The sequence below is a fragment of the Helicoverpa armigera genome, chromosome 23 (genome assembly GCF_030705265.1).
Source record: "Helicoverpa armigera isolate CAAS_96S chromosome 23, ASM3070526v1, whole genome shotgun sequence".
Taxonomy (NCBI): domain Eukaryota; kingdom Metazoa; phylum Arthropoda; class Insecta; order Lepidoptera; family Noctuidae; genus Helicoverpa; species Helicoverpa armigera.
This window is the reverse complement of record NC_087142.1, coordinates 1751464-1804367: the sequence shown is the minus strand read 5'-3', so window position 1 is coordinate 1804367 and position 52904 is coordinate 1751464. Positions and strand designations below refer to the sequence as shown.

The window sequence follows — 52904 nt, the reverse complement described above, 5'->3', positions numbered from 1 at the left end:
CAAAATCGTAACATAAAGATAGTTTTGATGTTAAAAGAATTATTCGATATCTTATCCACTCAAGCGTCCAAGCCGCGCGGTGATTCTCGGCCCACCTATCCGCGCATGAAATGTCAATTCCTTTTTTACGACCAAGCGAGACTCTCTCAACAAAATCGATTACTACTGAAAAACTACAATAGCTAGATTCGAATAAAAAATACTCACGCAAAGCTAAAAGAACGTCAAATTTAATTTGATTAAAAGTAAATTACTTTAATTAATATTATAGGATGATAATAAAGTATAAAGTTGAGGATATTAAAAAAAATTTCGTAATTTTTTTTTATTCCGAGTTTTATAAGAAAAATATAGTGATTACTGGTAACAATGTTTTTTTATTATATTAGTACAGGATATACTCTTTAAAATGATACCAATATCTTAATATAAATAATTAGTTTTCTGTCATGAAAAAATAAACAAAGTTAAGTGTTTCTCAAGCGGTCACTGGGCCTCGGGCAACGTAAAAATGTGACAAGATGGCCGCCCGGCTAATAGCTTGTTCACACGACGAGGTTGTTTTAATGCAACACGCATATTACTGTTCGGTATGTTTATTGAGCAAACATGTTTACTTTTATATAATTTTATTACATATAATTTTTTATTATGTTAAATAGAAAAAAAGAAAGCGGTTATTGGTATTACAGTAAAATAAATACACTGTAAAACTGTAATTTTAGGTATTTTTCATTCTTTGATAATGAAAAACGAAAACGAAATAAACATGCCTTCACCTATAAGTAGATACATAAACAAAGCCGAAAACCACAAAACATTCCCAAATTGATCATAAAACGCTCCGTGTGAACAAACCATTATTTACGTTGTAAGTAGATCAGTCCAAGGGGAGTCGGCTCACCAACACTAAAATCATGAATAACGTCTTAACATTTTAATCATTTTAGACCCCATCTCAATGTATTTCGTTTGTAAATGGCCATTAACGTGCTAATAGTGAACGATTCTCGTATATTTTGCATTTATTTAACAAAAATAACCATTTAGAATACACTGTAAACAATAGAAAAGTATCAAACGATGATCGTGTAGTGATCGTATAACTTTTCCAACTAAATTATACTATGTAAACGTTTTGAAATTGTCGTAAAAATACATATTTCGTAAAGGAAATTTCTTCACGTTTATTTTGATATAAAATAACAATCTAAATAAGGTATAAAACAAGAAACTTACCATGTTTTTGTCAAGAGCTCCACACACAAAAAAGTCACTTGTCAAAAACGACGAACTGTCAGTTCAATATATTTTTTTATAAATTTATTGTTGCCATTGCACAGAAAAAATCACAATTCACGGATGACAAATTTAATAACGCGCCATCTAGTATCAATCAACTATATGAATACCACCTGGGCCTGCAGTCTCGACAAAGATAGCGATCGCTTAACGACAAAATTCGGTCGATAAGTCCTAACGATCCGATCGTAACGATTTTTGGTAGTCTCTACTGCCAAAACTATCGAGTGTCATCGCAAAGTTACCGAATATTTTCGGTAAGATAACGATTTATCGTTATGTCATAGAATTTCCTTGCGACAGTTTTTGACAGCCCGCTAAGTGATAGCTACTATCGATATCGTTCCTATATTTGTTTATTTTACGTCAGAAAATATTAAATAAATAGTAATTTAATAAATAATGGCTTCTGAATATTTAGCATGGGACTTAGTTGTGCTCGAGCACAGACGCGATGTGCTTATGGGTCGACAAATAGCACGAAACAAGCGAAACGATGAAAATCCCTTGGATTTGGAGGATGGCCAATTTCTTCAAATGTATAGAATTTCAAAGGAAATGTTTCACAGGCTACTAAGTGAACTGCGTCCATCTCTCCAAAGACGACGGCCTTACGGACTTTCTGTGGAGTCCCAAGTAAGTGTCTTTGCGACCTACCGTGCATAAATAATATTTCTATAATATATTTTTCTTATAACTAAGGTTGAACTTTTTAAATTTTCTTCTTATTAGATACTGACGGCACTCCGATTTTACGCATGTGGGTGCTACCAACAACCTGTTGGCTTGCAGTGGGGTTGTAGCATGAGCCAAAATCTGTTAGCCGAGTCATCCGGGCTGTAACTTCGGCAATAAATGAAAACTTTTAAGAAAATATATTAAATTTCCAATGACTCAAGGAGAACGCCATGCGGCAAAACAGAAATTTAGAAATGCCCCACAGCCATTCCCAGGGGTAATTGGAGCCATTGATTGCACCCATATAAAAATTTTAGCTCCTAAGACCAATGAGGAGTCTTATGTGAGTGGTCACCATGAGGGCCATTCATTAAATGTGCAAGCTGTAAGTTGACCTTCAGTTCTATAATATCTAAAAATATTGTTTGAAAATATGTACTTACATATTTAATATATTACAGGTGTGTGACCCTGATCTTATTATTTTAAATATTAATGCTCGATGGCCAGGAGCGAGACATGATGCTCACATATGGGCAAATTCACCGGTGCGCTCAACAATGAAGCGACATTTTGAAAATGGGGACCGCCGTGCTTGGCTGCTTGGTAAATAAATGAACATTATAAATCTGCCTCGAAGAGGTTGCCCATTCGACTTCTGAAATTACTTTGTATTTTTAATCTTTTAGGTGATGATGGATATCCTCTGGAACCGTGGTTAATGACTCCCATAAAACATCAACAGCCTGGCACACCGGAATATAAATATACCGAAGCACACTGCTCAGCTAGGAACATCATAGAAAGATGCTTCGGTGTGCTAAAATCTGTGTTTAGATGTCTATCACACCAACGCCAGTTAATGTACGAACCCTATATGGCTGGCCTAATAATTAACGCATGTGCAGTGCTCCACAATATGCGGATAACATATAAATTACCGGAACCAGAGTCCACCACATCCATGCAGCTGGTGGATAATAGTAGATTCCATGATGATATGTTAGAAGTTACAGGTAACTTATGAACTGATTTTTTATTTTACTATGTATGTATACCTAACACCAATACATTTTATTTTTGTTATGCAGGTTCTGGGCGAGCTGTTGCAGAGCGCATAAGAAGAAGGCTAATTAACACTAGTTTCACATAATTATTATACTTTTTTCATTTATGTACTGTTTCAAATAAAAACATTTTATATCATTTATTATTTTTATTTATGTAATTATTTATTGCGTCAGCTATTTTGTTTCCGACTTTTACCAATTGCAGCGTCGCCTCGGCTTGTACCTTGGCTGCCTCAGCCTGCATCTTGGCAGCATCTGCTTGCGCTTGAGCAGCAGTTGCCAGCATCTAAAAAACGTTGGATTTACTGAATGTGTCTTAATGTTCTCTAGCATGCTAGTGTGTATAATAATTAAGAGGAAATTTACACTATAACACACCTTCATTGTAGCAGCATTTGCTTCTGCAACTGCTAGAAATTCTCGTCGAGCTGCACTATATTGCTCAGAAACACTTTGGCGAGGATTCAGATCTGAAAATACCCAAAATTATTGGTATTGTAGGAATTATTGGCTGACCCACCTGCAGAACTAATGTTTTATTATAAATAAAATTTAAGCTTACTCCTCTTTCTTCTGGGTCTCTGTCGCAGTGGTGGTGTTGATGATGCAACAGTTTCTGTCCTTCTGCCACGTACTGCTGGAATTATCAATTATAACACATTAAATAAAAATCAATGAAAATAAACATAGGTGAGCAAAATAACTGCAACTTACTCATTTGTAGTACTGGCGACTGAGGGGCATCTTGCACTTGTTCTTGGATGGGTGGTGGTGAAGAACCAGCCGTTGCTCTGCTGTCATTGATTGCTAAAATATTTTGTTAATTAATATTTTGGTAACATTAGTGTACAGATGTATACACATAATAAAATATATTATAGCAGTAACCAACTAGTTACTAAAACTCCAACTTACTTGTTTCAGTCGGTAACAATTCCACAAAATCTCTAGCTGTAATAAAATAAATAGTAACATTAAAATTAAAATAATTATATTTTGAATTGAGTACCTATTAATTTAAAACTTACCCTGAGAATGAGGTAAGGTGAGAACCTCAGAGATTACCACCCCAGCCTCCATCTCATGTTGTAATAACTGTAAATAACAATAAAAGTATTTTTAGTGTTATCAACATTCAAAGATTGAGAATATTAAATTGTATTGAATACAATAATCACAACTTACATCTTCCTCTGGCATAGCGTCCGGGCAGTCTGTCCCAAAGGAATAATCTGCCCCAACTATTGAAATTATCCGGCTCTCGGCCTCGGTCAGGGAGCAGTGCTGACGCCTCGGTTGCCGGTACGTTTTGTTCTTTTTAATTTTGCCGCCTTACTGCAAGCGCGGCTTTTTAAGTCTCTCCAAACCTACAATTAGAATAATTAACTCAAGTAAATAATAAAAAAAAACTGACGTGGCATGTACATGCTTATAATTAAAACCAATTCAATCTTTGAAAAAGACTTACCGTCATCCACTGCTCTGGTGTCTTTCTAGACCCGTTAGGGAGATTATTGAGCTCCTCGGCAACCTCCCTCCAGCCCGTTTCGAAATTTTCCCGGCCCTGCAAGCCGGTAAATTTCCGCGTGTGCAAATATGGACGCGCTTCTAATATTGATAGTAGTGCATCAATTTGAGCGGGTGTAACACGAGGGCTACGCAGACGCTTACGCCTGAAACATTAAAGTAGTCATTATGTAAACACAGAATACTTCGGATGTATACAAAGTATTCAATTTAGTAAGTACCAAGAATAGGAATAAAAAATTCTCGTTGTAGATGTACTTACCTGACGCTCAAGCTGCTGGCACCCGGCAGGCCTGCGCCTGTTTCAATGACTTCACCGTCCATGAATAGTAATGAATACACCGTTCTCCTTTATTATTATTATAAATCAAACCAATGTTCATGCACAAACAAACTTGACATTGACAGTTTGTTTATGTTCTATGTCTGTATTGCAAGTACGCAAACTATTAAGATCTTTAATATGTGTTTTCTTAAAAAACGGTATGTTTTACTTACACGGTTCGATGCAAAAAGTTTTAATATGATAAGGTTCATCTATTTTCTTTATAATTGTCAAAGGAAACAAAATTGGTTGTGCAAATCTTGTCTACCATTTCTCCCTATAATACAAGGATTTTTTTTACATGCAACATTTTAATACAAATTCACCGCACTATGAATACGGTTTTCGCTATCGTACCGACACGAATATGTCATGATAATTAGCGATGTTGCCCGCTATCTCGGCTGTCGAGACTTGCGTTTATCGTTACTGTCGTTATGGCAAGCGAATATTTTCGTTAATATTTAGCGACTGTCAGTTTGCGATCGAATCGCTATCTTATGTCGAGACTGCAGGCCCTGGCTATAGCGCTGTACACGTTTAAACTGAACGATGTCGTTCGGATACTGTAGTCACCATGAACGCTTAAGGCAAGAATTTTTTTGGTGACTGTTTTCACCTCGGACGCTTGAGTGGTTATTAAAACAAAAGATATGTTTATAAAATACCAAGGTCATGAAGATTTAATTGGATATTCAGACTCAGACTTGGCTGGGGATTTGGATACAAGAAAATCAACTACTGATTATATTTTTATGTTAAATGGTGGCCCTATTTCTTGGGCAATAATCTTGTATTGCCCTATCAACTACTGAGGCTGAATTCATGGCAGGATGTGAAGCTGCCAAGAATTTAAAGAAACTTCCAGATTATAAAGAAAATAGGGAACCACAAACGACCTTCAATGAAACACTCTCAGATTTTTAAAAGGAGTGTAGGTCACCAGTAACAACAAATCAGCGTAATAAAAAAATGTGTACAAAACCAGGAGAAACTGTTTCTACAAATGATTTCAGATTGATTTCCAAAATTTACGAGTATCTAATAATAAGCCATCGAAAACCCACCAAAACGTCAATGTTAACTCCGCTATTCGCCCTGGTACTAGCACACTCTGTAATCGACAATTTACACATGTCCCAAGACCGCTTTTTGTTCTTTAAAACGCCTATTGATAAAAAGGGTCGTCCGTCGTTTCACCCCACAAGCGACGAAGTAAAATTTTTGAATGGGTCGATTCGCCCCGCGGCACTATGGGAAAGCCCCATACAAGGCCGTCTCAAAACCGTTTCCCCTGAAAGTCATTGTTATGGAGTAAAACGAATCAATTAATTTAGTCTTATAAATAACCTTTCTTTTCTATATTTTTTAAATTACTTTTTGCTCACCATAATGTATAAAAAAAGGCATCAAAGCTAACCCATGTTCAATGATGTGATTTTGGCACAATACATTACTACAATTCAACGCCACATTACTCGAAAGTTTTTGATTTAAATGTATAAGTATTATACATTTTTGAAATGCTTATAATCTCCTCATAACGTTTCTTAAATAATATTATATATAAATAAATAAATAAAAATTAACTAATGTAGTTTAAGATGGTATAATTTTCGGGTTACTTTTTTTTTGATGAGACTTACCCGTTTGCCGCTGTTTGCCGATGTCGAGATATTTATTGTATTACGATCTTTATACATTAGTTTACACAAGGAGAAAAAAAAAGTTGCGCATACTTGCGCCTTTTCTGACACGGTGCCAAAACATATCGCGAAAAACTCCAGAAAAAACCGCGTCTGTTGTGTGGCTGATATCAAAAATCAAATTAAAAACCGGTCCCCTTCCATGATAAATAAGAATGGTGAAGTAATTGAAATTACTCATGACCTATTTTTAACCATGATTGATGGTAAAGTAGTAGCACAAGTTTTAACTGAAACTCCTTCGAGCGCTTCTTCAGCAAATGAATAACTTAGAGGCAGTTAGGACACGAGATGTGAATGAAAGTTCATTTCAATATGGACTGTCAACACTACACGCTTGGATTAGAAATATGGAGTTGATTTTACACATTTCCTATAACTTGTCTTTCCAAAAGTGGTCAGCAACTACACCAGAAAATAAAAAAAACAAAGACGAAAAGAAAAAAACTGTTACAAAAGCGGTTTAGGGAGGAAATGGGACTGCATATCGATAAACCTCGACAAGGCACTGGAAATAGTAATGATGGAAACACAGCTCGGAGATTTTTTCAGAATTACTTACTCTGCAGACATTGCAGGTGTAGACGTAGAACTTATAAAACAAATGTACATTATACTACAAACTATGTCATCTGGAATGGCTATTGATTCAAAAAAGTGTGAATACGCATATAGTACCGCCCAACTGTACGTAAATATTTATAATTGGTATTCTATGAATTCCTCCGTACATTAAATACTTATTCACGGAGAAAAAATCATTGAGTACTATGCTATTTTACCTATCGGACAATTGTCCGAAGACGCTCAAGAATCCCGCAACAAGGATTACAAAAACTTTAGACTTCATCATTCTAGAAAGTGTTCAAGAGCGGCTACCAATACAGACGTTTTCCATATCTTATTGTAAACTTCTGATCCATGTATATCAAGTTTGAGAAATACCTCAGAAACAATATCGAAAGAACTTTTCGATGAAGCCAAGTCCCTTCTTGCTGTCAACAAAAATCTGTAGGAGCTTGTTGAATTTTGTAAATTATTGTTTTCTCGTTAGACACTGTTAGAAAATATTTTTTCTTATAAATGCATGTATTTTTTTAAGTTTTATTTTGTAAATAAATTAATAAACATAATTTTAGAATTTTTTTTTTTTTTTTATTAAACCTTGTACTTTCAAGTATATGTGTGCAAAATTACAGATCATTTAGTTTTGAAATAACTGAGATACGGAGTTTTGAGACGAAACATACGCGATTTTCCCATAGTGCGCGGTGCCAATCGACGAACTACCCATTTGGAATGGGTCGATTCGCCCCACAATATGGAACAGTTCTTTTTTTGAAAGGGTGATTGCAGCAAAGGAAATAGGCAGTTTTTATTATAAATTTTTCAGTGTAGTATCATCACCTACTGAAGCATTATTTTATCTGAATTTTTGAACTTTTCTAGTACCCAGTGTTATCTTACAATGTACTAGGGTAGCATAAAATACCTGAAGTAAATCCCTCGGGGCGTCTCACAGTGTCCGGCGTAGAACAAGCCAGGTGGACACAATGATATTATATATATAATCTGAGGTAGATACGTTTTACTGACATCTGCGCGGCGATACAAACACAAGCTGATCAGCTTGAGTGAACTCAGTCCGTCCTGCGTCTGCCCGTGATGCGAACGTATGTTTAAGCGAGAGTTTGGTGTATAAAAATAAAGAAAAATGCCTAGTTGTGTGTTCAGAAAGTGCAACACTTATACTGGGCCTGCTGTAAAATACAAGAAGGATGTGTCTTTTCATTTGTAAGTACCGTATAATCTATTTAAACAGTAAATCATAAATTTTATTTTATTCAAAAATCACTGTCGCGCTGTTGCCGCTTTGACATCTACACGAACGAGACAAATAGTGCGTTGCATGTATGAGTGACAGAGAGAACGAGAAAATGGCGCGCGGTGTTGTCAATTCGAACGATGCTAGAGGATGTTGGGGTCATATGGCTACAATATTGTTTTTCACCACCAGTATTTAATAATATTATCCATAGTTGGTAAACACAACAACAACAGCATTTGACTTTCAACATTAATTTCTATTTTATTTTAGATTTCCTAAAGACGGATTAATGAAAGAAAAATGGGTACAAGTGGTAAGAACACAACGACGAGAAGATGATTGGATGCCAACGACATACTCAACTATTTGTTCTCAACACTTTCTGGAAAGTGACAAGTACGTTACGAAAAAAAATGTTCGCAAACTGATAAAGACAGCAGTGCCGGTAATTAAGGTAAAAAAGAAAACCCTACTTCACTATTTAGAATTATGCTTTGGGAAGTAAGAGCGCTGATAATACACGAAGCTCAACTTAATTGATAGTTTTCATATATTTCTATTCAGCTTTTTCAAAATTTATTGTACTATTGTGATACCTACTGCAGTTCGTCATTGCTTGTAGTTACAGTCTATATTTAAGATTTCTTAACCTTTCAACGACCAACCGACAGCCAGCTGTCGGGCTGCTGTTGTGTCTCAAATCACGTGTGTTCCAAAGATTAATTAAAATTTTTCTCTATTAATCTGTGTAATACATTTTTTTAGCATAAAGAAAACTTGGGAGAAGGAATTATTTCTGACAACGACTCACTAAAAGATGTATATACAAGCTGTTGATTTGCATCCGTGCCATAGTCAAGGAGGTTAAAATTAAATACGTAAATAATCGATTTGAATTACGGTAGGTGGGAAAAAGCTAATATGCGCTGCTTTTTTTGATGTTGTAATTTCATGGTATTTCAGAATTTAGCCCACGGTTAAACACTAATCATAACAGAATTCCCCCGCGGCCACAGTGTGTGCGTGATGGCAGCTATGTGTGCGTAGACAGAGAAAACTAATGTCTACGTGTGTGCGTGAGTGTCGATGTGTGAGTGTCTTATCTACGACATGACAGCGCGAGCGCGCGAGCGAGCGAGACCGAGTGATACGCGATAGCAATCATTTTACCTAAAGTTTCGAAAATCACCTTCATTATTGTCATTAACTTCGTTTTACTTTACTTACTAATTTTTTAGCATGAATTTAACACAGATATCTTATTAACTACAGTAATAAGCAATACTAGTGCGCGAAAGAAAGTTCACTAACATGTTAACAGCTGATTGATAAAATGTTCGTTTTGCTTTATCTTTCAGCATAAACTTTTCGCAGTGATTTAGTTTTTATTTTTGAATTAAATTGGTTAATAATTAGAAATTTTGCTTACTTCTTAACGGTCTTAGGACCTTGGAACACGGAAATCTTATTAATGACGTAATACTAGTGCGCTAAAGGAAAGTTCACTGACCTGTTAACAGCTGATTGATAACATTTTCGGTTTGCTTTAACATTCAGCGTAAAGATTTCGTAGTACCTAATTTTGTTTTTACTTTTCGATTAAATTGGTGAAAGATGTGTTAGTTAAGTGTAGGCACGAGGTGATTCTTTCGGCTCGTAGGTATTATTGGCGTGGTTAAGAAATCAACTTATTTACACTAATAAAATTGATTAAGCTGACTACGTAGGTATTTACAAAATGTACAAATAAATAAATTACCTAGTTTAGTTACCCGGAGGTACTGTTCAAAGCTGTCACCTTCACACTCTTGGCACAATCGAGCACGACGAAGTAGCTGGTTGTCCTTCAGCTAACATAACACTATCACATTCGTTTTTAATGTGTTGAAAGCACTAAGTTAACGGTCCTAGCACATAAGTCTGTCACATGACCAGCATGACCCTCCGTGATGAGGGTTCCCGGTCGGTAAACATTTCCCGGAACATAGGTAGGTATGTACGGCTGTCATTGCACATCCTTGGCAGTCGTAACGGGTAGTCAGAAGCCAGTAAGTCTGACACCAGTCTAACCAAGGGGTATCGGGTTGTCCGGGTAACTGGGTTGAGGAGGTCAGATAGGCAGTCGCTTCTTGTAAAGCACTGGTACTCAGCTGAATCCGGTCAGACTGGAAGCCGACCCCAACATGATTGGGAAAAGGCTCGGAGGATGGATGGCTGTTAGTACACTGTTGTCACTGATGGCATACAGGCGGACCATCGCCACCAACTCGTGTTCGTGTAGTTTTCCGTCATCTCGCACTTTGTACCTACACGTCGCGGAATTCAAAGCGCACGTACGCAGCAGCGGCGGCGACATCAAACACACTGCTTGCCGTCGGCGCTTGTTTGTTCCGGCTTCAAGGGCACGCGGGGAGCGGCGAGGCGAGTGTGTGGGAGTACTCGCACTGTGATTGGGTGAATTTGGGTAGGCTGGATGATCTACGATTTTTATTGAACGATCGTTGCGTATGCTTTGTGCATGTATCGTTTGCGTTTGTGTGAGTGCGCAGCGCCGTAGTAAGGCTAGTAACACACGCGCCGAATTAAAGTACGGCTGGGTTACACTGACGGATATACGTAAATAAGAAAAAAACATGAAAAAATTACCTACCCATTTTTTCGTTGATTTGGGTCGAGAATCATTAGCATATTTACGTCCTTGACTATGGCACGGATGCAAATCAACAGCTTGTATTTCGGACCATGACTCAGTATTTGATACTCCAAGAGAAACATACCTCAAGAAAAAAATTACGAAAATAAATCAAGCAAAAAAAAGTTATAGATGAAAAATTATAATTTGACTAAGCAAAATAAAAGACTCAAAAAAAAGTGTGATAATTTACAAAATATCGTCTCAAAGCTCAAGAAGAAAAATTATTTTACAGTAGATCAGTTTTCTGAGTTGAATTTGAAAGCTGAAGCAGTAGAACTGACAAACCGGCTAGTTGCTAAGAGCAAATCTAAAGGTTATCGCCAAAAATATACTCCGGCATTGAGAAAGTTTGCAGTTACCCTGCATTATTATGCAGCCTACAAGTATGTCAGGAAAGTATTTAATGGTTCACTACCTCATCCTCGTGTCATAGGGAAGTGGTACGAAAACAGCTCGGGTGATCCTGGGTTTAATAAACAAGCGTTAGATGTTTTAGAAAAGAAGTATAAACATAGTGGCCAGCGAATATTGTGCACGTTAATTGCAGACGAGATGGCTCTTCGTCACCAAACTACTTGGACAGGAAAAAATACTGCAGGTGTCGTGGACTTTGGTGCTGGATCAGCAAAATCGTGTGAAATAGCGACTCAGGCATATGTTTTTCTATTAGTATGTATGAACGAAAGTTGTAAAATCCCAGTAGCATATTTTCTTGCTAACGGACTGTCGGCTGAAACTCGGGCAAATTTACTAAAAACATGTCTAAGTGAATGCTACCGTGTGGGAGTTGACATTGTAGCCATAACATTTGATGGTTGTGCATCTAATATAAATGCAGCTAATTTATTAGGTTGTGAGCTTAAACAACCATCACACCTAAAAACAACATTCAGACACCCGGAATGTGATTTAGATGTTGCAATTATGTTTGACCCTTGTCACATGATTAAATTAGTAAGAAATTCATTTGAATCTAAAAGACAATTTTTTGACGGGAGTGGAAGGAAGATTCGCTGGCAGTTATTAGAAAATTTAGTCAAGCTTCAAAAAAATGTTGGACTTAATTTTGCTAACAAAATTACCCCTCGTCACATTTATTTTAGAAATGAAGTGATGAAAGTCAAATTGGCAACACAAATCATGAGCATGAGTGTTGCAAATGCTCTCAAATTATGTAATGAGATTTTAACATCTTCCCTTTTCGTGGACACTGAAGGGACAGTAGATTTTATAGAAATTTTTAATAATTTATTTGATGTTTTTAACTCAAATCATCCGATTTGTACGGCATGAAAAAACCACTTTCTCTAAAAAACGCCAATGACATCATAGCTTTTCTGGAAAAAGCGAAACTTTATATATTGAACCTTTACATTTTTATTAAATATAGACGCGAGGTTCGTAAACGTATTACCGTGAAAATAATTAAGAAAAAAATTATAGAATCTAAAAATAAAACAGGCTTTTTGGGCTTCCTCAATTGTATAGAAAGTTTAAAACATCTATACACAACGTTGGTCGAAGGACAACGTTTGCGATATATCGCAACTTACAGGTTGTCTCAAAATCACATTGAAATGTTGTTCGGTACTATCAGGCGACATGGAGGTTATAACAATAATCCAAACGTTATCCAGTTTAAGGGAATTTTCAAAAAAATCCTTCAACACCTGGAAATGAAATCTTCGTTTTTAGGAAACTGCTTACCATTAGAAGACATAACTGTATTAACGTGTTCGTCTGCAGTTCACAACATTAATTCTACAGTAAGCAGAAGAACTATGGATGACGAGATTGACTCTCTCGAAAATGACTCTGATTTAATAAATGCAACTGCTGTAGAAAATGATATTAACACAAATGTCGAAGTGTTTTCGACAATGTTAAATAACGAAAGCGTTAAAAAAACCACTGAACAGATTATCGGTTATATTTCAGGATGAGTAGCCAGAAAATTGGCTTCAGTATTAAAATGTTCAACATGCACCGATAGTCTGTATTGTAATAACAAATTGTGGTTTCATAAATTGATTATTTTAAAAATATGGGTGGACTATGTTTCCCGAGTGAGGATGTGTTCCAAATCTGTCTGAAGTCAGAATCTATAATTAAAAACCACATTAAAGAAATGGGTCACATTATCCTTCCCGATCACAAAGATATCCAAATTTTAAAAAACCGTATCTTAAAGTCATTTATCAGCTGCAATGACGTATTTGGTTCTTTACATCAACATTCTTTAGAGCAACATCCCACATTTGATCATAGAGTGCACCTTATACGCGCGGTCATTGAGAAATTTATCAATGTTCGTCTACATTTCGCACACAAAAGTTCTGCGTCAAATTATAAGAGGCAAAAAAGAATAAATTAAGTTTGTTTGAAGGAATTTAAAAATATGTATCTGTTCTGCAACATAAGTCGATAATATATGACTTCGATTATCATACTGTTCGATTGCCTATCAGTAAGTTAATGTTTTTTATATGATTAAATAAAGGTTTTTTTATGTTTATACAGATTTTTGTTTTATTTTTTAATTTAATATGTAACAATAATTACTGTTGCGGAATACAGCATTGATATTTTAAAGATTAATATTATTATTACTTTATTCGTAAAGTAGGTAATACGGTATATCAACTATTTCATTAAGTCAAAAAAATCGCATGCCCTTTTTTCCCCATATGCCTCTGATAGCTACGTCACTCATGCGCTCGACCAATGAGCATGTAATTTGACTATTACTTTCTCCCTCTAGCAACATGCATCCCGCCGCGCCGTACGGTGTCATATTTTCTTTCCCTTTCTTCACGCGTATAAGTAGTTATCTAGTATTTTCATGACGTGTCTATATATAATACGTCATTGGGTGGACAAAAATATTTTTTTATGGTTTTGCAACTAGACCTATTGATTAGTTAATTATGTATTACTATAACATATTTTTTAAAAACAAAATGCGTTGGATTTGTAGTTAAATATTTTATTTCATATATACACAATGATAATACACGAAAACAGAAAAAAAGAAAAAAATATCTAAATTGCTATAAATATTAACACTAATTATATATACACAACCTTAGACTCAGTGGTACCAACTCTACGTCTTTTTACGTAGATCTACGTACTTTAAACCTTTCTTGCGAACCTACGAACTTTAGTCCCAGAATCTACGTATTTTCTATCAAAATTGTTCAAATTTGCAAAATAGACTGAATGGGCATAATTACCTTTACTTTCGCAAAAAAAAAAATAATAAACGTTCCGTTTCATACTAACGCACACCCCTCGCCTCGCCACTCAACACGTCGCGCCATTCATTTGAAACGGAGGAGCCATAAATTAAAAAAGAAATGAAATGTGACGTGACCGTCAAAGTGTCAAAGTGAATCTTCATAACCTAAAAAAATATTATTTTTCAACTTCCCGCTCAATTTAATTGGATTCAATTATGGAAATAAGCAGTGACAGTGAGGAAGAGCAGAATGTTACTCCTACTAAAAAAAGAAAGCTGCATTATGAACAAAAGACTTACAATTATGGGAAAAAGACAAAAATTATTCCAGTTGGATTAAAAAAAGCAACAAAGGAGATTACTATTGTTATTGTAATGTCTGTAAGTGTGACTTGAAATGTGGCGGAGGTAAAAGAGTTTTGAAAAAGCATGCGGAATCTATTAAACATGAATAATATTAAAGGTTGGTGTGGGTGGTCTAAATCTACTTACTTTACTGGTGTGGTATTTTGTTTTGGTTTTAAATTATTTACTTGCTTTTCTAATAAAGTGTAAGAAAGAATTAGGTAATGTAAATATTCTGAATGTAAGTTTATTTAATCATCAGATGTGAAGGGTTATGGTTTCAGTTTCAGATTATTATTTTACAGCCACCATTTGTGTACGTCAGAATGGCGGGTGTATGAGTATAAAAATAGATTCAGTAATTATATTATAAATATACCTTTAATGTACTAGTTAGTACCTGTAAATAAATTCAATCTACCTCTTTAAAATCGGAGTTATTTACAATGATAAGTGAGTCGCCAACCTGATGTCACAATCGTTTGGTAAGAAATTTTATACTCATACACCCGCCATTCTGACATACAGCAGCATTTACACATGATAAATTCATAATAATTTCAGGTGCAGTACTTCAACCTACTATTACTTCAATGGTGCCTGGGTCTGCATCAAAGTCATTCACAGATAAAATTAAGTCTGGAGAAATAAAGATGGCATTTTTCGTAGCAGAGCACAATCTACCATTTCCCTTGAGTTTGTTTCGTTTCTTCTCAGGGATCAGTCAGTTAGGAAATGCCGGCCTCAGCGTTTTTAAAATGACGTGTAAAAGTGATGTAATGTCCAACTTGCAAAATAAACAATTTCATTTCATTTCATTTCATTTAGCTTAGCAGATGATCTAAAGGATCTTATACAATCAGTTGCCCAAGATTCAAAGCTCGCATCAGAATTAACTTTTGGAAGAACAAAGGCACATGCTATTGTTACAAATGTTACTGGTAAAGTAGCAGAAAACCAATTAATTGAAATATTACAAAAAAATAAGTTTTCACTAATAGTTGATGAGAGCACAGACAGATCATCAATTAAACATTTGGCACTTATTGTAGGAACTGCAGTTGATTTTCATGTTGAAGATAGTTTTCTATGTATAATACCAGTTGTTGATGGTACGGCTACAGCTTTATATAATGCTTGTACAAAACATTTTGAAGAGAAGAATATTATACAAGGAAAATATGGTTGGATTTGCAGCTGACGGAACCAATTCCATGTTTGGACAACATCATTCCTTGTCAAAATTGTTTGCAAAAGATATTCCGAATCTGTTTCTAATAAAATGTATATTCATTTTAATCGTAGTTTATGGCGAAAGGCAAAACACCTCGGGATGAATAAATCAAAACTGTCTATGATACATATCAAACTGTGCACGCAATTGGCACACTTGCCGCCAAACTTCTTAGAAGGGTGGCTATATATAATGGAGGAAAGTCCAAAAAGTGCTCAAGTCATAGTATTTACGGACTATTTTGTTAAAACGTGGCTTGAGCATTATGTTCTTTCCTCAACGTGGAATTTATACCAACAATTTGATAGAACGAACAATATGGTGGAGTCGTGGAATGCACGAATCAAAAAAATATTCCCGAACATCCTAACATTGCACAATTTCTGAGGGGAATACAAAAAGATGCCAACTACTACTACGGCCAAGTTAATGTCATGGGTGAGTTACGCATCACCAAAAGAAAACCAGAAACGGTAGAGTTCAACCGAAGAATAAAAAACATTGTTCAGGACCTACAAAGTAAAAAAAAATAAGTCGGCCATTGCCTAGAAAAATTAAGATTTTAATTTTGAGTTTCATCAAAATCTATTTAGTATTTATTGCGTTAAAGAGTTACAAACTTCCATAAAGACAATTATTTTTTACTCTGAACTCAGTACTGGCAAACGCCAATCTGGAGGGCAATATTTGCGATACAGGGACGTACTAAAGCGCCACCTAAGATCAGTTGGCTTATCGCCAACTTCATGGGAACAACTAGCGACCCAAAGACCTGAGTGGCGCAGAACTGTTCATAAGAGCGTACAGGATTTTGAACACCGGCGTCTTGAAGCCCTAGACGCTAAACACCAGCTCCAAAAATCCCGCCCTAAGCCCTCCTATAACTACACCTACAATGCGCACGGGCAACTCTACTGCGCTATTTGTGACCGCGTGTTCAAGGCAAAGTTTGGTTTCGCTAGTCATGTACGAGCCCATGAACAAAACCAAACTGCCGATATATGCCAGGGTGTCGCTGTCGACGGAAACGTCTAGGAGGACATCATCATTTTTGAAGTTGTGGTAAACATACAATCGTAAGTAAAGCCGGATTTACATTTGTCTGACGTGTTGTGTTCTGACGCATCAGAATGGTATCGGTTTCATACATTTAGTATGGTGAGATTTATATTTGTGTGTCGCTATCTGTTGTGATGGCTTCTGATGCGACGCGTCAGACGAGATTCCAATCGCATCAGAGGGGTGGGGGTAGGTGGGCGGGGGAGCGGCCGCCGTACGACGCATCAAACAATTGTGAACGCGACAGTATTGCGTTATGACGTGTCAGAGCTAGCCACGTGCGTTATTTAAGTATGGACGACTTGATAGAAATAGTACGACAATACAAAGTGATTCATGACACCAAATGTAAAGAATACAGGGACCAATCCATTAGAGCATCTGTTTGGGAGGAGATAGGAGAAAAAATTAAACAACCCCGTAAGTACTAGACTGCTTTATTTAATTAAACTGTGTTCTACCTTGTGTAATAGCTTGCATTTGCCATGGAACTTGCCCCTGGGGACTTACAAAATATGTTTTATACGCTTCACGAACTTGAATAGCTTCTTGAGATGGATTTCTATTTAAGGGTTCGATGTCTATTAAGCTAATACCGTCGCTCACCTCGCTTTCATCCATCAGTTTCTTGTGTTTCCTGTTTGTCTTGGGTGTTAAAAAGTTATGAAGGCAGCAGGCAGCAAGTACGATCTTGTCCGCCATGTTTGGTTGTACTTGTAAAGGTCCCTGAAACACTCTAAATCTAGCTCGTAATATTCCAAATGCATTCTCTACAGTACGGCGAGCACGTGATAACCGATAATTAAATATTTTATTTGGATTATTGTTAACTAATTTAGCTTTACTGTACGGTTTTAATAAATACGTTTTTAGTGGGAATGCCGCGTCTGCCACAATAGTGTAGGGTAAAGGTTCTGTATTTTGGTTTATAGGTTTATTCGGTGGCACATTCAATTGACTGCTTTCAAACATTTTTCCCATTAATGACTCTTGGTAAATGCCACCATCACTATTTCGGCCATGCGCTCCTACATCTACCATAATAAATCTGTAATGCGCAAAAAATGTATGGCATTAAGCATTTACAAAATGGGACCAAAGGCATATAGATGGCTAAGCAATGTATTTGTTTTACCTTCTCCAGTAACTCTTTCAAGAATGATATCGCGAGCTAATCTGAAACCTGGCATCAATGAAAATTTGTTTCAGCAACTAAAAAAAAGAATTAAAAAAATGAAAACGATGACAGACTGTGCACATTAGTCTTTGATGAGATGTCACTTTCTCCACACTTTGAATATAATAGCAAAAAAGATCGAATCTCAGGCGTTGTGAACTATCCTGGAGAATCCAAACAAAAAATTGCAGAACATTTGCTTGTTTTCATGATAAAAAAGAATTATAAACAGCCTGTGAGTTATTAATTTTGCTCAGGAAGCACACAGAAGGAAATATTGGCTACACAAATAAAGGCAATTATAAAAAAATTACAAGATATTGGATTTATTGTTTTACCCACTATATGTGACCAAGGCACGCCCAACTCAAGTGCTATTAACTACTTAATAGAAGAAACCCGAACAGATTATTTGAAAAAGAATAAATGCCTAAAATCGTCCGTAATTGAAATCCAAGGACAACAAGTGCTTCCCCTCTACGATGTGCCCCGCTTATTAAAGGGTATAGGAAATAATCTTCTTACGAAAAATTTAAGATTTGTTATTGTTGGTGATGAGAAAGTTGCGAAATGGGAGCACATTACTCAATTATATGAAAATAACCCGACCTATAAAGGATTGAAATTAATAATAAAAAACTTATCAGAAAACCACTGCAATAAAGATAAAATCCCCAAAATGAAAGTAAAATATGCTTCACAACTCTTCAGCCAGACTGTTGGGAAAACAATGGGTTATTTAGCGGGTAATTAAATATTATGGATTTATACCTATAATCAGAGACTGACCTCTTTGCTATTATGTAAGACTGCCTCGTTGGTCTAGTGGTCGCAAGCGCGGCTGCTGTGCTCGAGGTCTCGGGTTCGATTCCCGGGTCGGGCTGAAATCGCTTTGTGAGTTTTCTTAAACTTTCACAAAGCAGCCCGTAGTCTGGAAGTTGGTGATTGATTCACCCGTGTCGGTCCTGCGCCTGATCTCTTTCCGGTGGTGTCGGATTGCCGTCCCATCGGGCTATGAGAGTGAAGGAATAGAGAGTGCACCTACATGCATAGCGAGTTAAACTAGTTTTTAGTAATTTTGAATTTTTTATATATCCTGTGTTATGGGCCACCTTCGGCCTACCACCCCTACCACCTTCTAACTAAAATACTTATTTTTTTATCTTTCAGAAAATGGTGTTCTGGCAAAAGAATCCATGGACACTGCTGATTTTATTTTATTCATTGATGATTTATTTGATTCATTAAATGGAAGTCAGAAAAATTCAAATGTAAGGTCTGGTAAAGATTTACTTTGCAACGTAACTCCAAAATCTGGAACACAGATTTTGGTTAAAATCCAAAACAGTTTGTGAATATAAAGGGTAGGCACTGTATCATCAATCAATAATTTTATAAAGACAATTGATGGCATGGAACTTGTTAGAGACAAACTAATAAATGATTATAACATTAAATCCTTTCGGTGCAGACATTTGAACCAGGATCCGTTAGAAACCTTTTTTGGAAGTATACGTAGTCACGGGTTCAGAAACATTTCACCGTCATGTGCTGCTTTCGAACCTGCATTTGCGTCCCTTTTGGTGACGAACCTAAGTAGCAATTATTCATCAGGAGCTAATTGTGAAAATGATTTTTGTACAACCTTAGAATCATTTGAGGAATAATTAAAAAAAAAAAAGATGAAAAGCAATCAAATTGTGAGATTGATATGAATCAAGTCGCTTTCAGCTTTAAATCATATTCGCATACCACGTTGGGTTTGCAGTGACATGGCTGTCATAGCCCAAATACATGTATTTACAGATGCTTCAGAACGTGCCTATGGAGCATGTGTTTACATCAGATCTGTCAACAGACAAGGCAAAGTATGTGTCAGGTTACTAGCTTCTAAAAATAAAGTAGTGCTTTTAAAACCCGTGACAATTCCTAGGCTAGAGTTATGCGAAGCGTTATTAGTTATTATTAGGCACAAGACTTTGCACTAAAATTTTACAATCACTCACAATAGAATTTAATGAGTGTTATTACTGGACTGATTCAATGATCGTCCTAGGCTGGCTTAACACCACACCAAGCCGCTTAAAAACATTTGTACGTCATAGAATAGGTGAAATTCAAGACTCTACCTTGAATAACAGATGGAGTTATGTATTAAACGAAAATATAGATAACTTTGAAAATAACAAAGAAAATCCACGACTGATTGCTCAGCTCGAATATATGACGGGTTACCTGGTACGTAAATCCAAAAAAAAAACTGCAAAATTTGTAAGATATATTTGTATACAAACGATCCTGGTTCAAATAAATATATTTAAAAAAGATGTTAAGAAATAAAAGCCACATAAAAAATTTGAAAAATTACATGAAAACAATTTTATATTGTAATTCAAACACAAGCTTTATTAATTGTAAAAGACATAAAACAGAATTAATAGAGTTTTATACGGAGTTCTCTAGCAGATTCTTTGCTAATAATTGGGCAAGAATTACAAACCAGATTTTGAATGGTGTCAGTGGTGTCAAAGATGTAGATACAGCAGATTATGTACAAAATCTGGCAATATTTTATAATAAAAAAGGCAGGAACAAAAATAAAATTCAATTATTTTTAAATTATATATAAAGATAATGAAGTTACTGCAAAATATTTGAGGTAGAACTCAAAAGATCCTTTTCTTGGTTCCTGGTTGATGACGTATCCGACCATTACACGACTCGATATTGAAAAGAAATTACCTAAACGTCTCGTTGGTCGCCGCAGCGCCGTGGTGAATTAAAATTTAACATTGACAACACAAAATTCCAATGTGTTTTAAACTTTTTAAATGATACCTTTTTTTTAGACTTATTATCTGGAACAATACAAGCATCGAATTAATAAATCTTCCACAAAATTATTATTATTAAATTTTAGTGAAGTTACTAGCTTTTGCCCATGTCTTCTCCCGAGTTCATAAGATATACTTTGCCTATGTCATTCAGGACTAAAGCAGCTTTATATCGATGAAAAAATCCTACAAAAAAATATCAAACTATACTAACACTGGTATACTATACCATACAATATTTTTCCCGCGGTTTCGTTTGTGTTTTCGTTTTTGTGCGTGTTTGTCGCCCGTCAACTTCTAAACGACTTGATCGTTTTGGATGGAATTTTGTGTGTATATTTGAGTGCATGGTTTGTATAGGTGGAGCAAAAGTCAGGTTCTCATTTTTTTAGTTAATAAGTAGTAACTGGTTGGGTTAGATAAGTTGCAAAGAAAAATTAAACTCGTGATTGATCATTAAAAAAAAATAATCAATAGAAAATTAAAAAAAGAGAAAGAAAAAAGGAACATTAAGCGGGAATATCGTTTGTGATATGGTATGCGATACAAGACTGACATGGTGACTGGCATTGATGTATGTTTCATCAGGAAAATATATGTTGCGGTTTTGAGTTCTGTAATTTCTGATTTGTGTAAGGTATTTTTTCCGCCACACTGTAATATTAGGCTGCTCTATGAGGAGTAGTCTCTATGATTTGCATTTTTTGTAACGATAGCCCATTTTGTGTAAAAGCTGTCTTAAATATTCTCGTCCACAATTCAACATGCCATCTTGCCTCTAGCTTGATAGCAACTGAATTTTTCTTCTGATAACTTCAATGTCATAATCATCCACAACGTGTTTTTTCTTTATAACTTTTGTTTCTTTCGGCGATTTGAAACTTTAAACGGCTTGAATTTTCCATAGATAAATGACCCGCAGAAATTACACTATGCACGGTTCTTTTAGCCCCGTAGCCTCCGCAACAATTTTGGCAATATGTGCATCACTTTTGAATTTAAAGCTTTCTCTGTCTGCTTTTCTTTTCTGAAAATATTCTCAATCAGCAGCGATCAATTATTCAGTCTTGTATGTCAGACGTCACTCCTAGGTATAAATATACAAACGCCATGCGCCCGAGGCAAGCTAATAAATCTTTTCATTTTTAAACGGTTTTATTTATATAGAAAGTAGACCAACGGGTTTGTAGACAATTTTTTGTTGGTACGTTGAATATATCGTGTTATACGGACAGTAATCCAAAAGTGTCAAAACCATGGCGTTTTGCAAAATGATCGAAGAGGTAAACACGACAACCACACCACTAAAGATGAAACACTGATATCAGACATTAAAACCCTTATAGACTCAATATCAAGGCTTCCGTCACACTACACAAGGCAAACATCTTCTCGCGAATACATAGACGGGGGCAAAACTATTACAGATCTCTTCAATGACTTCAAGGTAGTGCAAGAGTAGAACAGTAAGCCCTATGGTAAGTATTGCATGTTTTACCGTTTACTAAGGCATATAATATTTCATTTTTTTGTCCGCGAAAAGATCAATGCGATCTTTGTTTACAGTATACAAATGCAAACGCTACAAGTCGTAATGACTATTGACTATATTCAAATCAGATGCTAAAACTGGCGACTATCATGGAGATATGAACGGGCCTACTTTTTATAAGTGAGGAGATGAAAAGTTAAAACATAAGTTGCTGCCAAATTCTGTTGTTGTAATGGACAACGCGTCTTACCATAGCGTTCAGGTCGAGAAGAAGCCAACTATATCAAGCCTCAAAAAAGAAATGTAAGACTGGTTGCTACCGCCAGAATGTAGAATTTTCAGGAACCATGACAAAGGCCCAACTGCTACTTCTTATCACAAGTACGCAAAAAGAACCCGTGTATAGAATCGACGAACTCCTGAAAGCCCGTGGACACACTGTTCTGCGTTTAGCACCATACCATCCAGATTTAAATCCAATTGAGTTGGTCGGGGCTAATGTCCAAAATAACATAGTCCAAAACTATATCAACTCTTCTCTAGATGAAAACATGATTATATTGGATAAATTGTTTTCGGGATTCACGGCAGAAAAATGGCAGAAATGCGATGATCATGTCCAGAAAAATGAAAATGATTACTGTAATCGCGATTTTAGGTTCGATAATATTATCGATTCATTCATAATAAATTTGCAAGACTCTGATTCAAGTTCCAATGGCGATACGGACGATGAAGATGATGACAAAATGGAAGATGAAGTTGAAACAGAATCTATGTCGGAATAACTTTACTTCTTGTACTATCTACATAATATATCTATTTGTTTGTAATTACAGTAAATTTTTAATAAAACAAATCCTGATTTGAATTTTAACTTTAGTTCTCATTCATCAACTGCCTAGGTATTTTAGTACAATATCGAGCATAATGTAGATTCCGACCACCGTACAGCCACAAGTCTTGCCTTAGAAATGAAAACTGATATCGTTCGATTTGTCTGACGTATATTGATCTCATGTGAACTTATGCTCTTATTTCCTTGGCTCCCACCTCGCCTTGCATAGCTCAGGCCATACTTTAGTACGTATTACAACTTATAATGTATTACGTCATTGAGTTATAATTTATAACTCAAGTAAATTCAACTCAATTCAAATTAATTATTAATTTTAGCTTTTTTTACCACCACAGACGGTGTTATAGGGACTAGGGACAAATGTCCAAAGCAAGTTTACCTAGTTTGGTTATAAAGTGCGTTTCATCAAATAGTTCCTTTGCCGTCATGTTGGCATTCCTGTCTGTGAATAACGTAAACACGGTAGACACGCTCTGCGAGTTTACATAAGTTTTATTGTGATTTCGTGAGAAAATCATGCCGAAAACATTAAAGAGTGGTGAGAGAATAATGGTGTTAAAAGTGAAAGAGTTTTGTGAACGTGAAAAACGTAACGAGGCCCCAATAATTCCATTAAGATGTGTACAAGCTCGGGTCGCCGCCATTACAGGTTAGTGAAATAGGGTTACCAGCGTCAGTTTAATTCCCTTATCGTTTATGACGTAGTTACCTTTATTTACATTACATTTTGTTACATTTACAAAACACATTTATCATTTCGTGCTGAATAAAGATTATTTTTAGCCAACTTCAAGAAAAGGAGTTTTGTCAATTCGACCGTTTGTTCACGGATAAATTCGTCGTTTATGAACCGCTTTTGATGATTTTTTTTGTTAGAACGAAGACATACCAGCGATATCACATATTATATTATTATTAATAAATCATTTAATTTTGTTTTAGGTATATCTGAAAAAACAGTGTCTAAGGAAGGTAAAGAGGCAGCTTCAACATCGAAAAAAGTAACAACACCGCGCAAAAGTGGTCTTCGACGAAAAACTCATGAACTAGATGATTTCGAACGATGTGCTATAAGGCATAAAATACACGAATTTTATTCTGTAAGAAAGGAATTACCATCATTGGCGAAATTGTTACATGAAATGCGAAAGGAGATAAACTATAAAGGTAGTCGCACCACTTTGTGGAGAATTATAAAAGGAATGGGATTTTATTTTAAAAAATGTAAATCAAAAAGAAAGGTTTTGATGGAGACATATGACATTGTCGCATGGCGCCATCGCTACCTGGAGGAATTAAGAAATAATCGTCTTGGAACTCAGCGGCCAGTCGTGTATTTAGACGAAACATATATACACGCCACATATTGCGCTGGAAAATGTTGGCAAAGCGAAACTGAAGAAGGTGTTTTATCTTCTGATTCCAAAGGACCACGATGGATCATTGTTCATGCAGGTGGCACCATGGGCTTCATATCAAATGCTCAACTGATTTTCAGATCTCAATCGAAATCAGCGGATTATCACGATGAAATGAATAAAGTTAATTTTAATAAGTGGCTTAAAGAAAAATTAATACCAAATCTACATACCTCCACAGTCCATTGTGGTTATGGATAATGCATCCAACCATTCTGTGCAGATTGATAAGGCACCTACAATGTCAAGTACAAAGTCAGAAATGCAATCTTGGATATCAAAAAAAGGACTTTCTTATTTGCCGACGATGGTAAGGGCACAGTTGTTTGAAATTATTAAAGAACACAAACAGCCACCTGTATATGAAGCAGATATGATGTTGGAAGAGAATGGTCATAAAGTGGTAAGGCTTCCACCTTACCATTGTGACCTAAACCCCATCGAACTCATATGGAGCGTATTAAAAAGAAGGATAGCTGAAAAAAACGTGGGTCAACAATTAAACATTATCTCCCCTAATTTAAGGTAGCACAGTAAGTGTAATGAGGCAACACTAATTTGCATTAGTGCCAACATGACGGCATAGGAACTATTTGATGAAACGCACTCTAGAACGACGAAGCAGGTGTCAGTGTGGTAGAATGGCACGCCCTTACAATGACTAATCGTCCATGTCCTTTCATCTTTGTAGAAATGATGTGGCGCCCAACGTGGGGCCTAAAGAGGAGAAATACTTAAGGCCACGACCCACTCGTAAACCAGAACGGTTTGAAAGTTCGACAAGTGATTCTAGAAAAATGGCCGTCTACATATCCGGCAATCACCAATGGCACACGGGAACGAAGCAGTTTTGCCCAATGTCCAATTTGGAGGTCTAAAGGCGGATGTGGAAACCTTTATAGCAGCGGTATCAGTGTTTAAACAGGTCGAAAAGATTTCGAATGCCGAAGCGCTTGCGGGGCTACCGTTGGTACTAACAGATGATGCAGCTACACTCAGCGGCACGGAATCTGGCCCAAGCACATTTTGGCCTTATAACCATTATTTAAATGAAAAATCAGAATTTTTACTTTAAAATTGTTTAATTTACTCATTTTCCAATAGAAAATGACTAACAGACAACAGAATTATGAGGATTTTCATTAAGTTTAATTGAGTTAGAAAACAGAGTCCTTTACCGCAATAATCACCATAAACTTTTAAATTCAACATCTTTAACAAAACAGAAAGTTATCGAATTTTAATAATGGATGTTTCTTCCTCTTGATCTGATGAATGCTTGCATACGATCTGGCATGCTCTGGATCGTGTTTTTTATCTCCACCTGGGAGATCTCCTCCCAGGCAGCTACCAGCGCGGTTTTCAATTCACTGAAAGTCCGTGGTGGGTTACGACTTGCTTGGACCTGTCTTTTAAGCATGTTCCAGACATGTTCTACAGGATTTATGACTGGGTTTCTTGCAGGCCAGTCCAATTTTAGAATACCGACCTCGAACAAGTAATCGGTTACTCAAAGAGCTGCGTGAGGTCGAGCATGGTCCTGCATTATACGAAATTCTTCACTTCCTATGAATCCCTGACCGGGTAAAACATGATTTAGAAGGATCTCTTCAATATACCGCACTGTTGTCAGACGACTTTCGACAGCCAATAATTCAGTACGGGCTTCTGAACTTCTGCCTCGACAAACCAAGATGGACCCACCATGAAAACCGACTGTTTGCTTGGTAGTGGCGGGAAGAAACCATTGTCCGCGCTTTCCCCATCCACGTTCACGGCCGTCTGGAGCTCTTAGGACGACTCTGCATTCATCGGTCCATAAAATTTTACTCCATTAGTCATGCGTCCAATTTGCATGTTCTCTTGCAAACCTAAGTCTGGCTACGCGATGGTGCGGGAGGAGTTCCGGGCCTCGAGTTGGTCTTTGAGCACGCACATCCCGTTCCTCTATCCTTCTTCTTATTGTGCACTTACGGACGTTGACTTCTCTTGCTGTTTGCAAAGGCTGGCGTATCTCTAACGCAGTGAGAAACCGATTTTTCATTTTTGCACGTACGATAAATCGGTCGTCGTGCTCCGACGAACACCTTACACCCCACTTTCTGGTCTTCTTGTGTAAAAGCCAGTCTGGTCATGCATTTTCTATGCATATCTTTCACTTATACGCGGTGCACTTAAAGTTTCAACCATCTTCCACTGCGTACGCCCTTGACGTCTTAGCAACACTGCTTGAGCAACTTGAGCTGCAGTAAGGGTAATTTTCAGATCAAATTGTGAAAAAAGAGAAACAAAATACGATCATAATCATTAATTTTTTTTGGAACGTGCTTAGTACTTCGGCAATTTCTATCTGAATTTAAACTTAACTTTCTGCTTTGTGTTCCAACAACGGAATCTGCTTCTAGTGTTATAAAAGTTAAACAGACACACATTTTTCTTTATTTTAATTAAGGAATACGAAAGGACAGACAATATGTCATATGAAATTAGAATTTACAACAGCTATCTGGGCTGATATCTACTTGTGTTTGTTTGGGCCAAATTCCGTGCCGCTGAGTGTATTTGGTGGCAAGGAGTCAAGTGTGAAGTGAAGAGCTAGGATACCTTCAAAAAACGGTTGCGCCATACTTTTACCCCAAAGAAGCCGGATTACGTCTTGTACCAAGAGATTGTATGTGGTAAACAGGACGAATGGGCGTCACTGGAGGAGGCCTTCACCCAACTTGGGGTTCCAGAAGATTAAAAATATATACTTAGGAATTAAATCAATAAACAAATAGAAAAAGATATACTAAATATATATAAATATACTAACATAGATTAAGCTATGAGAACTAACACTAATAGATCTAATGTTTTGAGAAGAAGTGTAAACCTTTAATTATCTACTGGAAATAAAAGGCTTTTTTATTTATTTTATTTTATTTAAACAGGACGATCAGACCCCCACCGAACTTTTTGTTGCTAGGAAGCGGGCGCTTCTGGCAGAGATATCCGAAAAGCATACCATAGCGCAAGAAATTAGCCTAATTTTCGTACAATTCGTTTCGCTGTTAGAGAGAAGATCAGCCGAGAGTCAATAAAGACCTTTGGCGAATTCTTGAAAAGGGCGACGGAGATTGAGAGCACATTAACAGAGAAGAAAAATTTAAACAGAGACTTAAACAACCATATAAAACAGACGCAGCACAGAGTAAACCACAAAAAAATAAATTAAAAAATAATAAGGTTCGTTGCGGTTATCGTCGAAAAAATGTAAAATTGGTGTACCTAAGCATAAAAAAAAACAAAATGTCGCTACTAAGACTGAAACGGTTGACTGTAAAAACCCAGAGTGGCGACACGCCGAAGTTCGCCTGTTATGGTTGTGGGGAGCCAGGGGTAATCCGAATTCGTTGCCCTAAATGTCAAAAGAAGCAGTCTCTAACAGCAGTAGATTTTTGCTTCTGTGCAACTAACATGACTGTTGATGTTCGGCCACGCCCCGCAGTACCCGTCAATATAGGAGGTATGAATGGCATAGCATACATTGACACATGCGCCAAGTCAAGCATTGCCTCCTACCAGCTGTACAAGCTACTTGAGCGGAACGGCGTGAGCTTTGAGAAAGAAGTGATGTACGTAACGCTTGCCGATGGAGTACCCAAACAACGGAGGACGTCTGTTACTCTTTATGGCCAAGTCATATTGACATCTTTCGTGGTGTTTCCAGATGCCAGGACAAATAGAACGCTGCTTGGAGTAGGATTTATTGAAGAGGCTATGTTGGCCTTGAACCTACCTCAGCGGACTTGTAGCTTCGTCGATGAACCACGAAAGGAATATGACCTATATCCATAGAGGAACCGATGGACATAGCGGGTGTACTATCAAGCGTGTGCTTACCGGACATGGAGTCCTCGTTGATGAGCACACCAAGTTGCTTACAGTCGCCAATAGATATGGCGGAAGTCGACACAAACCAGGAACCACCTCCTCATATGTGCCGTATACGTACCTCCTCATAACTTTTTTTTTCTCTGGCCGGCACTTTCAGTTTTGGGTACGAAATGAATGATGTCCTTTGGTGGCCATCTTTCCAAATCCGCATTCAACACCAACTCTCGTAGCAGATAATCTTTTATTGAATCTTATTTTTGTGACATATATCTACTACACTATACACATATACTATACATAAACTCACGTAACTCAAAAAGTGGCCGAAAAGAAAAAAGGATCTAAATATGTCCCATTAATAGAGAATAGTGATAGTGAAGTTGAAAATACACCATGTTTGTTTTGTAATGGTTGTTATTTGGAGTCAAAAGAAGGCTGTGCTGCCTGTTCTGCATGTGGCAAATGGGCTCACTGTAGCTATGCTGGTATAGATGATGAAGATGAAGATGCAACATTTACTTGCGAATTTTGTCAGCAAAAAAAAATTGGATTGATGGGGAGATCTCTCCTTTTCTACTTTTCGTCAATTTTCTATTTAATTATTTAACATATGTTCCTAATTAGAATTAGTTACGGAAAATGTTAGTTTTATTGAGATTCAATCGTTAAGCACCCCGTCTTACTCCCCTCTCACCTAATTGCGCTAATCAGGGTGGTTTGACAGTGCCATTTTTGAAAATTATTTCGAAACAATAATCCTCTCGTGGGCCAAAAATATTGTAGGGACTAAAGTGGTAATCTGCGACAACTTGTCTAGTCATTTGAGCGTTAAAGTAGTAGAATTATGCGACCAAAATAATATCTTTGTTTTTATTTTTCCAAGATCAACACACCTGACCCAGCCACTAGTATATAGTAGTATTCTTTTCGGGCCGTTAATGAAAGGCTGGCGTAAAATCTTGTACCAGTAAGCTCCGTAATCCAAATCAAACAACGTTGAATAAAAACACAGGGAGAATTTGTTACGTTGACTTACTGTCACTCCTGCGTGATTATATTGCCGTCACAGCAATATTATTACGCAGGTGTTGGTAACAGAGACATATACTTACGTAAACATAGAAAATTCTTCAAGATTTGCGTCGACTATAAATAAAACCATTTTTTGCTTACCAACAACCACTACTTTATCAAAAACTACCTTATCAAACTAATAAATGATACAAGTTTCAACGTTTGCTTTTTTATTTACTATCCACTTTTACCTAAAACTGTTCTCTGTGGAAATAAATTAACATTTTTACTATATGCGCCAACCCTAGCATTTTTAAATGGCGAATTTCGGATTGTATGAAAAAGTGAAAAAAATTAAGGGTAACATTGCACAGTCCTTTTTCTCAAGAAGTTTTGTAAAAGTCGTTAACTAAAGTAAACGCAATATTTACCAACATTCTTGTACTGATTTTACGTCATTTCCGTACGCGTTAAAATGGCGTCGAAAATGAATGTGAGCAAAGTTGGCTAAAAGTCCAGATAACATTGCCCGTAAACAAAATCAACCGAATTTAAAATTAAATGTTCAAAAATAGTGTATTTAGCTATACTAAGGTTAGTTTAAGGTGTTACAGTTAACAAACTCATGTTTCTATAGAATAATTGTAATAAAAATTGAAATTATTTGAAAAAAGTGGGCAATGATGGCATGTATGACGGTAATTATTTTATTATTTTCTCCTTTTTCTTCAGATCAAAAGATCCCCTCGTGAAGGTATGGGAAAAATTGAAATCCGAAAGTAAGCTGTACTTTCAGACGACAAGGAGTACAACAGCAACGGGTGGAGGACCATTTGATATAAAATGCGATCCTGTCCTCGAACAAGTGTGTGTGCACTGCTTGGTGAGGATTCCGACTCAATCACTCAAGAGTCCTGAACACCAATTATGCCTCTACATCCGTCGAGTCAGCGTCTCGTTACCCAGAAAGAGAAATAATACCATCAACTTCGGAGGTAACATCTACGCGGAGGAACCATCTATTTTGGAGATACTATCTATTTCGGAGGTACCATCTATTCCAAAGGTGCCATCTACTTCAGAAGTGAGTACTGTGGAATGCTAGTACGATTACAGTTACTGTAGTTACTGACTGCATTAAAATTTGGTATTTCTATGTAAGGTTATTTGTTTTTTAATTGAATGTTGAACATTGTCAGTCAGCTGCTGTGGCTCGTGCCTTGTGTTTGCCCAATATCCGTAATATTCACAAATTAAATAGTCAATTTAAAAGTACATATTTATAACATTAATTATCATGTCCATATAGTTACTACTCATGATAATATCGACTTAAAATAGTTCTGTACATCTCTATACAATGTGTCCCGGGAATAAGTGACCGCCCGAAATTTTTTGAATATTTGTACAAAATTAAGGATAATTTCATTTATATTTTTGAAAAAAAACATTAAAAAAAAATTATTGTCAGGCCTGTTAATAACAGGCTTTGCTCTTTTTTTTTCAAATTTCAACTGACTGTATTTTTGCATTTGTTTGAAATAGCAGCAAACATTGTTGTGAGCTATTGTAGGAAATATCATGTAGTTTATTAATAAATTAAAAGAAAGTGATATTAAGGGGGCATTTATTGGACTTATTTTGAAAAAACTGAAAAAAAGGCGTTATTTTCTTTGAATTTTTATTTTCTTTTTTTTCTAATAAATGTTTTATTACGTTTTTGTTATGTTTGATAATTTTAATTGATAAACTATGATGTCGGCTAGTCAATAAAGAAAAAAGAATTAAAAAAGATGTAAAACTTAGGAAATATCTTAAAAACTGCAGCACGTCACAGTATTTACTAAAAATCATTAAAAAAAAACCAAAGGCGGTAAGTCCCAAATATAAAGGAAATTATCCTTAATTTTGTTCAAATATTCAAAAAATTTCGGGCGGTCACTTATCCCCGGGACACATTGTATATTAATCAAAGTCAGGTTAGTTACAACTCTTATAACTCAAGATTAAGATAAATGCCAGTATGATCACAAATATTTATTTCAGTATGTAAGTAAACCAAAGACACCATTGTCGTTGAGAAGGCGACCACAAATATCTCAAACAAATGAAAAGACGGAAGCAGCATGGTGCTCATATTAACAAAAAAATAAAAAGCGTGTAAAAAGAACACAATGAAGACCTAAAAAGGCAACTTCTAGAGGATGAAATTGATTTTAAAAGAAAATTGTACGAAGTACAACTGCAAACAGCAGCAAAGGGTCTAGAAATAAAACAAATAATAATTGATCAAATGAAAGGTTATTAATCTTTATTTCTAGTTATTGACTTTCAAAATATTGTGTAATTAAACTCTTTTGAAAGCCATATACATATATAGTCAGAACTGTGTTGGAAAAAATAAGAAGAAATTGTTTGAAACAGCAAGTAAGCGAAACACAATACATTATAGATGAAATGATGATAGCGTATAAAGGGATAAAAGCTGGAAAACGTATACAATACATGAAAGACAAACCTATCAAGTGGGGCTTTAAAAACTATGCGAGGGCCGGTGTTTCTGGCATCATCTATGACTTTTTGCTTTACGCAGGTGAAGATACCTTTCGCTATCACACATTTTCTAAAGAAGAAGAATCTCTTGGTTTTGGCGCTCAAGTAGTGATTGCTTTGTGCCCAAGTATCGATCGCAAGCCAGCTATAATATATTGCGATAATTTCTTTTCATCTCCGGAATTGTTCTACGTTTTACGTGAAAAATATGGAGTTTTCGGTCTCGGTACTATACTATACGTAATAATCGTATTCGGTTTGAAGCGGATCGTGCGCGTCTGTTGCGCGCCGGGCGTCGACGGTTTGCTTGGAGCGCGGGGCGAAACCTTTGTTTTGCCTTTGACTCGCTATAAACATTTATTTTAATGACAACAATTTAGAGTTTTAAGACAACTATTAACTATTTTTGGCACATTGCTTGATTAGGAACACATCTACATATATTGATGAAATTCGTCTAGTTAGCAAGTTGACTGAAAGTCATACAAATAAAGATAAAAAAATGAAGGGCAAATTAGCTGCACAAGTATTTAGCCAAAGAGTTTCATCAGCGCTGCGGTTTTCAGGAAATAAACAGTGCAATTTGTTAACATTTGAATTAACATTAAAAACTTTGCACTTCTGAATTCGACCTTTTACCGGCAGAATGCGAGGGAACCGCTGATTTTCTTTTAATATTTGATAAATTATTTGATTCTTTTAATGGTCATTCCTATCAAGATGATTCAAAAATGTATAAGAGTTGTGTAAAAAAAGAATTCCCCTCACTTCCAACTATGGGATGATTTACTTCGTACATTAGAATCAATTAGATTTAAATCAATCAGTAAAAAATGGTATTGATCAAATTATTCTTTTGATATTTGATAAATTATTTGATTCTTTTAGGGCCGATTTTTCAATCATCAGATAAAATGCCTAATAACTATTCTAAGGAATAACGTTATTGGACTGTTTATACAGACGAATAGATGCTCGTCGATTTTTCATTAGTAATTTATTGCATGAATAACGTTTTGATCCAATATTTCAACTCTAGCATTTTAAGCTTTTGAGAAGTGAAACAAATATATCGCTAAGCAATGCATTAGACAGAGACAGACTTTTTTCTATCCTGTCAAATTATCCGTCTATAATTTTTAGGTTAAAAATAGCCAGTTCAGTTTGAGTTGTTTTTGATTTTGTGAAAAACATAAAGTAAAATAATGGAAAACAAAAAACGAGAGCGCTCAGCCAATTTTGATTCTGCTGAAATTCAGCTCCTAATTAATTTAGTGGCAAAATTTAAAAATATTGTTGAAAATAAAAAAACTGATGCCGTTACTAATAAGGATAAGGAGGCAGCCTGGAGGCAAATAGAAGAGAATTTTAACTCCTGTGGAGTGTCCACAAATGCCCGATCGTGGAAGACCCTCAAATTGAAATACGAGGGTATAAAAAAAAACACCAAAAAGAAATCTTCTCTGCAAAGGCAAGAGATGTACAAAACTGGAGGAGGGCCTTCAAAAGCTCCAGAATTCAGTGAAATCGATGAAAAGGTGCTTAGCATCTGCTCGAACATAACAGGACTTGAGCCACGTCACGACAGTGACACTATTTCAAGTAAGTATTGGCATGTTTTTGGTTACCAGTTACTATTTAAAGTGCAAAAGCTCACATGTAATAATATTTTTCAGAATCTACTCCTCTGGAAGAAGTTGAAGATAGTAATATTATTTTTGAAATAGAAGAAATACCAGAAAATTCATTCCAACCCCATCCAGTAGTTGATTTGGCCATCGGGGAAATTGTTGAGGACAATCAAAAAGGTATATGTCTATAAAAGTCAGATGTTCTTAAATTCAGTTATTTTATTTTAAGGAGCATTCTATGAGGCCATAATTTATAATTTATGCTTGCAGGCAGGTTGTAAGATTATAGTAGGGTACTACAGATTGTGTTTTGATATCTAATAATAAACCAAACAAATGAAACATGTTATGTTTAATTAGCCCATAAGCCCATACTAAATGTAGGTATACTTTCATGTAATGTATTGTATGTAATTGTTGTTGTATTACTTTCAGAAAATAATTGGGACAAATGGCACCCAAAGGCTTTAAAATCAAGGGTGTCCAATGTATTAAAACCAAATGTCTCCAAAGCTAGTGTCACCGCCAAACTAGACAAATTAAGCGAAGCTCGACTGGAGCTAGTACAGCTCCAAATGAAGACTGCCAAACTTGAGCACCAGTTTATGGAGGAGGAGCATAAACTGAAAATGTTGCATTTAGCTAATGATGAGAGAAGAAAAGAAGAATTACACTCATTACAATTAAAACAAAATGGGTGTAATTGTGGAGCAGTTCAAATACCATGACTTAGATTTTTGTTCATTATTTTGAAAAATAAAAACTTGACTTTAATAAAATACCAATGTTTTTATTATGTAACATTAATTGAAAAAGAAATTGCACATATGATAAACATAAATTTCTATTGAATGAATATAAAGATTATATGTAGTAAAACTGTTGAAAAATTGAGCTTGGCTGCCCTAGATTATTCAGTAGGTAAGGCATGAAAATAATTTATTAAGATTAAGTTCCTAGTATGGCACCTTTCATCACCAGTAAAATCGGCTATAGCGGGTGGAAATATAGGCTGTGGTGGAATATGCAATTCTGGGTCCACTGGAGGTTCCTCCTCATTTTTTGATCTTGCCAAGTTGTGTAGTACAGCACAGGCTACAATCACATCTTGTGCAAGCGGCAGCCTACACCTTAATCCTATACTTAGGACTGGAAACCGTCTTTTCCAAACTCCAAAGCACCTTTCAATAACATTCCGTGTTCGAATTTGTGATTCATTATATAAAGTCTTAGTTGGTGTGTCTGGATTTTGAAAAGGAGTGAGTAGGTAATTAGTTAGTTCATAACCACTATCTCCAAGTATAATTCCATTGCCAAATTCACCATTCTCAAAGTGGTATTTCACATGTGAATTGGCAAATATCATGCAATCATGGGTAGAGCCAGGCCAACGTGCAACTATATCTTGAAACATCAAGTCTGCTGAACACATTGCTTGAACATTAAACGAAAAGAATCCTTTTCTATTCCTGAATTCTTCTGCAGTGTTACCACCAGGCGACTGAATCCTAATATGGGTGCCATCTATAGCCGATACTACTCTAGGGAATCTGGCTATTTTATAAAATTCTAGTTGAGTGCTTCTGATGTCTTCGTCACTTCTTGGCAAGTTTATGAATATTGTTCTTAAAGATGCTATAGCTTCAGTAACTTTTTTAATAATACGGCACATAGTGGAACTATGAATACCACCAAAATCACCAACAGTTATGTAAAAACTTCCAGTGGCATAAAATCGCAGTGCAATTAATAACTGCAACATGGGTGAAATACACTGATTTCTGAAACAAATAAAAGCCCTTATTTTAACTGATATTGTAAGTACATACATAGGTAAGCACTATCTTACATCACGGAAAGTGCGATATAACAGCTTACCGCTTACGTACCTTTCTGTTTGGTGCTTGATTTTATTTTCAATTAGGGAAAGTAAATATTGCACCGACTCTTTCCGAAGTCTGAATCTGCGATGAAATTCTTTTGAATCCCAAATCCTAAAGTGATCAGGCCTTGGGCGGATTATTCTTTCTTTTCTTTCGGGTGGATTTATATATTCATTTATTATAGTCTCTTCTTCGATAGCCAAGTCATCAATATTATCGAAAATATCCATAATAAATTGTTAATAGCGCAAGAAATAACTTTCAGGCCTTGGGCGGATTATTCTTTCTTTTCTTTCGGGTGGATTTATATATTCATTTATTAAAGTCTCTTCTTCGATAGCCAAGTCATCAATATTATCGAAAATATCCATAATAAATTGATAAATTGTTAATAGCGCAAGAAATAACTTCAAACTAAAACGTCATCTGCGTCAAATTATCAATCGAATAGTACTTACCTGGCGGTCAAGGCGGCAAATAAATTAATTCCTCAGATAAGGATTTATTCGTCCAATAGGTCTTACTCGACCATTGAAAAATTCATCAACTTCGCTATCTCTCGAATATACCCTATCTGTTTGTTTATCTGACAATTGAAAAATCGGCCCTTAATGGTCATTCCTATCAAGATGATTCAAAAATGTATAAGAGTTGTGTAAAAAAGAATTCCCCTCACTTCCAACTATGGGACGATTTACTTCGTACATTAGAATCAATTAGAATTAAATCAATCGGTAAAAAATGGTATTGATCAAATTAAATATGAGATGATTCCTTCCATAAAGAATTGGATACTAAATATAAAAACTTTTAAGGAAATGTGGGAATATTTATCATCCAATTATAGAATAACAAATTTATTCACAAGAAATTTTAATCAAGATCCAAAAGAAAACTTTTTTAGCAGTATTAGAAGCAATGGTGTCAGAAATGTAAATCCAAATTGCTATCAATTTATTAATGCCTATAAAACATTGATTGTTAATAATTATAATTCAGTTATGTAATCATTATCATGCCCATATAGCGCTTTTTGGTACCCTACGAAATAATTCGACACTATGTTTCCACACTTATTCATTTTGTTTAAACAACAAAATGGTTTATTACTTCCAGTGATTCTCAAACGTTTGGACAGGCCTGCATAATATCAAATTATGTTTAGTATAGTACTAACTTAAGAGGGCTCGTCCCACCTTATATCGGTTGTGCCTAGTACATGGGTACTGGGTAACAACAAAGACTATTCTGTTTTGGCCAAGGTCGAGAGAAAACAGCGACCTCGAACTATTAAGGAGAGATGAAAAAAGTGTGCCTTCAGAGAATTAGAGAAAATTAAAATGTGTCGTGAAACTACAAGGCATACCTACTATCTACGAGCATCTTTGATAAACACACCGAAAACGTCTTTACAACGCATGTTAAAGCAGGCTAGACGATGTCTTAAAAATGAATACCTTCCTCGGCATCTGGGGTTGGACCACATCAGCCGACATGAAGTGATCGAAAGGAATAGGACACTTCCGAATTATATTTTTGGTAATGAAGAGCGAACAAATGAATGTGACATCAAAGAAGAATCAGAATTCGAAGAACTGGATATTAAAAAGCGGGCAGGAAAAAGAATTATTAGAGTTAACATCCAAAGGAATGAATTGGTCCCTTTATGGCCCGATGGCAAGGCAATAGCCCAACCTAAACTTGATGATTTTAAGTCAATATTTGAGTTAATACCTGCTGACTGTCGCTAGAACGGCCGCAGGCCAATTACACTAATTAAGGACATTTCTAACACACTGACTTCTCACAGTACTTCAGACACACAGACAAGATTTTCTTCCATCCATCGGCAAAAATATCACAATCTGTACCGTCCAAGAGATCGTTGAGCTCGGCAAGTGACCTCGGAACAGGTGAATTAGCACGGGCCACAGTGCGACAGGCAGGAACGGCGAAAAGTTTGTGTTTCCTGCCACGACAGTAATTATTCGGGACGAAAAGCCGAGTTAGCTTTTCGTGCAATTCTGGTGCGAGGATTTTACCGTGAAGGATTTTTCACATGGTTCCGATCTGATCATTTATGGAAATTTAAAATTGTAACGAGACGGCAAAGCCATAGATCATAATAATTATCGACTAGTTCGTATGCGACTGCCAGCGCCACCTACCATGATTGTGGAGAATCTGCGAGCACCACACAGCGCCTACGCTTCACGCACACAGCGCCACCGATGCCTACACTTGACGCACACAGCGACCAAGCGGGCGCCTTTAAAAGGCGACGCTCGCCGTGAAGACACCACTCGCTACTTACGCGGCACAGAGGTCGATAGCCCCGCAGTCACTTCTGTTGCCCAAGCTTGAACTGAGCGGAGGCCCCGTCGCCCTCATGAATAGCATAGCTAGGAGGTTAAGGGATAGGATAGCCCCGCAGTCCATCCCTAGGACCACGAATCAATAATATTGTATACCTACCATATAAGTTAATTACTGTTTGTACTTGTGTTGGAGTAATAATAAACACCAACTGTCATCCATCATTGATGTTTCAATCTTCCCGCCATTATATTGGCGCCCAACGTAAAATTTATCTACCCTCATCAAAAATTATAAATACGGATACCCTCAAGATTTAATATTATCCTACCATGGCTGAGAAAAAACAAGAAATGATAATGATGACGCAAGAGCAGTTTACCTTATTGGTTAACACACTGTCAGAATCAAATGACGCTGCGAAAAAAAGTTTTGCAAGGTGCACAAAACGATTTGACGGTGAACGAAACTTTAACAAAGTTGAAGAATTTGTGACAGGTATTTCGGTCTACAAGAAAATTGAGAATATCAGTGACGAGAATGCACTTGAAGGCTTAACGTTGTTGCTTACTGGGACTGCTGCTACGTGGTGGAACGGAGTAAAAAGTGATATAAAAAAGTGAAACCAAGCCCTAGACGCAATATGAACATCGTTTGCGCAAAAAAAAGATGCAGCCGCACGAGATTTATTTCGAATGTTTCGCAAAGAAACAAACTAAAGAAAATATAAATTCTTTTGTGTGTGAGAAGCGTGCTTTACTAGCACAACTTCCGACGAAGAGGCACAGAGAGGAAGAACACCTTGATTTCGTGTACGGACTCCTCAACGTAACCTACAAAAATGAAATTCCACGCACAGAAATAAAAACGTTTGCGGAATTGTTAGAACGAGGCCGACACCGAGAAAGTTTGGCAAAGGAGGCAGGTAAAGTGCAAGTAACGCAAGAGCGGAAACCACTGAATAGCTGCTCTTTCTGTGGTAAAAAAGGTCACCTTAGTGACGTATGCCGCAAAAGATTGGCAGAGCAGAAAGCCGCTAGTGAGGAGACTAGTAAAACCCTGCTATAACTTGCTACGGGTGTGGAGCACTGGGAGTATTTAGAAGTAACTGCGAAACTTGTAAGAACAAGGAAACCCCGCCTAAACCGGTTGCGTTCTACTCGATAGAAAGTAAGTGCCAAACACAGGCGAAGATACCAACTATACAAGTGAAAATAAAAGGTGAAGAAGGTTACGCCTATATAGATACAGCTGCTCGGTGTAGTATAGCTAGTGCGCAGCTATACCAGTACAAGACGCTGCTGCGGAAAGGTGTGAGCTTTAATCAGCGACCTACGGACATTACCTTGGCGGATGGCACCATCAAGACCACCAACATGTTAAACGCAACTGTTGACATACTAATTGAAGATCGTGTACTGCCAATAACATTTTCAGTAATACCAGAAGCTGTAGATAATCGTACTTTGCTTGGTATTGATTTTCTGGAACACTCAGGAATTGTACTGAATTTACCACAGCGCAGTTGGAATTTTATTGACGACCCAAAGACACACAACTTCATACAATTGAAAAATGAGTACATTCCATTGAAGGCAGCAAGGCCGCTAACATTCGAGGTACCAGTGGAACCTGAGGAGGTGAAGTTAATGTCTAATTTCATCAATTGGGCTAACGAGCTTATCAATCTGTCACCGTTGCCCAACACCCCATCACCACTCACAGAGATCGAAGACAGCCCGCCTGTGAACAAAAGACCAAGATGGAACTTACAAAAATTAAATCGTCCTATTCGTCCACGAGAACCTGCTGACAATTCATGTATAGACCCTAGAATTAAGTATATACCAATTTACCCTACTTCTTTGTATTCTGTTGATATTTATTTACATCGCGATGAAGGAACTTCACTTTCAAATAATGAACGAGAAACGTTCAATGAGTTGCTAATTGAGTGCAGCGACATCTTTGAGAAAAATACCGAACCAACTCCATTTACACATCATAGAATAGATACAGGCAATCATTCACCCATAATTCAAATTATACAGGGTTACTGGTAAGTAGACCGCATCCTTTCAGGAGGTGATAGTATAGGTCAATACGGACAAATTTGACCCTGGGATACACTGGGCAAAAGTTAACCCGTTTCAAGATAATCGAATTTTAAGATCTTTTCTTTACAAGTCGTCTAGGTACACGTATACATTTTTATTATTAGTTAAAAGTCTCGTTTTTGCCGATTTTTGTTTGTTTTGTGGCTTTTTGGATAGCTAGATAAATGTAGATGTTTTTTACGTATTCTGCACAAAAAAATGAAGAGCAATATTTTTGAGAAAATATCTACTAAAAAAGTAATCGCTGTTCGCTATAATTTCCTCTGTGATTTGTACAGTTTTATGGTTTGTTATTATGAAATGATTCATCTTCTATCCAAAAACACACAAAAATCCACAAAAACGAGACTTTTGACTAATAATGAAAATTTATACGTGTACCTAGACGACTGATCTTAATGTAATTCGATTATCTTGAAACGGGTTAACTTTTGCCCAGTGTATCCCAGGGTCAAATTTGTCCGTATTGACCTATACTATCACCTCCTGAAAGGATGCGGTCTACTTACCAGTAACCCTGTAGACTGTCGCCTAAAAATTCAAATTTAGAATACACTCTCACGCATGCTAGGCTAACCCTTTTGATGCTAGAAACATACTACAATCATTAAAACCCTTTGAAATACACGTAAAGTCCTTAAAACTAAGATTTCGCATAGGTGCCCGCTTTTTTTGCAAAAGAGTTTATATTAATGTACTTTCTTTAATGAATAACAGTAATTTTAAAAGGAGGATTTTCTGTGATTTTTCTAGGCGACGTCAATTCAGAAAATACGAGATCATGGAGAAGAAGTCCAAGAAAATACATAGTTCGTCACTTAATATATCTTCTTCTGAAGGTGCGTGGTTCAGTTCTTATCTTCGGGGTCGCTCGCAGTCGGTCCGTACTCATGAGGTTTCCTCTGAGTGGTGTGATCTGGCCGCGGGTGTACCCCAGGGTGGTGTTCTCTCTCCTTTACTTTTCTCCGTTTTTATTAACGTCATCACAAAGTCACTTGTTTCGCACTATCATCTTTATGCAGACGACTTGCAGCTTTATCAGCATTGTCAACCAGAAGAGCTCTCTAGGGTTATTGGCGCCATCAATAATGATCTTGAAAGTATAAGTCAATGGGCTAAAAATTTTGGACTCCTAGTTAACCCGAACAAATCTCAAGCTCTCATTATTGGTGGCAGATATTTCACAAATAGGCTGCAAACTCCTCCCTCACTTCTGTATGACGATGTAGTAATAGCCTACTCATCACACGTTAAAAATTTGGGTGTCTTTATGGACTGCAACTTATCTTGGGCTAAACACATTGCAGAAGTAAGCACTCCTACTACAGATGAAGTAAGTCATTTTGATATATTGGTTAGTATTTGATAGAACGAGCATGGAATTACAGAATTGCATGGAGTTATGATAAATTATTGTAGCTTTTCGACTTGAAATAGGTAATTAAAGAAAGTAGTCTGAAAAGAGGTTATAATTTGTGATTTGTTCGTAATTGTTTTTTTTTTCAGGATCCAAAACTACAGGTAGGCCATAGAATAATAGACATTAACTATTTTGTGCAAGAACTAGTTCGTATTTCAGCTCATTCGTCATTGTTCGACTGCGGTTTAGACAGCATGGAGCTAACTAAGGAAAAATCTTGTGGGCTGATATCTGCATTTACCTTTACATGTAAACTTTGTAAGCAACATTTTGAAATTAAAATCACCAAAGCTAACTTAAATAAAAATGCAGTTGCGGGAATGATGGTAGCTGGTTGTGGTTATGCTCAACCAAGCAGATTTCTGCTTCACTCGATTTACCTATTATGTCAGAGCATACTTTTAAGATTTCTCATGACCTCGTTTCTGATGAATGGGAAGTAACTGCTGAGAAAGAAAGAGATGCTGCCATAAAAGAAGGACGAGTTAATAAAGATGGCATACCAGAAATTGATGTTATTGTAGAAGGCTGCTGGTGTAAACGTTCATACAAAACAAATTACGCTGCTCTATCGGGGGCAGCCACTATTATTGGAAGGCGATTTGGCCAAGTGCTGTTTATGGGCGTGAAAAATAAATATTGCTGCATTTGCGCCAGAGCCATCTACTTCTATGGAATCTGTTATAGCAGCAGAAGGCTTTAAGCTGTCAATAGAAATGCATGAGCTTATCTACGCAAGGTATATTGCAGATGGTGACAGTAGCACCTACGCTAAAATTTTAGAATGTCGACCATATCCATCTTTAACAGTAGAAAAATAGACTGTAAAAACCATATATTGAGAAATTACTGTAACAAATTGCAACAACTAAAATCAGACACACGCTATTCAATAGCTGATCGTAAATTACTGACAAATGAGAAAATTTTGTATGCCAGGAAATACATATGCAGTGCTATTAAATATTACAGCAGCCAAACAAAATTTACAAAGTAAATTTGAAAATATTAAACACTTGCATAAAAATCTTCGTGAGGCCGGCCGCCATAACGCGCCGCAAAATACATTCAAAAACTATGTCTAAACTTCAATAAACTTCTTAAACTAATCAAAAACCCATGTGTACAAGTAACATGTGTACAAGTGATCTGTGTACTGTGTGAGTGGATCAAGTAGCAGCAACCGGCGGAACTTTGTAAGTACCTACTTAGTCCTATTTCCCATCGGTCCAGCTTTCTATAAACCTCTCACAGAAAATCTCATCCAGACTTACAACCTGGATAGATCTGTAAAAACCTTTTGGTCTAGGGCTTACGGTCAACGAAGCGCCGTTCAAGTCACACCACTAGTGCTATTAAGGAGCTCTCAACCAAGCGTCCTTCTCTAAAGTTGGACATAAAAGAAACGCTGTCAGGACCAAACGCGGCTTTCAAGATGATTTCTGATGACATCCTGCAATATGTTTGTGGTCGTGAAGTGGAAACAATAGAACTTCGAAGGAATGCGATCCTACCAAAAGATGAATACTACGCAACATTGCTTAACGCCATCCCCCCTTCTTCGACACATCTTTTTGATGAGCAGCAGGTCTCAGAGTTGTTGAAGCAACCTTCAGAGCAACCTATTCTCTACGTTTTGCTAGGGGACTCTGGATATCCAACAGAAAGATATTTGTTAACGCCCCTCAGAAATCCTACAACCCCAGGAGAAATAATGTACAATAAATGTCACATTAAAACAAGGAATACATATGGAGTATGGAAACGACATCCCATGTATTGGTTCAAAACTTGGATTAAACCAAAAACGCATAGAAGCTGTAGTTAAAGCCACAGCTGTGCTTCATAATATATGTCGAGAAAGAAATGATCCTGAGCCAGATTCAACAATGCAGGTCGAAATAAGGAATGATGATAGTGATGTTTCAAGCTCTATAAATAATCCCTTAACAAAATGAGCATAATACAGAAAAAAGAAAATAAAAACATAAAATTGTAAGGGAAAATATGTGTCTCAAAGCCATTAACCATTAAAGTAAAACCATTTAAGTTATAGTTTTTTACTCTTATGTAGTGTAAAACATAATTGTAAGTTATTGTATAAGTAATAAATAAATAAATACATAGCATAAACAATAACTAGATAAATAGCATAAATAATAATGTAACCTTCACTCTAGTTTCTTTTAAGATTTATTTCAAACAAATGTTCTATGATTGTTATTTGTGTTTTCTGTGAGGCCGCAGCATGTTGGATTTTATATTTTATAAATTGCAACATTAAGTTAATTTTAATTATATTTTTGTACCGTGGCAACATCGCTCTCTCTCTTACTCTGCGACACGGACCGAATACACGTAATTATTTGCAATCGCCGTTTTATTTTCTGAATCTCCTGCATCAGCCCACCAGCCCTATCGACACACTACACCGCTGCACAGAAAGGGCTAAACGCTATCACGAGAAAAAATCAAAAGACAGAATGATACAAGAAGTGATTGTACAAAGAACTGATTAGATACTACAGCTGATGATAAAACTGGCGACCCATTGGATACACCCGATACAGAACGACCAAATAAGTTAAAAAACAAAATCTTGTTGAACAAAATCCAAGCTTTAAAACGAAAGCACCTCTTGCAAAAGAAGGAAATGACATGTTTAATAAAAAAAATCCAATACAGATGCAGAGTTCTATTGCGAAAAATTATGTAACACTACACAGGCTATAATAATAAGGGACACTGTTTGTAACTTGTTACAAAGGCCTTTTGATAAGCATGGAAACTGACGTTTCCAAATTTCTAGTTTTGATTTGTGCTCGGTTATACCGTACTTGAGGGGGATATTCAGGAGTTGGCCTAATTGGTCTAAGCATAAATGGCAATATTGGATAGCCACTATCACCTACTAGATCACCATTTAGCACACGTTGAGTATACTTCATGTGTACCCTGGACATTTGAACAATTCTGGAATCATGGGTGCTGCCAGCCCATCTAGCTACAATGTCCAAAAATTCTGTTTGTGGGCTGACAACAGCCTATAAAAGAAAATTACAATAGTCAACATCTCTGTATAGATAATATGCAATTATAGCTTTAAAAACTGATCATGTTTAGTTCACTTACTTGAACATTAATGGAGAAATATTGTTTATAATCGTTGAATGAAGAAGAATGAAGAAATGCGGTGTAGGTGCTGGCCCAGGTTGAAGCGTGCCTCAATTCGAGGCCGTTGCCATATGTCGAGGATAAAGATAAGGTATCTTGACACCTGCTCATTTTCTGATTAGAGAGCCAGTAGTTTTAGTCTCGGACTCAAATTATGAAAAAACTAATGTTAGTAGCTTACAACGCTGGCAACACCAACAGCGAATGATGCAGGAGTTCTGGCGACGTTGGTAACATTATTATTTGCATCAGTTTTTGCAAAGACGCAAGTGGGCTCATCAAATTCCTGAACCATCTGTTGGAACTGTAGTATTAGTTAAGGAGGATGACAAGCCTCCCGAAAAATGGTTATTGGGATTGAGCAGAAGCATTGTGGAAATGACGGAATTTCGCGGGTAGTAACTTTACGCACGAAGGCGTCAATTATTAAAAGACCTGTGTCTAAGTTATGTGTATTGCCAGTGGCCAAGTAAAGTCAGATATGTTATAAAGTTTAGGTTTGTGTTTTAAGTTAATGTTCATGTGATTTTTGTATTGTAAGTTCAATAGTCTGAAACACTGGTTAGTCTGTCAACGTCTATTTGCATTTTGTATACCGTTTTATGTTATTATTGGTTTATATGTTTCTTTGTCATAACATACCATTGTTGGCATGGTAGGCGGCCAATAATAAGGACATTTTGCATAATTTCCTTGGTGGGCGGTATGTTTGGGTAACGAGATCATACCGTGAAATATTCATATTCATATTTAAATCAAGAATTGTTCGATACCTCAATAGATGGCGTTGTCGTCGAATTAGATCGCGCTATGGTTTCGTTACAAGCAAATATGTATGTTATTTAGAATAATACTTTTTTTTTTGTGAGATCGAAACGCGAGTATTTCACTAGGCATTAATATGCTTGTAAATTAATTCAGTATTTAAATTGCCATCCCCTCCCAAGTCGACCCTCGGTTTCGTACATCCTCTTAGTAATACCTGTGCCTAGGTAAGTTAGGATAAAGTAGCGTAGCTGTACTATTACTATAGTACCGGGACTAATGTATTTTCAGAAAGCATGCAGAAAAGTGGATATTAGGTAGTGGAAAATTTTATTAAGAAATACGGAGAGTGGTTGGACTTGAAAGAAAACAGAACCGGAATGGATTATGAGAGTCAGGAAATGGAATTAGAGTCTGCGACAGAAACAACAAATTCCTCTCCGAGTACATCCTTTGCTTCATCTGCTTCAACAGCATCAGTTTCAACATCAACTGCAACACATGCATCAAGGAAGAAGTTTGTCGATCTAAGTCCTCTCCTAAAAAAACGCAGAACTAAATATTTGGTTGCCGACAATGACTTCGACACTTTGGCTTGTGTTTTATTTATTATGGTAGGTTCACACGCGCGCGTTCAACTTTACATTCAACGTGCACATTCACATTCACGAGCGTGTAAACGGTAAGCCCGAGCCCTTGAACGCGCCTGTGAACGTGAATGAGGCGAATTGGGCAAGTGTCGGTTTTTTGGCAAAGTTCAAAGGATGAATGTGCGGGTATAATTAATGCTTATGTCCTGCACGTACCACACGAGATTCGTAATAATAAAAAACCTACGAAAAGAAGGGATTTTGCCTTAGCAATGGCAGAAGAACTTATGGTACCTTGGCTTCGTGAGCGATATAACACTGTGATTTTGCAGCGTAATTTGAGGCAAATTATCGGCGAAATACTAAAAATAGATGTTTTTGACGAACAGGCAAGTCAACAGCAACCAAGAAACCGAAAAATTTGCATGTTATTGCCCAGCGAAAAAACGTCGTATGACCAAATACTTTTGCAAGGGCTGCAAGAGGGCCATTTGCGGCGAACATACAGTTTCTATGTGTAATTCTTTCACTGATTAAGATATTTCATTATTTTATATTTTTATATGATACGTCAAAAGTTTAATTACTGTGAACTTTCATTTGCTTAAAGATAAATAAACAGATTTTTTAAAAGTTATGTATTTTTTTTCATAGTCTCACAGACGAAAGGTTACTTACAGCGTTACTCGAAAATAAGGTTAGTGAGCTAGGGTTAAAGTTACATTTTCCATTAAATATTGCAACAAAATACATTAGAAACTTTGATTTTAGATCGACAAGTAGAGGACGCGCTTGAGGACGGGGACGCGGACGTGGGTCCAATAGTCCGGAGGAGCCTCAGCCGTAAATATAGCAATTCTGCTTTTTAAAGTAGCATTTTCCATTAAATATTGCAACGAAATACATTAGAAACTTTGATTTTAGATCGACAAGTAGAGGACGCGCTAGAGGACGGGGACGGGGACGTGGATCCAATAGGCCGGAGGAGCCTCAGACGTAAATATAGCAATTCTGCTTTTTAAAGTAACATTTTCCATTAAATATTGCAACGAAATACATTAGAAACTTTGATTTTAGATCGACAAGTAGAGGACGCGCTAGAGGTCGGGGACGGGGACGTGGATCCAATAGGCCGGAGGAGCCTCAGACGTAAATATAGCAATTCTGCTTTTTACAGTAACATTTTCCATTAAATATTGCAACGAAATATATTAGAAACTTCGATTTTAGATCGACAAGTAGAGGACGCGCTAGAGGACGGGGACGCGGACTTGGGTCCAACAGTCCGGAGGAGCCTCAGACGTAAATATAGCAATTCTGCTTTTTAAAGTAACATTAGTAGGTAAGTATTGGGGGTCCCGGATCAAATGAGATCCGCGACCCCCCAATACTTACTCTATTCGAAAAGATGAATGCATTCAAGATTCTCTATTTGAAATGACGACTAGGTACATTGAGATCCGAGCCCTCTATATTATATATACTATATTCAAAAGGATCCTCTTATTCAATAATCTCTATTTGAAATGATCTTTCTATTCAATAATCTCAATTCGAAATGATCTTTCTATTCAATAATCTCAATTCGAAATGATCTCTCTATTCAATAACATCTATTCATAATGGTACTTCTATTCATTATTCTACGTTCGCTTGCATTAATTACGCTTGCATTCAGAAACCTCTGCTTAAAAATCACTATTCGAAATGATACCGCCAGTCAAACACTAGGATAGATTGTTTACAAATCTTAAGCCATAAATGAAGGTTGAATTATTTTATATTGGCTGCCTAATGTCAGCCAGTCAGGTATAAATGCATACCTACGTGTGTACATGTTTCTTTATTATATTATGTCATTATGATATTATTCGATTACTTTAGTACACAGTACATATGTACTTTTATATGGAATGATGTATTGTAACTACAGTGTGGAATAAAGATTAATAATGTTCTTACATTAACATATGGTTAAATTGGTTTAGGTAAACTGGCTAGGTATACCCACTTATGTATTGTGATGCTATCTGACTTCACAGCAATGACTTTTAATGCAATGAGTAAAGTGAATGAGTATCTATATGATAAGAAATGAAACAAAATAATATAGAGATACAAAATTTTATTTACATTTTTTTATACATTTTACTTAGAATATCACGAGCACTTTTGTATACATCATCATTAAATATATTTTCGACAACATATTGGGCACACACACTGGCCTCACAGTTACATGATGCACTCTCTTGGAACTCCTCCACGTCATAAATTTGTAAGCGTATTATTTTAGACCTTCTACCCTTACAAGGTTTCTTGATAAATGAATATATAATATCATCACCTCGTCTTTTATTACCGCTGCTGCGAGGAGTATTTTCGAATTGGAATAGTTGAAACGGTGTGTTTCTTTCCGAATACTCGCTTACTACTCTTTGACGCATGGTTCTCTCAGGATCAGTTGGAGGCGGAGACAGTGGCGAGTATCCGGAGTTAGGGATGATAAGATCACCAGATTCCTGAAACAAAACATTATAATAACTTTTTGTAAGTTTATTGAACTTATTTAACTTTGTATTAATTACTTATATTAATTATTTTACTTACCGACATTATCAGACAGGAGTCTCACTTTGAATGTATTTTCAAGTGTTGCGTTCTGATTTATATATATATTTTTTTTTTGTCAATAAGGTTCATAATAAGAAGTTTTATTTTTGATACCTTTTTAGTAAAAGTATTTAAAGAATTTCAGCTCGTCTTACGTCCACGTGCCGAGTTGTTTGTATAAGCAACCTAGCGTTGCTACGAGCGTGCACACGAGCAGGTAAACCGCCTATAGCTTTGTGACAACAGCGTAAAAATAATATTTTTATTATTTATCGATAAATACCAACAAATTTAGTCTTTAATTTCTATAAAGTATTAATTAATAAAGTCTTATTTAAAAATAATAATGTTACAATGCCGCTTGCAATGTAATTTATGCGTTCAAAACGCTGCGGTTCTAACGCTTGTCTAGTTGATTATCGATATGAAAATGCTATCTTAGCATTATTTTAATACTATTTCTACCTGCGGTTACACTTGTATAAAATTCACTTTATTTAGTACTTGCTTCTGCCAGCGTTTTCATCCGCTTTCCGATCAAACTACTTCCCGCACTCGGATAAAAAGTGGCCTCGGTTCAGTGTTTTAGACGTAAAAGTGTGCCTAACAAACAGACAGACAGATACACAGAGTTACTTTTTTATTATCTTTTTTTTTGTCACTAAGGTTCATAATAAGTTATTTATATTTTTGATTCCTTTTTAGTAAAAGTATTTAAAGAATTTTAGGTCGTCTTACGTCCACGTGTCGAGTTATTTGTTATTTTAATACTATTCCTACCTGCGGTTACGCTTGTATAATATTTAATTTATATAGTACTAGCTTCTGCCAGCGGTTTCACCCGCATCCCGTGGGAACTACTTCCCGTAGTGGGATAAAAAGTAGCCTATAGCCTTCCTCGATAAATGGGCTATCTAACACTGAAAGAAATTTTTAAATCGGACCAGTAGTTCCTGAGATTAGCGCGTTCAAACAAACAAACAAACTCTTCAGCTTTATAATATTAGTATAGATTCCTAGTTCTTTTCAAATTAACCGACTGCAAAAACAAAGTTTTTAAATGTTCATCTGCAAATCAAGTTTTTAAGTAGCTTTTGTCCTTTCCAGATATCTATACCCGTCTCAAAATTCAACAAAATCGGTTCAGTGTTTTATCGTGATTAGAAACTCAGCCTCAACTATCTCCGCTACCAAATCTCCTCTTGAAAACTTCAGTACTCCTGAATTTCTGCAGAATGTTGTTATTATTGTTAGTAGATATTACAAGTGTACGAAGTCCTCATGATGAGCTTATTTTTTCGTATGTCAGCAATTTACAAATTAGGATATCGATGACGTGATTTTGCACCTATATAAACGCATCTCCAACAAACTAGAACACCATTTCTTTCTGGAAGTGTAGTGCTCCTGAATTTCTTCATAAATTACATATCAAGACTCAAAATGTAAGTACTTCTCATTATTTCACTCTATCTTTAATATTCATACTTTTTATTTTCTGAAATTGTTTAATGTTTAATTTTTAAATTTGTCTATTAATTCATTTTATCTATTCATTAAATTATTCTATTCATTCACTTCATCTATTTATACATTTCATATATTCATACATTTTATCTATTCACTCATTTCATCTATTTCATCTATTCATACATTTCATCTATTCATTCATTTCATCTATTTATACATTTCATCTATTCATTCACTTCATCTATTCATTCATTTCATCTATTCATTCATTTCATGTATACATTAATTACATTTACTGATTCATTTTATCCATCGCTATTTTTCTTTCATCAATTCATTCTTCTCATTATTTCATCTAATTCGCTTCATTTATTTCATGTTTCTGTTTTATAAAATAACACAATGTAATTACAAGCAAGTCCATATTTGAATATACTTATTTTCATATCATATCTTATCACCCGGTTAGTGTTTTAAAATGTCCTGTATGTTAACTATATCATTGTCTTATCTATTCAGGTCGAAGCAAGTAGCAAGCCATCTCTTCTCATCTGAAGACGAAGCCGAACTGCAGGAGCAGCAGCATCAGAAAAGCAACAAGGCGTCAGGTTCATCTAAATCATCGGCACCTGTGAAGAGACTGGCGGAAGGACAATCATCGAAAACGGAAGACAAAAAGAAGAAGAAGAAAGCTTCTATCCACCCCATCTCTCCTTGCATGAAGCCTACATCGTATGAACTGTTTGGCACCGACAGCGATGATGATCGGGAAGAAGAAGCTGTTGGAAGCACTCAGGGTAAAAAAATACCGCCACTGTTTTCATATTGCACCCGTCGAGTAGCAAATGGGTTGTCTAGGCAAACTGATGAAAAAAAGACAGGGAGGTATTATGTTGAATTAAAAATTTATGATTGTGCAGAAATCGAACGCATAGCGCCTATGAATCGCTGGAGGCATTCGATTATTACTCTAAAAAATCGAACTGATGACGGGACGCCTGCATGGCAGCATTTAAAAGAATTTATAAATAAAACCCGTCAGGAATTTAAACAGAGCCCTATAGAATTTGTCAGTGCTTATTATTAATCGTGATTATGATGAATAATTATGATAAATAATGTGTATCTACATTAAATTTCTTATAACTAAAATATTAATTTTGTAACCTTTTCATAATTATTTTTTACTCTCTTAAGTATAGGTATCATTAATGTAACCTTAACATAATTATTTTTTAGCCACTTAAATATATGTAAGCATATTGTATTTTTGTTTTATTTGCAGTACAATCCTCGTCTACTCATCGGAGACAATACAATAATAATCCAGAATTAATAGAATGTGATAAATGTCTAATTAAATTACCGCTAAAAGAAATCAGATATCATGTGAGAACGAATATTCATAAATGTAATAGTTTATTACAAACCAAATTTGATAATATTTACATTATTGCAAGTGCATTCAAGAACAGAATCATAACATATCGTTTAAATCCTGCACAAGGTGTTGAATACGCTACTCCTGAAGCATTCTTGTGTCAGAATAAAAACGATGTCCTGAAACTCATAGATATGTCATTAATAAAAAATACTTGTATCAAGATAAATTTCGAATTGTTTGCTTACTTTGCATTACTGAAAACAAGTGAGCAACAAATGAAATCATTTAATACGAAATATGAAATTGTTTGTAATAACACGAATATTAATGATATGTATACAAATGTAATTGAACTTCTAAAATGTAAAATGTCAGAATTCGAACATAAAGAATCTGGATGGTCTTATATTTCATTGAGTCATCTTGAAATCAACATTAATAAATATTGTCCGTTGAGAGGAGGGACATATTTAGAATTACCAACAAAAATTAAAAATACGAAAAGTTGTATTAACATACAAAACGATGATAATTATTGCTTTTTGTGGAGTATTGTAGCAGCCTTATATCCTAGTAAGTTAAATGTCTGTCGCACCACATCGTACCCGCACTACAGTTCTGTATTAAATATCAAAGAAATGTCGTTTCCAGTTTCATATCAAGACATACGAATATTTGAAAGAAACAATAACATAAGCATAAATGTTTATGGAGTAGACGATAAGGGTGAAAATGTGACCGGTCCTCTATATTTAACAAATGACAGAAAAACTACTCATGTAAATTTGCTATACTTAGAAAGGAAAGGAAAACATCATTATTGTCTTATTAAAAATCTGGCGCGATTAGTACGACGACAAATTACAAACCATAAAGGCAATTTTTTTCTATGTGAATCATGTTTACAATATTATAGCAGCGAAACCAAATATAAATCTCATATTTGTTCTAAAGTTTTATCAGTCTTACCAGAAAAAAGTACTAGACTCTGTTTTAAAAACTATGAAAGAAAACAAAAAATCAATTACGTAATTTACGCAGACTTTGAAAGCCTATTGTTAAATTGTGACGAAAAAATGAGTGATAAAACGTACAATTTGAAAAAACATCAACCTTCCTGTTTTGGATATTATATCTGTTGTTCACACGATTCAAGTCAAAATAAGTTTGTTACATATAGAGGTCCGGATTGTGTAGAAGTTTTTATTAATAGATTAATTGACGATGTGAAGAAAATAACTAAAATATTGTCGAATAAAAAACAAATTAAACCTTTAACAGAGGAAGAGCAAATCATATATAACA

General features: G+C 36.1%; 6 protein-coding genes across 6 annotated transcripts; 4 read left to right on the top strand and 2 right to left on the bottom strand.

Annotated features, from left to right (window-relative positions):
• The first annotated feature begins 1493 nt into the window (after positions 1-1493).
• Positions 1494-3186, top strand: LOC135118516 (putative nuclease HARBI1). Its single transcript, XM_064040829.1, has 5 exons — positions 1494-1938; positions 2035-2365; positions 2442-2586; positions 2670-2996; positions 3072-3186. Exons 2-5 carry the CDS (start codon positions 2192-2194, stop codon positions 3131-3133), a joined length of 708 nt encoding a protein of 235 aa, XP_063896899.1. The 5' UTR covers positions 1494-1938; positions 2035-2191; the 3' UTR covers positions 3134-3186.
• On the bottom strand, positions 3177-4961 carry LOC135118517 (uncharacterized). The gene is made up of 9 exons (XM_064040830.1): positions 4840-4961; positions 4519-4723; positions 4236-4417; positions 4079-4145; positions 3966-4001; positions 3765-3857; positions 3613-3687; positions 3429-3520; positions 3177-3336 (listed from the first exon to the last, which is right to left on the bottom strand). Exons 3-9 carry the CDS (start codon positions 4248-4250, stop codon positions 3184-3186), a joined length of 531 nt encoding a protein of 176 aa, XP_063896900.1. The 5' UTR covers positions 4251-4417; positions 4519-4723; positions 4840-4961; the 3' UTR covers positions 3177-3183.
• A 17899-nt stretch (positions 4962-22860) lies between these two features.
• LOC135118562 (uncharacterized) lies at positions 22861-23301 on the top strand. The gene has a single exon (XM_064040935.1). The coding sequence runs from the start codon at positions 22861-22863 to the stop codon at positions 23299-23301; it is 441 nt and encodes a 146-aa protein (XP_063897005.1).
• A 289-nt stretch (positions 23302-23590) lies between these two features.
• LOC126055535 (uncharacterized) lies at positions 23591-25762 on the top strand. Its single transcript, XM_049845047.2, has 2 exons — positions 23591-24021; positions 24315-25762. Exons 1-2 carry the CDS (start codon positions 23889-23891, stop codon positions 24989-24991), a joined length of 810 nt encoding a protein of 269 aa, XP_049701004.2. The 5' UTR covers positions 23591-23888; the 3' UTR covers positions 24992-25762.
• Positions 25763-33114: 7352 nt separating this feature from the next.
• Positions 33115-35980, bottom strand: LOC126054311 (putative nuclease HARBI1). Its single transcript, XM_049839406.2, has 2 exons — positions 35757-35980; positions 33115-35648 (listed from the first exon to the last, which is right to left on the bottom strand). The coding sequence occupies exons 1-2, from the start codon at positions 35978-35980 to the stop codon at positions 34778-34780; spliced, it is 1095 nt and encodes a 364-aa protein (XP_049695363.1). The 3' UTR covers positions 33115-34777.
• On the top strand, positions 33442-34595 carry LOC126055652 (uncharacterized). The gene is made up of 3 exons (XM_049845824.2): positions 33442-33838; positions 33913-34044; positions 34303-34595. The coding sequence occupies exons 1-3, from the start codon at positions 33442-33444 to the stop codon at positions 34593-34595; spliced, it is 822 nt and encodes a 273-aa protein (XP_049701781.2).
• Positions 35981-52904: the final 16924 nt, after the last annotated feature.

Excerpts from the sequence above, each read along its gene's own strand:
- LOC135118516 (XM_064040829.1), top strand. The coding sequence starts at position 2,192 with ATGACTCAAGGAGAACGCCATGCGGCAAAACAGAAATTTAGAAATGCC. Across the intron at positions 2,587-2,669 it reads CCGCCGTGCTTGGCTGCTTG|GTGATGATGGATATCCTCTG; the intron begins GTAAATAAATGA and ends TTAATCTTTTAG. Across the intron at positions 2,997-3,071 it reads TGATATGTTAGAAGTTACAG|GTTCTGGGCGAGCTGTTGCA; the intron begins GTAACTTATGAA and ends TTTGTTATGCAG.
- LOC135118517 (XM_064040830.1), bottom strand. Across the intron at positions 3,858-3,965 it reads ATTGTTACCGACTGAAACAA|CAATCAATGACAGCAGAGCA; the intron begins GTAAGTTGGAGT and ends AAAATATTTTAG. Across the intron at positions 3,337-3,428 it reads CAAATGCTGCTACAATGAAG|ATGCTGGCAACTGCTGCTCA; the intron begins GTGTGTTATAGT and ends AACGTTTTTTAG.
- LOC135118562 (XM_064040935.1), top strand. The coding sequence starts at position 22,861 with ATGACAAAGGCCCAACTGCTACTTCTTATCACAAGTACGCAAAAAGAA.
- LOC126055535 (XM_049845047.2), top strand. The coding sequence starts at position 23,889 with ATGCCGAAAACATTAAAGAGTGGTGAGAGAATAATGGTGTTAAAAGTG. Across the intron at positions 24,022-24,314 it reads TCGGGTCGCCGCCATTACAG|GTATATCTGAAAAAACAGTG; the intron begins GTTAGTGAAATA and ends ATTTTGTTTTAG.
- LOC126055652 (XM_049845824.2), top strand. The coding sequence starts at position 33,442 with ATGGAAAACAAAAAACGAGAGCGCTCAGCCAATTTTGATTCTGCTGAA. Across the intron at positions 33,839-33,912 it reads CGACAGTGACACTATTTCAA|AATCTACTCCTCTGGAAGAA; the intron begins GTAAGTATTGGC and ends AATATTTTTCAG. Across the intron at positions 34,045-34,302 it reads TGTTGAGGACAATCAAAAAG|AAAATAATTGGGACAAATGG; the intron begins GTATATGTCTAT and ends TATTACTTTCAG.
- LOC126054311 (XM_049839406.2), bottom strand. The coding sequence starts at position 35,980 with ATGGATATTTTCGATAATATTGATGACTTGGCTATCGAAGAAGAGACT. Across the intron at positions 35,649-35,756 it reads ATCAAGCACCAAACAGAAAG|AAATCAGTGTATTTCACCCA; the intron begins GTACGTAAGCGG and ends TATTTGTTTCAG.